Source organism: Bidens hawaiensis, unplaced genomic scaffold (genome assembly GCF_021521415.1).
Source record: "Bidens hawaiensis isolate Kalapana, Puna unplaced genomic scaffold, B.hawaiensis_p1.1 tig00002132_1, whole genome shotgun sequence".
Taxonomy (NCBI): Eukaryota; Viridiplantae; Streptophyta; class Magnoliopsida; order Asterales; family Asteraceae; genus Bidens; species Bidens hawaiensis.
Window position 1 is genome coordinate 210,747 of NW_027491114.1, and position 72,089 is coordinate 282,835.

The 72,089-nt window shown below is 36.7% G+C and overlaps 2 protein-coding genes and 1 long non-coding RNA gene across 3 annotated transcripts; 1 reads left to right on the top strand and 2 right to left on the bottom strand.

The window, feature by feature from the left end:
* Positions 1 to 23,378: 23,378 nt before the first annotated feature.
* Positions 23,379 to 24,861, bottom strand: LOC143608103 (uncharacterized). The gene is made up of 3 exons (XM_077083292.1): positions 24,205 to 24,861; positions 23,937 to 24,094; positions 23,379 to 23,754 (listed from the first exon to the last, which is right to left on the bottom strand). Exons 1-3 carry the CDS (start codon positions 24,859 to 24,861, stop codon positions 23,379 to 23,381), a joined length of 1,191 nt encoding a protein of 396 aa, XP_076939407.1.
* Positions 24,862 to 36,943: 12,082 nt separating this feature from the next.
* LOC143608113 (kinesin-like protein KIN-8A) lies at positions 36,944 to 44,610 on the bottom strand. The gene is made up of 7 exons (XM_077083299.1): positions 43,868 to 44,610; positions 42,256 to 42,529; positions 42,088 to 42,138; positions 41,888 to 41,980; positions 40,766 to 41,131; positions 37,060 to 37,689; positions 36,944 to 36,982 (listed from the first exon to the last, which is right to left on the bottom strand). Exons 1-7 carry the CDS (start codon positions 44,608 to 44,610, stop codon positions 36,944 to 36,946), a joined length of 2,196 nt encoding a protein of 731 aa, XP_076939414.1.
* A 1,864-nt stretch (positions 44,611 to 46,474) lies between these two features.
* LOC143608087 (uncharacterized) lies at positions 46,475 to 49,982 on the top strand. The gene is made up of 4 exons (XR_013149139.1): positions 46,475 to 46,532; positions 49,463 to 49,494; positions 49,614 to 49,693; positions 49,775 to 49,982. It is a non-coding gene; the product is annotated as an uncharacterized LOC143608087 (long non-coding RNA).
* Positions 49,983 to 72,089: the final 22,107 nt, after the last annotated feature.

Below are 72,089 nucleotides of genomic sequence, written 5' to 3' on the forward strand. Positions count from 1 at the left end.
CCATCAGAAAGAGTTGAACATGAGGCAGCGACGCTGGGTCGAACTTCTCAGCGATTACGATTGTGAAATCCGCTACCACCCGGGAAAGGCTAATGTGGTGGCTGACGCATTGAGTCGTAAAGAAAGGACCCAGCTGCACTCTATTAGAATTCAATCCAATCTTCCCTCCTTAATTCGCGAAGCTCAGAATCAGGCACTTGTGAATGGAGATCTCAAGGGCGTTTTGTCGTGTGGAGCCGAACAGAAATTCGAAACCAAGTTGGACGGCATCCTCTATTTTCTTGATCGAGCATGGATCCCAAACTCTGAGCCTCTTCGAACGCTTATTCTAAGTGAAGCCCACAAGTCCAGATACTCGATTCATCCCGGCAGCAGCAAAATGTATCAAGATCTTAAACCTCATTATTGGTGGCCCGGGATGAAGAAAGACATCGCTTTATACGTGATGAGATGTTTGACTTGTTCGCGAGTCAAGACAGAGCATCGAAGGCCGTCTGGGCTGCTTCAGCAACCTATTATTCCTCAGTGGAAGTGGGAAGAGTTAGCTATGGATTTCATCACCAAGCTACCGCGGACGCCTAGCGGTCATGACTCAATTTGGGTTATTGTGGACATTCTAACTAAATCCGCTCACTTTATCCCGGTTCGTGAGGACTACACTACGGAAAAGTTGGCGCGGATATACATTCGTGAGATCGTTTCCCGTCATGGTGTGCCTAAGGGCATTACGTCTGATCGCGACAGCAGTTTTTCTTCCAGGTTCTGGAAATCTTTGCAAAAGGCCTTTGGGACAAGTGTGAAGCTTAGCTCTTCCTATCATCCAGAAACTGATGGGCAGAGCGAGAGGACCATACAAACCCTAGAGGACATGTTGAGAGCTTGTATCCTTGAATTCGGTAATAGTTGGGAAGCTCATCTGCCGCTGGCAGAATTTTCTTACAACAATAGTTACCACTCTTCTATTAAATGCGCGCCGTTTGAAGCTCTTTACGGTCGCAAGTGTCGCTCACCCTTGTGTTGGTCCGAGACCGGGGATTCACAGATCATCGGCCCGGAACTAATACAGGAAACAACCGATCAAATCGCTATCATTCAACAGCGACTCAAAGACGCCCGTTGTCGGCATAAGTACTACGCAGACAAACGACGCAAGCCACTCGAGTTTCAAGTTGGTGACCGTGTTCTGCTGAAAGTTTCCCCCTGGAAGGGCGTAGTCCGTTTCGGGAAGAAGGGAAAGTTCGCTCCTAGGTATGTTGGACCATTCAAAATCCTTGAAAGGATCGGACCAGTTGCCTATCGTCTTGAGCTGCCGCCGGAACTCGGTAGAGTTCACAATGTTTTTCATGTTTCGCAGTTAAAGAAGTGTCTTGTTGACGAGGCCCTTCTCATTCCCGTCGACGAGGTTCGAATTAACGACAATCTGCTTTTTGTTGAAGAACCCGTCGAAATCTTGGATCGCGAGGTCAAGAAGACCAAGCGTAGCCGCATACCGCTTGTGAATGTTCGATGGAATAACAAACGCGGACCCGAGTTTACATGGGAACGCGAAGATCAAATGAAGGAGAAATACCCTCATCTGTTCTCTTAGTCTCTATTCTTGTAATCTATTGTCTAGAAGTCAATATAACATTTGCAGCATGTATCAAATAATTGTGTTATTCAATGAATATCGTGTTGCCTTATTATGCTTATAAGTATTCTTTTATTTGCATCCACAAATTTGGCTACTCAGGGCTCATGCTGGGAGCACAAGTCATATCTACTCAATCATATGAATTTTGGGGAAATTTATACATTATTTAAGCCAAAAATTTGTCATTCATTCTTGCATTCATGGAGCATGGTTGTGTGTATGTGTGTGGTGTCGTGTCAAATTTTCTAGCCGCACACAATAGAGCTTATACATTGATACAAGGTGAGCTCGTAATTATAGTCCGGAATATAATTACATCAAGGTCACAGGTGTATACGTGTATAAGCAATATGCTATTGTGTAACTAGAAGTCGTGAACTCAAGGTTCGTGTAGAGAAATATTCGACAAAGGTTGAAGAAGTGGTGGGTTAGCCGCTGGTACACCCTATATATAAACCTCTTCGGCACGAGTTGAATATGTCTGAAGCGAAACCTGGAATTAGGGACTTATAGTTAGCGTGGCAGCTGTGAGACATTGAATTCAAGAATTACCGAGGGTAATATTCGCGGAAGATTGAAGGAGTGGTGGGTTAGCCGCTGGTACACCCTATATATAAACCCCTTCAATCCGAAATGAATATGTCTGATGTAAAGCTTGAGGATGATGCCTCGTAGTGGAAAATAGTGTGTCGTCCTGTGTGTCATTGATCTAATAGGAGTCGAAGGAAACACCCAAGTAAGGTTGAAGGAGTGGTGGGTTAGCCGCTGGTACACCCTATATATAAGCCCCTTCGGCTTGATTTGGGTGGTGCCTGAGACGAATATTAGGAGTGGTGGCGCATAGTGGTCATCATGGGATCATGTAATCTTAATCATCGATGCATCAAGTATACTAAAAAGCTAAATTTCGGGACGAAATTCCCCTAAGTTGGGGAGGATGTAACGCCCTGGAATTTGACTGGTAGACAAAAATCAAGGAATCATCGGAAACTATACACTTTGGGGTTCTGGACGATAAGTTCGGAACCCATATCATTGGAGAAATCTGCTTTTATCATTTGAAATGTTTATTTTATAAAACGACATTTACGCCTGGAAAATATTAATTTTTATGCTTTTGAAAAATAAAATGTTCTTATTTAAAAAAAAAAAAAAAAGATTTTAAATAATTATTCGGAAAATGGTTTATAAAAGTTTTGCTGAAAAAGTTTTAGTTTGTTTAAAAACTTATGAACTCGACTAGTCTTGACCCGTCGGTAGCCTAAACCCGAACCCGAGTCACCCGAGTATTTAAGCGGAAAATCAAGTATTCTTACACCATCTCTTTCATTTCCACCAACACTTCCCACCCAAACACTCCCACTTCTAGAGAGAGAGTAGTGAGAGAAAGTCATCCAATCTAAGATTCGAGTCCACCAATCTGTTTATCGTTGTTGTCGGTAAGATCTTCTTGAAAATCATACGTTTTTACAACCAAAACCCGCCCCGAATCGAGCAAAAACTCCGACTTTTGTGTCAAGTGTGTTCTTGGTCAAAAACCGTCATTTTTGGTGTCAAAATGCAAGCTTTTGTGTTTAAAAGTACTAGGAATCGATACCCCTTTCAATCCCGAGCATTTCCATGTCAAAAACTTCGATTTTGGGTCAAAAAATCTGGAAAATCTGGAAAACCCGTGGGTATCTCCGTCGCCCAGCTTTCAGTCGATCGAATCAGTTCATTCGATCGAACCAGTCGATCGAATCAGTTCATTCGATCGAATGTGTCGATCGAACCAGTCCAGTCGACCGAATAGGAAAGCAACCGAATGGTCTCCAACTCATTCGACCGAATGAGCTTCGTATTCGATCGAACGTCTGTCTATTCGATCGAATGTGTTTCTATTCGATCGAATGTGTGTCTATTCGATCGAATGTGTTCCTATTCGATCGAATCAGGTCAGAACCAAGCTGCTTCGTCTTTAAAACCTAGTTTTTGCTCGAGATCGTGTAAGGCTTACACTCTTAGACTTAAACTGCGTTGTTAACTTATTATGTCCTTGTCTAGACTTAGAGGATCGACGTTTGACAGCACCCGACCGCCCTAGCAACCACACCTAGTCAACAAGGTGAGTTCATAGCCCCCATTTTTCTTTTAAAGCCTTTCAAATCATTGGGGGTGAAAACATGGTAAATGTACACGTTTTGACAAAACACATTTATTCAAACATTACTTATCATAAACACTTGACAAATCTTTTGCAAACAATGAACATTGGGAAAACAAGTAATCATGGCAGGTTACGCGTACCTTAACTTTCTCGGAAGTTGTGTATGCATAATCAAATATTCAGGAGTAAATATGGGAATCACTCAGCGTTTAGGGAACATTGGACGTTTGGAAATCAAAGTCATGTACCCGTTATACTTTATCATGAAAACACATTATTCATTGGTCAGTCTTGTGATCGTGTGAACAGTGGCAATATAGGTCACAATAGTGCATAGGTTTGATCTCCAAGTGGTCGATTGGTAGACAGGCCGTCACTAGATGTGGGATTCTAAAGTGATCGATTTAGAATACACGTGACCTATGGGGTTCTTAAGTGTTCGATTAAGAATCCGAAGGATCTCTTAAGTGTTCGATTAAGGATCCGAAGGATCTCCTAAGTGATCGATTAGGAATCCAAGAGATACTAAAGTACGCTTTAGAATTCTCTCATGGTACCCAAAGTGATCGATTTGGGTTACCATCAAGGAAATCAAGTAGCATAGTGTGGTCTTGTGTGGGGTCGATGTCAGGTCTTGTGTGATCATTATGCATCATTATCATTTTTCATCATGGCATGGTTACATATGATTCTTGGGTATCTTATACATATATCCTTGATACCGTTCCTCCTGCATGCATGGAAACAATAATTGGAATCTTTATCCGAAACTCTTGCAGATTCAGTTGAGATGATTAGCATACCAAGCATAGTAGGATAAGTTGTAGGAGTGGTGGGTTAGCCGATGGTACACCCTATATATAAACCCCTACAACTTAGCCTAGTATGCTTGTGTAGGGCTTATCACTACAGTATTAGTTAACCTATGAATTCACTCATCTACTTTTTGTAGTTGACGTTTTATTACATGTTTTCAGGAAATGAAGCAGGAAGTAGCTAATAGCTGATAGAGGCCTTAGAGAGATGAAGGCTAGGCTAGGAGTTGTTTGGAAACTTGATATTTTGTATTAAAACAATTTGTTTCATGTTACCTGGATGATGTAATATTTGACAGTTTGGTTATGTTTATGCATTTAGACTTTTATACTATTGTGCTCAATCAATCACGACCTAGTCGCCACGCCTCGGTTTTCCGCCATTACGACCGGGGTGTGACACGAATGCCCCTGCGGTGTTCATGGATCTCATGAATCGCGTTTGTCGTCCATACCTGGACCAGTTTGTTATCGTCTTCATTGACGATATTCTCGTTTATTCCCGCTCTAAAGCCGACCATGAGCTTCATCTCAGGCTTACCTTGGATCTGCTGAGGAAAGAGCAACTCTACGCCAAATTCTCCAAATGCGAATTCTGGCTAAGGGAAGTTCAATTCTTAGGTCACATCATTAACAAGGAAGGCATTCATGTCGACCCTGCCAAGATTGAAGCCATCAAAAATTGGGGAGCGCCTACAACGCCAACCGAAATTCGTTCATTTCTTCGTTTAGCTGGGTACTACCGTCGATTCATCTCGAACTTTTCAAAGATCGTATTGCCTCTCACAATGTTAACTCAAAAAGGGGAACCATTCATTTGGAACCAAGAGCAAGAAGAGGCTTTCCAAACATTGAAACATAAACTCTGTCATGCACCAATCCTGTCACTTCCTGAGGGTAACGATGATTTTGTTGTTTATTGCGACGCCTCGAGCCAAGGTCTAGGCTGCGTCTTAATGCAACGCGGTAAGGTCATCGCTTATGCCTCGCGCCAACTCAAGAGTCATGAGAGGATTTATGTCACCCACGACTTGGAATTGGGTGCTGTGGTCTTTGCCTTAAAAATATGGAGACACTACCTATACGGTACAAAATGTGTCATCTTCACCGACCACAAGAGCCTACAACACATCCTCAACCAAAGGGAGCTAAACATGCGACAACGTCGATGGGTTGAACTCCTAAGTGACTATGACTGCGAAATCCGCTACCACCCTGGAAAGGCTAACGTAGTGGCTGACGCGTTAAGTCGCAAGGAAAGGACCCAGTTGCATGCGATCCGTATTCAGTCCAATCTTCCCTCCTTGGTTCTTGAAGCTCAAAAGCAAGCGATTGCTGGTGGTGATCTCAAAAATATGCTATCTTGCGGTGCCGAACGGAAGTTTGAAACCAAGTATGATGGTATACTTTACTACTTAAATCGCATGTGGATTCCAAACTCTGAACCACTTCGAGAACTTATCCTGAACGAAGCGCACAAATCCAGATACTCTATTCACCCGGGCAGTGATAAAATGTATCAGAATCTCAAGTCTCACTTCTGGTGGCCGGGTATGAAGAAAGTCATAGCTTTGTACGTCGGTAGGTGCCTAACATGCTCGCGGATCAAGACTGAACATCAGAGACCATCTGGCCTGTTACAAAAACCGATCATACCGCAGTGGAAGTGGGACGAAGTCGCTATGGACTTCATTACCAAACTCCCGCGGACACCCAGCGGTTATGACACGATTTGGGTTATCGTGGATTACTTGACCAAGTCTGCCCACTTTCTCCCTGTCCGCGAGGACTACACTACGGAGAAGCTGGCGCGGATTTACATACGTGAGATCGTAACCCGTCACGGTGTGCCTAAGGGCATCACGTCTGACCGTGACCCCTCTTTTGCGTCAAGGTTCTGGAAGTCATTTCAGAAAGCCTTTGGGACAAGTGTGAAACTTAGCTCTGCCTATCATCCTGAAACGGACGGACAGAGCGAAAGGACCATACAAACCCTGGAGGATATGCTCAGAGCCTGTATCCTTGAATTCGGTAGTAGCTGGGAGACTCACCTTCCTCTTGCAGAGTTCTCATACAATAACAGCTATCATGCTACCATCAAATGCGCACCATTCGAGGCACTCTATGGCAGGAAATGTCGTTCTCCACTGTGTTGGTCCGAGACCGGAGATTCTCAAATCCTCGGCCCGGAACTGATACAGGAAACCACTGACAGTATCGCCATCATCCAGCAAAGACTTAAGGACGCCCGCTGTCGACACAAGTATTACGCTGACAAACGCCGCAAACCTCTGGAGTTCCAAATAGGCGATCGCGTAATGCTCAAAGTTTCCCCCTGGAAGGGCATTGTTCGCTTCGGGAAAAAGGGAAAGTTTGCTCCAAGGTACGTAGGACCTTTCAAGATCATCGAAAAGGTCGGACCCGTAGCCTATCGCTTGGAATTGCCTCCAGAACTCAGCCGTGTTCACAACGTTTTTCATGTGTCGCAACTCAAAAAGTGCCTCGTTGACGAGACCGCTCAAATCCCGATCGACACGGTTCGCATCGACGACAAACTACACTTTGTTGAGGAACCTGTCGAGATCCTAGATCGAGAAGTCAAAAGGACTAAGCGAAGCCGGATACCCATAGTCAAGGTACGTTGGAACAACCATCGTGGACCCGAGTTCACATGGGAGCGAGAGGATAAGATGAAGGAGGAATACCCTCATCTGTTCGCATAGTCATCATCTTTGTAATTCTAGAAATCTTGGAGTCTATGTAATCGTAATCATGTAATCAGGGACCAATATCAATCAATGAAGTATCATGTTGTTCCTATTTGCTTATAAATATTCTCTTATTTGCATAACACCAAGTTTGGCTACCCATGACTCGTGCTGGAAAACACAAGTTGTGCATACTTAATCATGTAAACATTGGGGTAAACTATGTATCATTGAGCCAAAATTTGTCATCATTCTAGCATTCATGAAGCATGGTTGTGTGTGTGTGTGTGGTGTCGTGTCGATTTTTCTAGCCGCACACAATGGAGTTTATACATTGATACAAGGTGAACTCGTAATTATAGTCCGGAATATAATTACATCAAGTTCACAGGTGTATACGTGTATAAACAATATGCTATTGTGTAACTATGAGTCGTGAACTCAAGCTTCGTGTAGGGAATTAATCAATGAATGTTGAAGGAGTGGTGGGTTAGCCGCTGGTACACCCTATACATAAACCCCTTCGGCACAAGTTGATTATGTCTGAAGCGAGACTTGGAATTAGGGACTCATAGTTAGCGTGGCAGCTGTGAGGCGTTAAATTCAAGAGTTATTGAGGGAATTATTCATTGGAGATTGAAGGAGTGGTGGGTTAGCCGCTGGTACACCCTATACATAAACCCCTTCAATCCGAAATGAATATGTCTGATGTAAAGCTTGAAGGTGATGCCTTGTAGTGGAAAATAGTGTGTCGTCCTGTGTGTCATTGAACTAATAGGAGTCGAAAGAAACACCCAAGTGGAGTTGAGGGAGTGGTGGGTTAGCCGCTGGTACACCCTATATATAAACCCCTTCAACTTGATTTGGGTGGTATCCAAGACGAAAGTTAGGGGTAGTGGCGCATAGTGGTCATCATGGGATCATTTGATCTAAAACATCATTGCATCAACTATACTAAGTTCTAAATTTCGGGACGAAATTCCTTTAAATTGGGGAGGATGTAACGCCCTGAAATTCGATTGGTAAACTAGGATCGTGAAATCATCGGAAACTATAGACTTTGGGATTCTGGACGATAAGTTCGGAACCCATATCATTGGAAAAATCTGCTTTTATCATTTAAAATGTTTATTTTATAAAACGACATTTACGCCTGAAAAATATTAATTTTTATGCTTTCGAAAAATTAAATGTTCTTATTTAAAAAGATTTCAAATAATTATTCGGAAAATGGTTTTATAAAAGTTTTGCTGAAAAAGTTTTAGTTTGTTTAAAAACTTATGAACTCGACTAGTCTTGACCCGTCGGTAGCCTAAACCCGAACCCGAGTCACCCGAGTATTTAAGCGGAAAATCAAGTATTCTTACACCATCTCTTTCATTTCCACCAACACTTCCCACCCAAACACTCTCATTCTAGAGAGAGAAACTAGAGAGAGAAAGTCTTCAAACTTCAAATCCGAGTCCACAAATCTGTTTGTTGTTATTCTTGGTAAGATATTCTTGAAAATCATCCATTTTCATAACCATTTTCGGCCTCAAATCGAGCAAAAACACCCATTTTCGTTTCTAGAGTTTTCGGGTCAAAAACCGTCTTGTTTTGGTGTCAAAATGCAGGCTTTTGTGTTTAAAATCACTAGGAATCGATAGCCCTTTCAATCCCGAGCATTTCCATGTCAAAAACTTCGATTTTGGGTCAAAAATCTGGAAAATCTGAAAAACCCGTAGGTTTCTCCGTCGCCCAGCTTGAAGGAGTCGAATCAGACTCATTCGATCGAACCAGTCGATCGAATCAGTCCAGTCGATCGAATAGGAAAGCAACCGAATGGTCTCCAACTCATTCGACCGAATGAGTTTCGTATTCGATCGAACGAGTGTCTATTCGATCGAACCAGTTCCATGTTCGACCGAACGAGTTCTTCCAACTGGTTCGACCAAATGTGTTTCTAGTTCGATCGAGTGTGCCTCAGATTCGACCGAATGTGTGTCTATTCGATCGAACGTGTTCCTATTCGATCGAATCAAGCCAGAACCAAGCTGTTTTCGTCTTTAAAACCCAGTTTTTGCTCGAGGCCGCGTAAGCTCGTTTTCTTAGACTTATAGAACGTTGTTAACCTTATATATATGTTCAACTCTAGGCTAAGGAGATCTATTGTAGCACCATCCTAACCCGAGATCAAGGTGAGTTCATAGCCCCTATTTAAGCTTTTCAAAACTATGGGGTGGAAACATGGTAACTTTACACGTTTGGATAAAATCATTTATGCAAACACTCTTTAAACTATAAACTTTTGGATTTCTACACACGTGCGGAAATCCACAAGCTTTTTAAGAATCTATAAACTTTGGAAATCTATGAACATGGGGAAAACCCATCAACTTATGGAGATCTAAGAACATTGGAAATCAATGAGTATGGGAAATTCTATGAACATTGACATCATGGGAATGGGAATCATATTCATATCATCATAGTCATTGTGTCAGCATGGAAATCTAGAGATCAAAGCATCATGAGTTGAATTGGACGCGAGAGTCTATTCTACTCTCGGTAGAACTCGCGACCATGAGTGGCATTCTATTCTCGGTGGCACTCGTAACTCTTGGGATTTCATACTAGTCTCGGTGAAATCCATAACTCTTGAGGACCTATACTAGTCTCGGTAGGGACCAAGGGAACCCAGGATTCTTTGGGGAGTCTATCCTACTCTCGGTAGAACCTAGCTGAGTCCTGGATGACAAGAACGAGGTAGTCTTGGTTTAAGTCTTGCGTGGGATCAATCAAGTCTTGTGTGATCATTGAGTTTCATCATCATTCATCATCATCATCATTTATTCACCATCATCTTGAATACTAGTAAACAGTGGGATCTTGGTGTTGGTTTATCTAGTAAACTTAGCATGCTCAAATCTATATGTCCTTATTTATGCTTAACTGCTATGTGCTACATGTACCGTTGGGAGACCACAAATCTTTGAGTAATCTTATCACAAACGACTCTAATGGGAGAATAATAAGCCCGCTGAGAGTCCAGGAGAACATTTCATGTTTTACTTACTACAAAAACCTCTTTGGGAAAACCAAGAGACCTTTTCTTAAAAACCATCTTAAAACCGGGTTTTATATCCAAACATAGTAGTATAAGTTGTAGGAGTGGTGGGTTAGCCGCAGGTACACCCTATATATAAACCCCTACAACCTATACTAGTATGTTTGTGTATAAACTCTTTTTCTTTAAACCTATGAATTCACTCATCTACTTTATGTAGTTGACAGTTTGTTACATGTTTTCAGGAAATAATGCAGCAAGAAATCCCTAGCAAGTTTAGAGGCCTTAGAGAGATGAAGGCTAGTCTAGGAGTTGTTTGGAAACTTGATATTTTGTATTAAAACAATTTGTTTCATGTTACCTGGATGGTGTAATATTTGACATTTTGGTTATGTTTATGCATTTAGACTTTTATACTATTGTGCTCAACAATCACGACTTAGTCGCCGCGCCTCGATTATTCCGCCATCACGATCGGGGTGTGACATTATATGGCATGAAATCGGTAATGGGAGATCTACTTCAGTTTGGTATGATAAATGGGATGATTTATGTCCTTTAAGTGATTATATTAACCCGAGAGCTATACATGGGGCTGGTTTGACTTTAAAAACCTGTGTCAGTGATGTTGTTCATCATAATAACTGGGGCTGGCCTCCTGATTGGATTTCGAGATTCCCAATTCTTTCGAACTTAAAGGGGGTGAGTATTTATCCGGAAAAGAGGGATAAGATCGTGGTAAGGGATGAGAATGGGACTTCAATGAATTTCTCGGCTTCAGGAATATGGCAACTTCTTCGAATCCTGGCTGATAAGGTTTCTTGTATGCATGTTGTTTGGTTCTCTCAATGTGTTCCAAAACACTCCTTTATGTTGTGGATTGTGCTTCATGATAGATTGAGCACGCAGAATCGAATAATGGGGTGGAATATTGGTGGGTATCCAAATCATAACCTGTATTGCTGCCTTTTATGTAATGGAGAGCCTGATTCTCGTAATCATCTCTTCTTTGAGTGTAAGTTCTCTTCTGAGATTTGGAGTATTGTCAAATTGAAAGGTAAGTTTCAGGGGTGCATGAATGGTTGGGCGAATATTCTTCAATTTGTGTCTCAATTTGGAATGTCCAACTCTATTGATAATGTTATTAATCGGCTGTTACTTGGGGCTTCGGTTTACGTAATTTGGAAGGAACGAAATAACCGGCTTTTCAGGAACTCTTTGAAGACTCCAAAGATTGTTGCTGATGAAATCATTAAGGGTACTCGCCTAAAGCTAATGACTCTAAAGTTCAAGAATTCTGAACGGGTCAATCGAGTTCTCGAAGATTGGCACTTTCCGAGGGGAGTTTCACACCAAATTGATGATAATGGTTGATTTGTTTTTGTTATGTTTGTTTCTTTGGTTCTTGTGTAGGCTTTAGCAGTGTTTACCTTTGTTTGGTGGTTTTGGTTTTGTTTACTCTTGTATGGCATGTCATACATGAGAACTAATATGGCACTTTGTCATATTACTTGTTCTTTGTTGGTTGTGTGGAATGAATTTAACCGGGTAAAACCCTTTACCCAAAAAAAAACTTTCATCAACTTCAGTATCATCATCATGTTCAGTTGAGTCATCAAGTGCTTCTATTCTTGGTTCATCAAGTTCAGGTTTAGCATCAGGCATGACAACCTGAATAGGAACAGCCATCATAGGGCTTGTGTGTTCCTTAAGGCTTTCAACAATATACTCAGGATCATCATCCTTCTTAGCCTTTTTCTTCACTGCATCATCATCACTTTGATCATATTCATCGTATCTGAACCTATTTCTTGAATACTTCTTTCCATATTAGACATCATCTTCACAACTCCATGCAGAATGGTTTTTCTCAATATCTTCTTCAACTTGTTTCACCCATCTCTTTGTAGCTATAGTTATGAGAGGTTCTCCAACCTTGTCAGGTACCATCTGCTTGATAAGTTCTTCATGTGTAGTTTCAGCAGTGATTGGGTCTTCAGATTCAGCAAATTTACTAATAACCAAAGCTAAGGTGCTGTCAACCTCCTCAGCTTGTTTTATTTTTATTAGAACCTCGATTACCTCCTGGTCAACATCATCATCATTCTGACTAAGAGTCTTGACAATGTTTGCTTTTTCAATTAAGGATTCTTGCTCAGCCAGCTCTTCTGCAGCTATGATTTGGGTAGTAAATTCCCTTTTCATTGTTTCTCTCACAATATTGGCATGCCTATTGGCAGCCTGTACATTCACATCTTCTTCCTCATCATCCACATCCTATGTATCAACAGGCTCATCATCATACTCAGATTCAATTACAGTTTTTCCCTTCTCCTTTCTCCTTTTCTCATATTCTGATTAAGGTGGGAAATTATCAATATCATCAATTAAATCTTCCATCTCCTTAACATGTATAACCTTCTTGGAACTTTCTTCAATTGTTTCTTGATTAGTCAGACCATTTCCTCAGTTGCTGCACCTCCATCCATCACTTCATCAGTCAATACATCAGTGGCAACAACATCAGTTGCTATGGCTTCTGTTGTCAAAATATTTTCAGTAGATTGATCATTCATAACAACATCTTCATTCACTGTCTCTTTTTCTCCTTATTCAGTCACCACATTCTTCTTTGATAATACATCCTGAGCATCATAGTTTTGCTCACCTCCATCTTAGTCATCTCCTTCATACCCTTTATCATCAAATCATGTTTCATCACTATCATCAACATCACTGTCACCATACATATTCTGAATATTGGTCAATCCATCCTCAATCTCCACTTCAGCATCTATCATTTCCTCATCTCCAACAGTGGCAACTAGAACATGCTCCCCTGTTTTGGTACAGTTGAGGTCTTCTCAACCTCAACCTCCAGGGCTTGAATTTTCAGAAAAGCTTGGGCCAACTTTTCCTTCAAATCTGCATTCTCCTTGGACAGTACCTCATTCCTCCCCCCTCACATCAATGTTTTCACATAAAATATTCAGGTTTCTTCTGAGCAAAAAATCATTATTAGAAGGAGTTTGAGTAGGTAGGTCTTGAAAAGGATCAGGTATTTCAGTGTGAGTTTTTGTAGGTTCAGTGGGTGGGCTAGTGCTCTGTAAGATGGTTTCACTGTAGGATGGTAAAGGATTTAGTGTTTGGAATAGGGGTGTAGTTGTAGGTTGTGTAGTTTCAAAGGTTTGAGAATGGGTTGGGTAATGGAATGGTGTGGATGGGAAGTTTAGTAGGTGAGTGGGAATTGGTTGAGGAATGTAAGGTTCATGTATGTTGTGGCCTGGGTCTTGAATAAAGGTTTGAGTTTGGGTTAAGGGTTGGTCTGAGGTTTGGTTATTTTGGTCATGGGGTGGTGTGAAAGGTGGTGTGGTTGGGGGTGTAGGTAAGGGTGTGGTTGGTGGTGAGGGTATATGCACATTCTCCCCCTGAACTTGTTCAGCAACAACATTTTCTCCAACACCTCCTTCATCTCCTCCTTCTGAACCATCCCCATCAGAATCATCATTATCATCACCCATCTCATCCTTCTCTTCCTCCTCAAAGATTAACTCTGGTACCGGCATAATATCAGCATCATGATCAACTAACCACGGTATCATATAAAACTCAGCCCGTGGATTGAAATGGCTTGTGCTTGCCAAGGTAACAATCCTCTTGTACTCATTAGTATTCTGAAGCACATGAGTGGTTCCCATAGTGGGAAAATCTTGTAACACTTGGTTAAAAATAATTTGGAGAATCTGGGATAGGCTAAAAAATTTTCTTTGTAGGGATTTTTCAACATACTGACCATTCCTACAAAGATCATCTTTGAGAAATTAAATAGAAATTCAATAACAACTGCAACTGTTGCATTTGCTAAATCCCGACTCTTAAGAGTCCATGATCCCTTCCTAGGGGTAAATCCCTGAATGATGTGGTGAATCAAAAACCGATACAACTTGGGAACATTTCTTTTTGAAACTGTCCTTCCTTTACATTCATTCCTTTGATAACACATGGTTTGTGTGAAAATCTTCAATAGATGATCGGTTGTAAAATTTATCGGGTTATGGTCATCATCATGTAACTGTAGAAATATACAAATTTGTCTTTCAGTAACTCGTATCTCGTGAGTTGCTACGGTAGCCTCCAAACGCCTACCATCTTGATCATCCATAAGTTCAGCAGAGTGCCAGAAATCCAAAAGATGATTTCTATAAAGTATCAGGCACTCTGTCAAGGCGAATCGAATGTTGGACCTTTGTAGCCACATGATCATGTTTGACACCTCCTCATTATCCGGAGTAACTTGCAACAGTGCACACATGTTATGCTTGTGCTTAAAAGGATATGTCGGTTCACCATCCGCCATCTGTTAAAACAAAAAACACATTCAAAGAAAATATTAGTCATAAAGTTCATATCTTTGAATAGTTTAAGTTTATAATTTGAAGAAGTAGAGGAGAAATGTCTTTAAGAACCTATACTTCGACAAATTGATAACCTACGCAACAAACAGAGAGTTAGTAGTGATGAAGATTAAATGCCCATATACACATAATCATTGTTGGAAAACACTAAATTGATGCTTACCGAGTCGGATTGTGTGGGCTGACTAATTAGGGTTAGGGTTTTGAGCTAATTGAATTAAGTTGGTTGGGTTTCTGAAACGAGAGCGGAAGTGGAAAGAGAGAGAGATGAAAATGTTAAAAATAACTCTAACTCCCTCTTATATACCTTTTTGAAAGTGGGTTTTAAATGTTTTTTTGTCTTTTAGTGAGTTAATAGCTGTCAAACATTAACATTATCCATATAAATATCTTTTCAATTCAAACCATGCCCGATAATGTTATCCCATCTAAAACCTTGCTCGTTAAAGTATATTTTTGTAAACCTTACCCGAAAAGTTGATTCACTTAAGTTTGCTAGGCAAACATATTTCAACAACCTTGCTCGTTCTTCTATTAACTCAAACCTTACCAGAAATTTCATAAACAGTTAGCAAATATTCAATCAAGTATACTTTGAAGCAAAGTATGCTTGATATACTTCAATAATACAAAGTGCGATAGAGAAGGACTCTTTTCATAAAGTGTACTCGGAAAGTATAGTTTTGAAATTACCAAGTATGTTAAGAAAAAACTTGAAGATTTCAAAGTGTACCCGAAACATAAAGTGTGCCCGGAAAACAAAGTTTGCCCGAAAACACTTGTAATTTCAAAGAATCATATTCACAATCATGAACTATGCTAGACAAGAACTTATAACAATTAAAAACAACAAAGTTTCCTTGAAATAAGCATTCTCGGCATATTCTAACAACAATCACACAACTTGCTAGAATTATCTAAACCACCTATAAAACAGTTAAGTTTGCTAGAAAGTGCATAAATCAACAAAGCTTGCTAGTAAACAGTATAATCATTCATATCAGATAGCTTGCTAGTAAAGAGTTGTACTCCTAAACAAAACCGAAAAGTGTGCTAGACCGTACAAACTATATAAAAGCTTGCTAGAATTATCATATTTAACATTTAGAAATGTAAAGCTTGCTAGAACAATTCAAATATCCTATAAAACAGTTAAGTGTGCTAGAATAACTTGAACTTGTTAAAGCTTGCTAGAGTTAACATATTCAAATTCCATGAATGCCCGAAGGAGTTAAACTTCAACTAAAACAGTCAAGTCTACCCAAAAATATATAAAACATCAAAGCATGCTCGAAATTAGATAAACTTAGATAAAAACATCTAAGTTTGCCCAATAAGGTTGAAATCAACAAACCTTAACCGAAAATACATGTTCATACCTTTTGAAGGTAAAATGCAAATCTTTTTGACTTAAATCAAATGTCAAACATGTTTATCATTAAAAATCATTGTTTAAGAGCAAATGGTGCATTTAGAGATCAAATTTCAGTTATCTTTCATTTCAAAACAATTTCTTTCTATGAAAAGATCTCAATCATGGGATCATATTGACTAAGTTGCTTCTCAATACTTCATTCTCAGCATTATTATGACAGTTTAGACAGGTTAACAGCAGGTCTAGACTTAGCATGAATTTCATTTCTTTGGTGATATGATTAAGGTTCATTTAAGACGCATAATACTAAATAGATAACACATATTGTTTTCTAATGCTCCATATCTATTCTCAAGGCTTATTTGGCTTTCTCCAGATCACCCCGAATTGACTCTGGCCCCCTGATATTTGGTTAAAACTTTTTAATGACTGAACTTATGATATAATTTATTATTATTATTGTTGTTGTTATTATTATTATTATTATTATTATTATTATTATTATTATTATTATTATTATTATTATTATTATTATTATTATTATTATTATTATTTATAAGATTGTGAACAAAACTAACAACATTGTGTTGTATAAACATTACAATATTGTTCACTTGTGTTCTTTGTAATTTTCAAATAAATATTTCATTTTGGGGACCAAATACCAACGGGCTCGTGTATTGCTGGATATTCACTTTTCTGCCTATCATTCGGAAAGATGTATCTTGGAACATGCAAAGACAACAATGTAGCTCCACATTAAGCTTAGCATATTCTTTATGTTTATATCACCTTAGATTTTACACATCATGGAAAGCAACCATACATGTCAATGACTGCAGTAAGTGTCTTTTTAGCCTATTAAATCCATATGGTTAGCCAAAAAGTCAATGTACTATCATTTCCAATGTAATACAGAAAAATAGATTTTAAAACTCAGTCACCCCAATCAACTCTTAGTTTTCAGGTAAATGGCTATTCTGTATGTTCACAAATGGTTAACAGGACCAAACATATACGATAATACATGTCATTTCAACTTAGAGTAATTGAAATAATTTTAAGTGAAAATGATTAGTTTAAAAAAACACTTTTGGATCTTTCCATTTTAAATCCTTTTTGAAGCTTCTATAACGCTTTGAACTGAATAATCTTATCATATCTCCACACCATTAATCAACTTGCTCTGTTTTTATCAAAAATGTTTTAAGCAAAATTGATTTGAATATTTCATTTGAGCATGCAATTTTGACACAAAACCATGTTTTAATACTAACAGAAAGTAACATAATCAAATCACAATCTTAAGTGACATAATTAAAACTAGCACACATTACAAAATACAAAGTCTAGCATATCCTAATAACACCATCATATTAGATTAACCGTACTCAAAAATATCATCAAGATATCAAGTAAGCACATATGCAAAGTAATCACTTAGAACACTTATCCTGATATCACACATAAACACTGATCATTAACCTAAGCATCAAATATACCTAAGTTATAAAGATAATCAATTAAACACACATCAATGATCATCAAACAGTAACAAATTCAAACATAAGCACTCTCTAAGACCCTTTATCAATATAATCAATTAGCACATAGAGCACATATCAAACAAACATTCAATCAAGACTTTGAAAAGATAGTCAGTTTGCACAACAAGCACACATCATCAATCAGACTTCATTAGAGTTGATCATTTCCAGGGCTTTCATAAGAAAGGTGAACCTGGTTCTATCAAGTGGTTTTGTGAATAGGTCAGCCAAATTATCACTTGTAACACCTCGTTTTACTTCAATTAAACCTTTTTCACTACAATCCCTAACAAAATGATGTTTGATTTCAATGTGCTTAGTCTTGAAATGTTGTACAGGATTCTTAACAAAATGATGCAGCAGTGTTATCAATGTAAATAGGGGTGTTTAAGAAATTCAGACCATAATCCAGCATCCGATTCTGAATCCATAAGACTTGTGCATAGCAGGCAGATGCAGCAATATACTCAGCTTCTGCAGTTGAGATTGACACTGTGGTTTGCTTCTTGCATTGCCAGGACACCAATCTGTCACCCAAAAAATGACAACCTCCATAGGTAGACATTATGCTCATATTACACCCATTATAGTCACTATCCGTATATTCAACTAAATCAAATGACTAGTTCTTTGGATACCAATTTCCCAAATCAGGTCTTCCCTTCAAGTATCTAAAGATCCTCTTTACAGCATTCATATGAGAAACCTTAGGACTTGACTGAAATCTAGCACAAACACACACAAAAAACATGATATATGGCCTTGAAGCAGTTAGATACATCAGAAATCCAATTTTTGCCCTGTATTCATGATCATCTACTGGATCCCCCTTTTCATCTGCTATCATTTTCTCTTTTGTGTCCATTGGAGTTGATGTTGTTTTAAGATCATTGAACTTGAATTTATCTAAGATGCCATGCACCTACTTAGACTGGTAGATGAAAATCCCATTAGTTTTCTGTTGAACTTGCAATCCAAGAAAGAAGTTCATATCTCCCATAGAGCTCATACTGTACTTGGACTTCATCACCTCTTCAAACTCCGTACACATCAGTTCATTGGTTGAACCAAAAATAATATCATCAACATAGACTTGCAACAAAAGCAAATCTCTTGCTTTCTTCATGTAGAAGAGGGTCTTGTCAGCAGCTCCCCTTTGGAAACCATTTTCAAGTATATGATTGGATAACTCATCATACCAAGCTCTTGGAGCTTGATGAAGTCCATACAAAGCTTTGTTTAACTTATACACTTTGTTAGGATGATCAGGGTCCTCAAAACCTAGTGGTTGGGTTACACACACCTCATCTTCTATTTTTCCATTCAAGAATGCAGATTTGACATCTAGTTGGAATACCCTTATATTCTTTGAGGCAGCATAAGCCAAGTAAGTTCTTATTGCTTCAAGTCTTGCAACTGGTGCAAAGACTTCCTCAAAGTCAATCCCTTCTTCTAGTAGGCATCCCAATGCAACAAGTCTTGCTTTGTTCTTAATCACAATTCCTCTTTCATTCCTTTTGTTCCTGAAAACCCATTTGGTTCCAATGGCATATCTGTTTCTTGGCTTGTCTACAAGTTCCCATACTTGCAGATCTCTGAATTGAGCCAACTCCTCTGGTATAGCTTCTACCCAACTGTTGTCTTTAAATGCTTGAACAATGTTCTTAGGTTCTATCTGGGATAGAAAGCAGGAGTACAAAAAAATGTTTTTCAGTTTCAGATGCACTTCTTGTTACTCTTTCATTGATGTTTCCAATGATATTTTCAACAGGTGGATTCTTTTTAACATAAGAGGATTGAATAATAACATCAGTAGATACAGTAGAATCAAGATTTCAATCAATGAGATCAGGTTCATCAATGATCAAATCAGTTGTTGTATCATGAAACTCTGGTGCTTCTTCATTGTTCTGTTGAGAGGTAGATGCACTACTGTTTCCAATATTCAGATTTTGAAACAAGTCTTCAAATCTTTCATTTTTTTCTTGCTTCTTTAGTATCACCTTGATTGTTAGGATCTACTTCATTCAAAACATGATCATCTTGATTGCCTTGATTTGCTTGATCTTGATCTTGTTCTTGAACTTGAACTGGAGCTTGTTCATTTTCAGTAGTTGAAGGATGCTTTATAAAGTTGTATTCAGGCCTTTTTCCAGCAACCTTTTACCATAACTTGTCCAAATCAAGTTTTTTAGAAGTTTATTCTATAATCACACTAAGCTTATAAAAAGTTTCATCAAAGTCTTCAGGATAAATCTTGAAAGACTTGGTCAACTTCTCAAGATCAAACAGCCATGCAGCACCATCAACTGTATTGAATTAATTTTCATTTAACACAATATCAGATGATTCAATCACACTCAAATGATCTTTCACATAAACTTTGTATGCTTTTGAGTGTGTTAAATATCCAACAAAGAAGCAATCCAAGGATTTTGCTTGAAACATATTGAGATAATCCTTGGTGTTCAAGAGTGAATATTTGCATCCAAATGGCTTGAAAAATTTTATGTAGGGCTTTCTTTTGAACAAAATCTCATAAGGAGTATTGTCTTGAATTTTGTTGAGAAGGACTCTGTTCTGAACATAGTAGGCTGTATTGATTGCCTCTGCCCAAAAAGTGACAGGTAGGAAAGCATCTGCTAGCATGGTTCTTGCAGCTTCTATGAGTGTTCTATTTCTTCTTTCTGCAACACCAATTTGTTCAGGAGTTCTATGAGCAGAGAATTGTTGAATAATTCCTTTAGCATTGCAAAACTCTTCCGTTACTCTATTTTTGAACCCTGTTCCATTGTCACCTCTCATGACCTTAAACTTTGCATCCAACTGGCTTTCAATCCTAGTCACACAACTTTTAATCAACTCAGCAGCTTCATATTTTGTACTTAAGAAATAAACCCAAGTATATCTTGAGAAATCATCAATTATCACAAGACAGTATCTCTTCTTACCTATGCTTGGAACACTTACAGGACCAAAAAGATCCATGTGAAGTATCTCAAGCACTTGATCAATTGAGTTAATGAGTTTTGTCTTGTGTGAAGACTTTTGTTGCTTTCCCTTCTGGCATGAGATTCAATTGTCATCCAATTTGAACTCTCTTTTAGGTAGGCCAATTACATGCTCACCCTTCACAAGTTTGTTCATGTTCTTAAGGTTGACATGACACAGTTTTCTATGCCACAATCTTGATTCATTTCAGTGGCTTTAGAAACAAAACATGTACCACCCCTTGAAAAAGCATCCTTCATATTCAGCTCATACAAATTGCCGTTCCTTGGGGCCATCATCATAATCATGTCTGGAGGGATTACAAAATCAGGTTTGAGAATAAAACAGTGAGAATCATCAAACCCAACTTTATAACCTTTATCACACATTTGTGATATGCTTAAAAGGTTATACAGTAATCCTTCCACATAAAAGACATTGTCAAATGTGACCTTTCCATTAGTCAAGATCCCTTTTCCAACAATTTTTCCACCATTCTCATCACTACCAAAAGCTACTGGACCCTCAATATTCTCTTCATAATTAACAGATGACCTCTTATCACAAGTCATGTGCCTGGAACAGCCACTATCCAGGTACCATACTTCATTCAGTGAAGTGGACTATTCCTGCCCAAATCAAAGAGAATGATTAGTTGGGTGATGAAATGCAAGCTGAATCAACTTGCAAAACATCAGTTTCAGTAACAATAGTTGCATTGGATGTGAGAGTAATAGGCTTAGGATCTTCATAAACAAGTTCACAAATATCAGATTTATCAGTTACATAGCTACTATCAGTTCGGGTTGGAGGTTTCACATAAGGAATTATGCTTTTGCATTCTTGCACCACATAATCCTTTTCATTTGAAAAATCTCTCACATCAAATTTCTTTGATTCTTGAACTCCTCTTGGTTTCCACATAAATACATGAGGTTCAAACCCATTTTTGTTAGGAACTTCTCGTCACCATTCAATTCTTTTGGTTTCTTTCTTGAGAGAGCATCCTTTTTCCCTTTCTTTCCATTGTTTGGTGATCTTTGAGAATCATCAGATATAACTGATCTTGAGTCTTGATTGGGAACAATTCTCAATGGTTGTATCTTTCTTTTCACTGCAGATTCAGGTTTGATAATGTTTCTTTTGACTTGACCAGTCACATCCTTCCTTGGTTTCACATCAGCCTTTCCATCTTTCTTTACATTTTTAGCAACCTTTTGCTCAACCTTGTTCACTGCCTCCTGTTCACACACCTTTCCTTTTCCCAAATATTCTTCATACTTTTGTTTGTAGAATACAAAATCTTAACCAAATTTTGTTTCATCTGGAACATGGAATGGTTTGAAAGTGAACATCTCATGACAAGAATCGGTGTGGTGACTATATTCATCACATTTTTTACACCACACCTTTCCTTTGAAACTTTCATGAGCATTTCCCTTTTTGAATCTCTCACTTGGTCTAGGTGGTTCAATCCCAAGTGTTTTCTTTGTCTTGAGACCATCAAAATCAATTGAGAAAGGCACGAACTCTTCAATTTTGATGTCCTTTCTTTCAATCTTGCTTTTCACAAAGGTTATTTTCCTTAAATTCAAAGGTTCTTCATCCAAATTTCCCTTATATCTTGACAGTCTTTTCTCATATTCTTCCATAGTTTCAACCTCTCCAATGTCAAATAATTCTTGACTTAAGAAGACAGGGTATACTGGATTAAACTGATCACTTTCAAATGTTTCTTTAGGCTTCTTCTTGTTATTTTTGATTATTTTCAATACCTCTTTGCTTGGTGGCTTTACAGCATTGTAAGCCACCTTTGTTCTTGTTGAACCTTCACATATGTCAAATGACACATGTTCTCTTCTCATTCTTTCATGATTTTTGATCATCTTGGGAGTCATCTTGGGTAGATTAGGGAGTTTTTCAATTGAGTTAGATTTCTTTTGCCATCTGTTTCTTTCTGCATCTTGGATTTCTTCATTTGAAACTTGATCACTGGAGTCACTTAAATCATCCTTGTCCAAATCATCTTCATTGAAGTCATCTTCAGAAACTTGCACGCCAATTGATTTTTCATATTTCTCGTCTTCTTTCAAAACAAATTCTCCCTGTTCATCAACTGTGCCCTTTTCATAATATTCGATGAAGTCTTCCTTGTCTTTGAACATATCTCTGAATTGATTGAGATAAGCCTCCCTTTTCTCCTTATCAACTTTAAAAGAATAGCTACTATTAAAAGGTGGAGGAACAACTTTGTATTTGTCTTCTTCTTTAACCTTGTTCAAAATACCACATATGTTTCCAATGGATACTAGATTCTTCAGAAACTCAACTTCAACTTGTAGTGTGATATTTCTCACCTTTTCTTCAACAACCATCTTCTTAAGTCCTTCAATCTCAGTCACATACCTTGACTGAGTCCTGTAACTGTTCATACAGTCTTCTTCAAGGCTTTTGAGCTTTTCTTCATAAGTTACATCACTAGCTTGATACACATTTATCATGCTCTGTTTTCTAAAGTATTCACTCTTTAACTTTCCTACTTTCACATTCAATGTATCAATTGTTTCAAGTAATTCAAGTGTGGAGATTGGATGTACCAGAGAAGAAGAAGATCCAGCTTCATTTTCAACTTTTGCCATGAATGCAACATTGGCCTTGGTTATGTCTCCTACATGATCACTCCAATCAAAACCACATTCTTATTGAGCAGCAAGTGCTACATTTCCTTGGTTCCTTGGCTGATTTTGATTGTTTCTGTTGTTGTTGTTGGGAGCATTTGGAGAGTTTTGGTTAGTGTTTCTCTGATAATTTTGGTTCTGAGGTACAACATGCTGATTGTTCATTGGAGGTTGTTGGTAGTTATTGTTAGAGTTGGGGTTGTTGTTGAAGCTGTTGTAGTTGTTGTTTCTTGGTTGCTGGTTTTGCTGGTACTGGTTTTGATTTCTTGGTTGTTGGTTCTGATACTGATTCCCTTGGAAGTTTCTTCGCTGATTGCATTCTCTGGCGAAATGTTCAGGTTGTTGGCAGTTATAACAAATGACCTTTGACTTGTCAAACCCAATTATGTCATTAGGCCTGATAGAAAAGATCTACCAGTCCTATTATACAGCCTTTTGCTTCTAAGAGCCAACATTGCAGCTTGCCATTTTAAGTCCATATCTTCAAGATCATCTGCATCAATATGTTCTAAGTCATCTTGAACAATGCTAGTATGAACCATGTTCTTTGCTACAAAAGCATTGTAGGAATCTGTGAACATAGAAAGCACTGCTTGAGTTTCATTTCCTTGACCACCATTTCCTCCAGCATAAGGCAAATGTCCACTAGCCATGGAGGCTGAATCATTATCATCTATGAGTTGGACATTGAACCATGATTGGCTACCCAGGTTACTTGAACTACCACCAACAAATGCCTTTGATGCATCACCACCATGTTCAGTAGGTTCTTTAATGATAGGTATTTATTGTTGGTTTTTGGTGGTTAAGTTTCCCATAGGAGCAGGAGTGCATTTGTATTTGTCACTTGGAAACATGGTATTTCTTCCTTTATCATTTCATTCTCAATCATTTCTATTTTAGCAGCTTGGAGAAAACATATCACATCATCAAGCTTGAGTTCTTCAAAATTCGGTTTCTGAATGATGAACTTGCTTGCTATATACCATTCTTTTGGCAATAATGACAACAATTTTGAGTTCAGATCGGAATCAGTCATCACATAGTTCGTAGTTCTGAGCTCATTCACTATAGCCAGATACCTTTCAAGTATTGACTTCAGCCTTTCCCCTTCTTTGTATTTGAATCTTTCAAGCTGTTGCTTGAGCCTTGCCTTTTTGATTTTCTTTAACTCAGAGTTCCCTTCAAACATTTCAAGAATTGCTTCATACATAGCCTTGGCAGTAGTATGATGTGCAACTTTGGTCAGAATTTCCCCAGACAGACCCAATTTTATCATAGCAAGAGCTCGATCATCCATTTTCCTCATTCTTTCACTAACAGCTTGGTTTGCATTTGTGACCGTTTCAGCTACATATGGTCCATTCTTGATGAAGTTCCACATGTCTACGTCATTGTAACAAACCGCAACCTCAAATAGAACTTTCCACTTAACATAGTTTTCCTGCCCATTGAGCATAGGAATTTTGTTAGTGGAGACCTCCTGCTCCTCAAATCCAGACATATTTATAAATTTTTTAAAGTGAACACAAGAACTTATAAGTAATTTAGACTCAAAAACTCAATTTAATTCTTTTCTAAAAATTATCAGATCTAAGGTATATTACTCAGATCTGATGAATTTGGACCGAATAAAGCAAGATTAAGAGTAAAAATAAACAAGTTCTAAGGAAAAAGAAACTTTTAAACCGTAGAACAAGGCAGATCTGGGTAAAGAAGAGCGGAGCTGCTGACGTCACTCTCCAATGGAACAGTACTCAGCTGATGTCACCCTTCATCCTCAAATCAAACATATTCAGTCAATAATCAGCATCGTATTATTTACCAAGGTAGTCGACAAAGATCTGATACCACTTGTGGGTCCCGAATGTTTGTCTCTCAGTCTATTTATGTCGTAACCCACACAAAAGAGTGTTGAGGCAAAGTCATAGCTTATGCCTCTCGTCAACTCAAGATCCACGGAAAGAAATACACCACTCATGATATTGAGTTAGTTGCAGTGATTTTCGCTCTAAAAATTTTGGAGACACTACCTTTATGGAACTAAATGTGTCAACTATACCGATCATAAAAGCTTCCAACACATCCTCAACCAAAAAGAACTCAACATGAGGCAACGGCGTTGGGTCGAGTTACTCAATGACTATGATTGCGAAATTCGCTACCACCCCGGGAAAGCGAATGTCGTGGCCGACGCCCTAAGCCAAAAGGATAGAGTTAAACCCTCTCGTATTCGGGCCATGGAAATGATTATTCACACTAGCCTTAAGGCCCAAATTCTTAAAGCTCAAGCCCAAGTGGTAGCCCAAAACAATCTCAAGGCTGATTTGGATTGTGGAGTCGAAAAACAATTTGAAACTAAGTCCGATGGAGTTTTTTACTTCATGGGACTCATATGGATTCCAAATTCCGAAGACCTTAGAAATTTTATCCTTGATGAAGCACACAAAACTCGATACTCGATCCATTCGGGAGCCAATAAAATGTACCACGATCTTAGGGAATTCTATTGGTGGCCTGGTATGAAGAAGGATATAGCCTTGTATGTTGGGAAGTGTCTCACTTGCTTAAAAGTCAAAGCCGAACATCGGAAGCCCTCGGGTTTGCTTCAACAACCCGATATTCCTCTATGGAAGTGGGGTCAAATTTCCATGGATTTCATCACTAAACTACCAAAAACCACTCGTAAGAATGATTCTATTTGGGTTATAATCGATCCTCTCTCCAAATCAGCTCATTTCATCCTTGTTAGTGAAGCCTACAAGATGGAGAGGTTGTCTCAAATTTACATCAAAGAAATCGTGACATGTCATGGTGTTTCCTTATCCATAATCTCTAACCGTGACAGCCGCTTTACCTCCAACTTTTGGCATTCCCTTCAAAAAGCTTTGGGGACTCGTGTGGATCTTAGCACAACCTATCATCCCCAAACAGATGGTCAAGCCGAAAGAACCATCCAAACCTTGGAAGACATGCTTCGTTCTTGCATAATCGAGTTTGGAGGAAATTGGGATGATCACCTACCTCCCATTGAATTTTCCTATAATAACAGCTGCCATACTAGCATCAAATGTGCTCCTTTTGAGGTTTTGTATGGTAGGAAATGTCAAACACCCGTGCTTTGGACCAATATTGGTGACTCACAAGTTATTGGTCCCGAAATCATCCAAGTAACCTCCGGCAGGATTTCTATCATTCGAGAAAGACTTAAGGCCGCTCGTGATTGACAAAAGAGTTATGGTGACAATCGAAGGAAATCACTTGAGTTTCAAGTTGGCGACCAAGTCTTACTCAAAGTTTCCCCATGGAAAGGCATCGTCCAATTTGGGAAAAAGGGAAAGCTTGCTCCTAGGTATGTTGGACCTTTTGAGATTCTTGATAGGATTGGTCTAGTGGCATACAAACTCAAACTACCTTAGGAATTGCGCGGTATTCATGACACTTTCCATGTTTCTAACCTCAAGAAATGCTTATCCGATGACACTCAGCCTATTACCCTTGAAGATATTTGCATTGATCATAAACTTCACTTTGTTGAGGAACCTATCGAGATCGTGGATCGTGATGTCAAGAAACTCAAGCGAAGTTGAATCCGTTTAGTGAAAGTCAAGTGGAACTATAAGCAAGGACCAGAATTTACTTGGGAACTTGAAGATCAAATGAAACAGAAGTACCCTCATCTTTTTCAATCTGAACCCGTCTCCACTATTTAATTTCGGGACGAAATTCCCTTAAGTCGGGGAGACTGTAACATCTATGGATTTTTCTTGCAAATAAACGCTAGTTTTTTGTACTCATATTTAATTATGTTCTCGTATTTATTTCATAGTCTACATTTATTATATGTTATTTATTAAAGAACGCTATCTTTGTATGCATAACTATATGATCTTATACTCATTTCATCATAAACATGCTTAATCGTTAATATGACATGTTGAACCGGAATGCCTAGATTAATATTTTATAACATGTAACAAAATATTTTGTTATTATTAATTTTATCATAAGTATTTAAATTAATCATGTAACTTAAAATAGAATATTCTAGAACATTCTAACTTAACCTTATTCATCAAGTTATTTTATTTAGTTATTTTAATTTAAAAAGTTAGAAAAAAATAAAGAAAAAAATTAAGGTTGAAAAAAATGTCGTGCACATTCATGTGTGCGTGCATATTTGATTTTTTATGTAATTTATTAATATGATTATCATTAAGCTTTATTATTTAATCTTTAAACAACATTTATCTCTATCTCAATTGTATTCAAACCTCCTACGTTCCACTATAAATAGATCCTCTCATTCTAATTATTTTTCACACCAAATCTCATTCTCTCTTTTCTTTATAAGCATAAACAAGTAAGTCTTTATAATCATTTTGCTTTTCATTGATGTTTTTATACATTTTTGCTTTCTATTATGAATTTCTTCTTGTTTGTTCTTATGTTCTTGAGTTTTCCTTTGAATCTTCATAGTTGTCCATATACTCTCACCATGATCATCATAAATTGTTAATAAAACCCTTACATTTTGCTTTAAAGATTATGATGATCATGTTATTCCAAGAAATCACAATTATTTTCTCAATATCTTGGATCAAAAGTATAATTTTTTCATGAACAACTATGAATATTTTTATGATCTTCAAAAACTCATAAAATTATCATAAATATCATAAATTATAATATTTACACTTTAAACCCTATACTTTCATAAATGTCAATAAATATCATAGATTATAATATTTACAATTTAAATCCTATACTTTCATAAATGTCAATAAACATCCTAAACTATAATATTTACACTTTAAACCCTATACTTTCCTAAATGATAATAAATACACAAAACTATATGATATTACACTTTTAACCTCGTACCTTCTTATTTATCAAAACCATTCTAAAACATTTTGAGTTAGTATACAAATAGAGTATAAACCGGGTATGTATATGACAAGCAAACGGTTCTGCCTAATGCAAGAGTGGCGTAAATAATCTCATTGGACCCGTGACTCTTACCTGGGAATCAACTTGCTGGAGGTCATGCTCTTGGTTTAGAACATTCTAGTATGCGACGCTATAACTAATTTAAAAATCGAAACTTAATCTAGGCCATCCCGTGACCAGTTCAACTAACTCTAGCTCGTGTTCATCTATCAAGCAATGTGAGTTCATTGCCCCTTTTACATGTTTTTAAACATTTTATACTTTGGGTGGAAACATGCAATTTATTTATTCTGTGTTTTATAAATGCTATTTGATTCAAGCTTTATTCATAATATTTGTTGGTGCATGATGTCAGTAGTTCAGTATCTGGTGTCTGTAATCGTGTTAGTTTGTTTTGTTTTTGTGTTTTAGTTAAGTTGTCTCACAAGTTCGCCTGATATAAGCGAACTTGTGGACAAGCGAAGTTATTGACAACTTCGCCTAGTCTGTTAGGCGAAGTTGTCGATAACTATATATGTTTGGCTGCGGCTTATGTTTGATAGGTTTTTTCAGAACGTGTAATTGTGATTTGCATATCACGTGTTAAAAGAGTTGCAATACAACGTGTCTTTTGAGTATTGTAACGTGTATTTGTGCTTGGTTTTAACGTATATCGCATCGAACACTCGTATCGTCTTACGTAGGGATTCCGCACCTACGTAGTACGAGATACTTCCGTGTAGATCCGGCTGGGAACCTACAATATTCATTATGTGTGATCATTACAAGCATATACTTAATCACATGTACAACCATTAACTTTTTAAGCCCGTGGTAGTATGATGATAGATCTATTGGCTCGACCCGCTCACTCAGGCCTCGGGTAGAGGCCTGTGTGTTCAAAATCCGACGATCGTTAAACATTAATCATAATAGTATAATCGTGGATTAGACAACTCGCTAATCGTGTCAGAGGTTTGGTTGTAATCACTAAAGTATATAAAGTAACTTAAGACATATGAAATGTTTTCAGCATAATACATATTTTTCTATTTAAAAACCTATGTTCTCACCAACTTTTTTTAGTTGACACTCTTGCATGTTTTTCAGGTAATGGAAATTAAGGAAGATTCTTGAAGTTTCATATAGGGGATGAGTCAGACTTAGAAGTTTAATGAATAAATTTCTATGTCATGTTTTTTTATTTTGGATTATGTTTGGTTTTAACAACTTGTTGGTTTATTTTTAGAAGAGTTTTTACATTTAATACCATGTGCATGATTTCAATCTACGCACGCCCCGGCGTTTCCGCCTTCGGCCGGGGGGTGTGACAGTTGCGAAAAAGCATTCTTTTTGGAGGCTCAATAAATTTTTTATATTTCCTTCATCCGTTATTTGATTGAAGGAAACAATGTTTATATGTGATAGAAGCATATGCCTTATTATGGTTATGATTATGTTTAATGCTTCTTTTCTTCTCACGATGATGTTGCATATGTAGCAAGATGCTTGTTACCACTTTAGCTTCCAAGCAGGAGCTTCGATATGTGTAGCTACTCAACTTATATGCTTCTTGACTCCTTAACTTCTTTGAAAAGTGAGATCTTAGGTATTCGTATCATCAGTTGCCAAGGCATAAGTAGTTATTACGTAGTTATGGGTGCTTGTGACTTATTACCTTATTCTTCGCATTTTGAAAATTCTGGTATATGAGTTACTTTCGTAAAATAGCCCATGGTGAACCTTATATACAAGAGCATGAAGTTATCAAGCTTTGCATATGCGAATCTCTTTGGAGGCATCCTTATGCATGGTTGGCTAGTAGTGAGCTCTATTTAAGCTTCCTATGGTTGCATCTTATTTTGATGAAATGCTTGGTTGCCTTATTGTTTCAATTGCTTTAGTATTTTATCAAATTAAGGCTGAGGAGCTATCTGATTTTATAACTCTAGAGTTATTAAGCTTAACAAAACACTGTAAGTTGGTTATTATGATTCTTCAAACTACATCGGTGTTATAGTAATTTGTTTATAAGCCTTTGAATTTATAAGCCTTGAAAGCTCTAAGGCTTAGAGCCATAAGCTAGAAGCTTGGGTATCTGGCTTGGAGGCTTATAAATATTTTCGGGTATGTAGTTACATTGTTACCCTACTAGTTCCTGTTGATACACATTTCTGCATCTCGGTCTTTTTTAATGTATCTTGGTTATTAATATAAAATATAGGAGTATTTTGGTAAATGTATATGCACATTCGCTATAATGTAACACTCATACGTTAGAGTATATAATAACGAATGAGTCCTCGTTTTTATTCGTGTTCATTCGTTAATGATGTTAACATTGTTTACCAACGAATGTGTTGATTCGTTATAGTAATGTATAGGAGTATAACGTATGATAACGAATGACACTCATTCGTTATGCCCTGTATAATGAATGAGGTCATCTTCTATATATACTCGCTGTAAATTATTGTTTAATTAAGAGTTCTTATGATTATCATATGAGCCTCATTATTCTGTCTATATACTCTCTCAACACACACAATACACATAGTTAACGTATTCTAATCGTTTTTATATCAATAGACTAAATCCGTGATAGCAAACGATCACACATGCTTTCTCATATGAAGAATGAGGTCATCTCCTATATATATCCCATGTAACATATCGTTTAATTAAGAGTTCTTATGATTATCATATGAGCCTCATTATTATGTCTGTGTACTCTCTCAACACATAGTACACATAGTTAACGTATTCTAAATGTATCTCATAATATCAATAGACTAGATCCGTGATAGCAATCAATCACACATGGTTTCTCAGTTCCCTTAACAGTACATGTGGGTATAAACAGTTTTACCATAATGTAACTTGAATTTTATGATGGCTACCACATGGAAGTAAGATGAAGCTAAGGAATAACTAGCCATGCAGGTGTCATCTTGGCTCTCCTCAAGCTTCTTTGGTTAACCGAGACCTTGTAGGTTTAGGTTAAACTGGAGCTTTTGCTGAGGATTCTATGGGAGATGAATACCACTATATGCTTGATATAGATAGGACCTCCAAGATGTAAACTTCTAGCAAAGAGCTTTGTTGGTTCATGTTACAAAAATGGGTCACCTAATCTTCTCTAGCTGAGTGTTAGATAGCACTTTCTTCGTTGAAGGTGATTTCAAGGGGATAGCGTAGAATTAAATACTATGCTTTAGATACTTTTGTTTATATAGAAGTCTTAGCTTCTACTTTGGCGATTAAGTACACTACTTTTTCGTTTTATCAACAATTTTGATGTATCTTTGAGCTGCTTTATTGCTTTCAGGAAGAAATTGCTACATATTTTCATGATTCTATGCTTTTTATGGGAGGTGAACCATGTTTGTTTCCTTACTCTCATGAGTCTCTTGAATAAGATAAGAGGTATAAGCTTTTGATCCTTTATTTATTTTGGTAAAGGATAAAGCTTCTTTTATGTCAAAACTTTCTAAGAAGCCTCTAGTTATGTTATGTCTGTAGCTCACACTTATTAATATTTTTTTTAGGTTAAGCTATCAAGGCAAAGTCAAGCCGTCGCTCGAAGATGTCTTGATGTTGGCTAAAAACTCAAATTTCTATCATGTTGGAAATACAAGACAACAAGCTAGGGTTGTATAGATAGCTCGCTTAGATCTTGCTGATATTCATTCATTGGAGTCTCTTATGGAGCTGAGCCTTCGTTAAGCATGTGTTGACTTGCTTGCACCTAACGCTTCCTTAGGTATGTAACATGCCATGGGTGCTTTTTAGATACTTTAGGAATGAAGATGAAGGCTTAGTAGCTTCCCTACCTCTTAGTTGTGTGAGTTGTAACAACTATTTGATGGCATGTTAAGTCACATCTACTAGTCGGTGGTATGCTCCTAAGCTTCTGAGGTCATAATAACTACGCGATCATGTGCTTAGGAGCTTCACAGATCATGATAGGTGTAGATGTACGAAGCTGGTTTCCAACTAAGCTTCTAAGATCACCATGTACGATGACCTATGAAGCTGATTTCCTTATGAGCTTCTCAGGTTACCTGCAAATCTGTTTTTCTTCTAGCTTCCAAGGTTACATGCGAAGCTGATTTTGTTTTAAGCTTCCAAGGTTATCTGCGAATCTGATTTTCTTCCCAATGATTAGCTTTCCTTATCGGGAAAAAAAGTTGCTTATCTTGGTAACACCTTGAGGCCGAGGGAGAGTTTGCTTTATAATTTTTCTTGTAAGCTAGCATGATCTTCATTCCTTTAAAGCATATTATTTAGCAACATCCTTAGCTTGAGAAGGTTTGTTTTCCCTTTTAGTAAGTGGTGTGTGTAAAAGAGTTTAGTCTTGTAAGGATGATTTGACATAGGGTCATCCATCCTTACAGAATGCTAATTTGGTCCATATAGTTATGTCTGGGCTACCAAGATTTTAGTGTATGTTCCTTCCATGGTTTAGTAGGAAGCTTCGTATCTTCTGACACATCGTATAAAGCTACTGACCTGAGCTTGCTTGATGTAAGCTATTTTTATAGCTTCTAGCTTAAGTTGCTATTGTAGCTTCTAGCCTGTTTTGTAAGTTTTGCCATGAGTTGTTTTTGTAGCTTCTGTCATGTCACAGGTTTAGCATTGCTTTTGAACTTTAAATGTTAGAAGATAAGTGTAGGTTTTTTACATGACGCAAATGTTTCTGAGGATCCTGATGCATCTTCTTAGTGCTTGATCTCCTCTTCATGTCTATTTTGGCCAATCTTCTTGTCTACTTTTAGCTAGTGTAGGTCTAGCTAGCACTTACCTTCATTGTGTAAGGGTTAGAGTATACTATTAGGACAAAGCGCTCTTCCCCAAAGTAAATTTTTATAGGATTAAGTGTTTTGTCAGCATATGTTGACTTTTCTGACCAATAAACTCTTTGGTTACTGTAGCGGAATGTTGACGAGCTAGAAGCTGGGATGCTGGTGAGTTTCCTGCTTCTGAGATGCAAGCTTGCTTGTATAACTGTTAAAGGTGCAGCTGTCAGGTGACAGCTAGGATGAGTAGTAAAGTTTGTACTTTCTCTAACTTGACATATTTACTTTTTGTGACAACACATGTGTAGGTCAGATCTAGTTATATCATAGACCTTTTTCAAATCCCTTTATTATTTATATGACCTTGAATTGATATTTAGTTGTTACTTTTCTTGGAAAAAATGATATTTGTTGCCATACAACTTTTTGAAGGAAGTTTTGGCATAACTTATTTCCCACATAATGTTAGATAACTTAAGTTGATATTAAATTGCAACTTTTTTATTCTAGTAAATTACTAAATTTGAGTAATATCTTGTTTTTACCCGAAACGTAAGGTAAATGTTTATAAAAAATGATATGATAATATATTAGTACTTGCTACCAAGGAAAGCTTTTATATATTAAACCGAAGATATAAATTGAAAAACAATTATGGTTGTTCATGTATATAGAACAAAAACTTTTCGGAAAAAATTATATTTAAAATAATGTGTGTAAGAAACTAGAAACCTTGTGTATAAGAGACCTTAAGAAAGACGTCATCCCCAACAATAAAGAGAAGAACTTAGGAACATTTGGAGCTGAACTACAAAAGAGTTATGTTCTAAGTAGCGCCATCCCCATGATGAGTGCCACTTGTTGCTACAACGGGTATAACAACAATGAGAGTATGGTGGGTGATGGTATGGACACTTCCAAGTTCACCTTCCAGCTCCTATCTTGTACATACAACACGAAAGAACTCGTTAGAAAGGGACCAAAGACTGTGGTCTCTGGACCACCCTCTGAAGCTCAACATTAGTAATTTATCCCATGAAAGTATATAAATAGTAAATATAGATGTGTATACTAGAGATAGAGAATGCAAGGGCAGATAGGGGTTGAGACTTGACAGTTAGAGAGCAGCTGAGGCGATTTCAGGCTGCTTAACCAGTGACTGGTCCTTGGGGTTGGAGTGAGCTGATAGTGTTATGCCTCAGCAGCTCGTGAACCTAGCAGCTCAGAGGACTAACAGCTCAATTAATGATAATTTCTCTTTAGAGATGGAGATCTCTTAGTGAGTAGTATTTTATTCTGGATTATATCATAGACCTTTTTCAAATCCCTTTATTATTTATATGACCTTGAATTGATATTTAGTTGTTACTTTTCTTGGAAAAAATGATATTTGTTGCCATACAACTTTTTGAATGAAGTTTTGGCATAACTTATTTCCCACATAATGTTAGATAACTTAAGTTAATATTAAATTGCAACTTTTTTATTCTAGTAAATTACTAAATTTGAGTAATATCATGTTTTTACCCGAAACGTAAGGTAAATGTTTATAAAAAATGATATGATAATATATTAGTACTTGCTACCAAGGAAAGCTTTTATATATTAAACCGAAGATATAAATTGAAAAACAATTATGGTTGTTCATGTATATAGAACAAAAACTTTTCGGAAAAAATTATATTTAAAATAATGTGTGTAAGAAACTAGAAACCTTGTGTATAAGAGACCTTAAGAAAGACGTCATCCCCAACAATAAAGAGAAGAACTTAGGAACATTTGGAGCTGAACTACAAAAGAGTTATGTTCTAAGTAGCGCCATCCCTATGATGGGTGCCACTTGTTGCTACAACGGGTATAACAACAAGGAGAGTATGGTGGGTGATGGTATGGACACTTCCAAGTTCACCTTCCAGCTCCTATCTTGTACATACAACACGAAAGAACTCGTTAGAAAGGAACCAAAGACTGTGGTCTCTGGACAACCCTCTGAAGCTCAACATTAGTAATTTATCCCATGAAAGTATATAAATAGTAAATATAGATGTGTATACTAGAGATAGAGAATGCAAGGGCAGATAGGGGTTGAGACTTGATAGTTAGAGAGCAGCTGAGGCGATTTCAGGCTGCTTAACCAGTGACTGGTCCTTGGGGTTGGAGTGAGCTGATAGTGTTATGCCTCAGCAGCTCGTGGACCTAGCAGCTCAGAGGACTAACAGCTCAATTAATGATAATTTCTCTTTAGAGATGGAGATCTCTTAGTGAGTAGTATTTTATTCTGGATTATGAGAATATAGTGAGTGAATGGGAGAGTTGTAACGAAGAGAGAGTAGAGAGAATGAGATAAGCGAGAATGAAGAATACATTTGGCTAAAGTGTTCATTTTATAGGTAGCCAGAAGCTTCTCTCAGAGAAGCTTAAGCTTCTTAAGGGGAAAGAGCCAACTCCTCTTTCAGCTCTTGTAGACAAGCAATACCATTTTTGTGTAACTTATATTCTGCTTTTTTCTGCCATGTCAACATAGTTACTTTATTGCGGTTTTTAGCTTGATGTCATATCAGAGGTGACTTCTCTATGGCTTCTACAGCCAGGAGCTTACTGTTAACTTAGGAATCTTGTTGAGTAAGCTTCGAGTTTCCTGGTCTAGCAGCTTTTGCTTTCTGCCTCTTTAGTCCTAAGCATTCTTAACTTAAGAGTGAATAGAGGTACCCACATCATCATATCCATTACTAAACTTATTATACACTAAGAGAAATAAAATAAAAAATGTATACCCAAGGAAATGATCTCGGTATCTATAGTGAACAAGCACCTTGCAAGTATCGCAAACCCGCCTTTTTTTATTACATCAAAGTCTCATTTGCAATTTTCTATGTAAATTATTTTAAATTTAAACTAGTTCTACTACTCCTAACAAAATTCCAACGTTGAAACCCGAATATTATGATGACGAGTCGACGCGGGTCATTATGGATTACGTTCGTTTGGATATAGACATCGTTGGTAAAGTTTGAGCGTTAAAGCCTAAAAAGTTAATTCAACAAATTAGCATATAGAAAAGCAAAATATTTAAGACGATGTTTATTTGGTTGGCAAACCCGGGCAGCGGAAAATATAAGCGTTGTCGGTCTCGTTCATTGTGGCAGTAATTCGAAACGAATTCGGTCAGTTTTGATTACGCTCGTTACGGTACTGGAGCTAAAAAATGAAAAAGAAAATATAAATATGGCGGACCAATGGCTAGGGGGTCGGACGGTAAACTTGCGTGTTGGTGAAACCTGAGCGTTGTCAGTCACACGCGTTGTAGTGGCGAGTCAACTCGAATTTGGTTAGTTTCCGTCAGCTTCGTTATGGTATCGTAAGTAAAATAAAAAAAATGACATTTTGTCGGTTTCCGCTACGTTCGTTATGTTAACAGAACTTTAAAATAAAACAAAATTCACGGATTAATACGGTGCCGCCAAATGGCTCAATATGACACTTGCGACACCAAAGTTCTAATTTATATATGCATAGCCTACAAACAAGATTTTAAATAATGATTAATTAATCGGATTCTTTTATTTAATATACGAAGATAAGTTGAATTTAAATAAACAAAAAAAATTTAGATATTGTTTGAGCATATATAGAAAAAGTCGATATATATAAAAAGTTTGACCAATAATCAACTATAACACTTATCTTATACATGTTATAAATACAATAACCCATTTGATTAAAAATGCAAACCCATAAACACATTTTCAAGATTTAATTTAAAAACAAACCCAAACATCACTAATTCAGTCCACTAATTGACTCTAAAAACCTTATTCAACATAAATCATCAATCTCTCAAACATTCCATCTCTTTCACCTCATTGGCTCAGGTTTCTGACGGGCAAAACCCGGCTGAAACAACAACATGCAACATTAGTCCCGTGATACTAAACACAAACATAGTATTTATGTATAACATATAATCAAACCTTACGAAGCATAGAAACTGGAGCCACTGCAGGTTCTTTAACTACATGACTTCTAGTTTTCCTCCCATTTATTGTAACAACAGATGAACTATTAGCAGTTGTAATATCCCAAAAACTTCGTTTTCTATCTTTCACAGCTGGCGACATAAACCGAACACTTGGACTCATCAACTCACTCGTTAACGGTCTCACATTACCCTTCACAACATCTCTATTTCCGCCCTTCTGTGAGATTTCGCGTATCAAGTCATCTTTTTGTTCTATTTTTAACACGTGATCTTTCTTCATTTTCTCCATGGTGGTTTCTAATATCTTTATCGTTTGTTTAAGCTCTTTAACGGTTTGTTCGGGTTCTTTTCTCTTGGGGTCGGGTGTGAAACAGTTTCTTGGTAGAAAAGTTTTCGGCTTTCGGTTATTTTGTGGGGTGGTTAGAATTGATGATACTGTTGAAGGAATTGGTGATACTGCTGCTAAATATTGGGCTTGGACCATTAGAAACTTTTGTTGTTGGCGGGCCAATTGGGCCCGTAGATCGTGGTTTTCTTTTTGTAATTCGAGTAGGAGTTTCGCTTGATTGGTTTCTGTATTGGGTATCTTTGTAATTTCCTCATTTGCGACTGCATCGTATGCCTAGAAGTAACACCGTACAATTAATATCAGATAATTGAGTAATCATTAGTTGATGAAAAAATTTATCCCAATGTTTCGAGACCAAATTCAATAGTTTGGGCCCAAAACTTTCTAAGCGCAAATGCAAAACTGAAAAGGCGAACCAAAGCAAATCAAACCAAACTCATTGTGAAAACCGAAAAAAAAATATAATCATATTAGGTCCAAAGTTTAAAATTCATTATTTGGGCATTTTGTTAGGCCTAAAATTTTCAAGTCATGGTAAAACTATGAGACCCGAACTCAAAATCGAACAGAAGCATGGTGATAAACGAAAAAAGTTTATAATCAGACAATGAACTAATCATTAACTAACAAAAAAAAAAATAAGGCCTATTTTCAAGCCCAAATTCAATGTTTTGGCATTATTTGCGGGCCCAAATGCTAAAACCGAACCCGAAGTGAGCCCATTATGATAGCCGAAAACAGAAAAAAAAAATAGAAACAGAATCAACTGATCATTATTTGACAAATGGTAAACCCGAAATGAACCATCAACTAATCATTAATTTAGAGGTGTTCTTCGGGTTCGTTTTTCAGGTTTCGGGTTTTTCAGATCGGGTTATTCGGGTTTCAAAGTTTTAAATCTCGAGCCGAAACTCAACTCAAATCTCTCAAGGGTTTTTCGGGTTAGGTTAATCGGGTTTCGAGTATCCTAGAAAAAAAAACACAAAACCAAAAAAAAATTAAAACTATAATGATAAAATTAAAACAACATATTCTTCTTTGCTTATAACACATATAATCAAATAATAAATTAACATAACTTGATAAAACAATTCAAATAAAAGTAAAACTAACTCCAACCATAATCGTATTCAATCGGGCATGATTTGGTTGTTCGATTACGGTTGCTATTATTAATAAACGGAATTCATAAATTAATAATAAGCAATCGATCCATAATAGTTAAAATGACAACAGTCGATTAGAGCTGATAATTACTTAGCCTATTATACATAAAAATATATTTAATTTCAAAACTAAAAGTTTATTCGGCTTTTTCGGGTTGACCCAAATCTTCTACATCAAACCCGAGAACCAACCTGAATTACTTTGGTCTGGGTTCGGGTTAGTCTTTTCTCGGGTTAGGGTTCTTCGAGTCGGGTTAGTTCGGGTTCAGGTACGGATTTTTTCGGGTTTCGGGTAAAAGTGACAGCCCTAGACTAATTAAAAAGAAAATTTAGGCTTAAAGTTTCAAGCCCAAACGGAAAACCGAAATCGAACTAAACTCATTACGGAAAACAAGCAGGGGCGGAATAACAGGAGGGTCAGTTGACCCTCCGGCCGAGATTCTAAGCTTGCCGGATTACTCAGCCAAAAAAGTTTCTTATAGTTAGACCCTCTAATTTTACATAAAGCATTAAAGATAAAAGAGAAAATAAATTTTTTTTGAAGGTTTCTATCTGATAAGTGAGTCAAGATCCGATGAGAGTTCCAATTTAGAGGTCTGAAAATAAAGATAGGAAAGAAGATAATGTTTGGTTGAAATATAAGAAAAATTCTGATTTTTTTATTGTATTTTAAGAAGAAAAAGTCTATATAGGGTTGTTGGCTTTTTAAGTTAAGAAAAAGCCTTTTTTTTTAAAGACAATTAAGAAAAAGCCTGACCCAAGTTGAATTATAAAAACCTAATTTTTTTTGTATTTTATTTACTCAAAGGTATATTCACCGGCTCTAGAGATCTGCCACCTAGTACGGCTATCGATACATCCCGTTGTGACTATGGGTTTGCACAATGTACAGGCTATGAGTTTGCCAAGATTTCTATTTTTCATCATGAAGTAAATATATATATATATATATATATATATATTTAATTTTTTAGTTTGAAATTTCTCTGTTATTAATCATTATTTTACTGAACAATTGTGAGTAGGGTTGAACAAAATAAGAATGTTTCTAGATTTTATTTTATATATTAAGTTAGCTGACCAGAATATTATTTATAATTCTACATAAAAAATATTGTCATAATTTTTCTATTATATTATATGTGAAAACTAAATGTAACAATATTAAGGTGTATAAAAAGAAGTTTCATTTTTAATGATTAGAGTTTTAGTGTAATTGTGAACAAAAGATGTGAATTTAGAGTAGGTTTAAACTACGCAGTCGATATATCAGTGATATCAGCTATCGGTCCTTGGCAATATATAAATCAGAATATTGGTTCAGAATATCGGTTGCGATAATATCAATGATATTGACCGATATTTGACTGATATTGGACTAATATTTTACCGATGTATCACCGATACTCTCAATATTAGTGTTTTAAGTCTTAATTATCAACTTTTAGTGTTGAATGTTAGTGTTTTTAAGTCTTAATTAATTCTTACTTTGTTACGATTGTTTGTGTTTACAATTTGCAAAAGGCTAATTAGTTCATGGTTGGAGACTATACTGAATTTTACATTATACTAAAATTAATGATATCCCACTGATATCTCGCTACGATAACCGATATTTCAGATATTGGTCCTTAACCGATATACGATATATGTCCGCATTAACTGCTTAGGGTTTAAGAGCGTGTGAGCTCACCAGTCTAAAGAAAATATATATAAAAATGTTAGTTTAGACTTTAGAGAGATACTTTAATTTAAAATAAACCCTAAACAAAGTATGAAAGACTTTATCAAATTTGCTCACTTCGGTGGGGATAATTATAAAATAAGTCGAGACGTAGCTAAAATTGTCCGAATATATGATTGTTGGTGTCCCAACCTTGCATTAACTAAATAAAGATTATACGGTTAACTACAGGCGGAAAAAAGTGATTGATGTACACTAACGAATGTAAAAACAGTTCTATTATGACCCCCTTAGTAAAAAAATTTTGGTTCCGCCACTGAAAAGAAGTACTAAAACCAAAATCCTTAGAATTAGATAATCAAAAAAATCGTTAATAAACAGAAATTTAGGCACAAAGTGAAAACTGAAAAACTTAAACTGAATGGTTTGGATATGTTTTTGCTATTAATGTTGTAATAACTCATTAAAAAGATATTTAAAGGGTATTTTGGGAACAAACCTTAGTACGGATCTCCTTAGCTCGATCGGCCCAATGAAGGGTGTTTTGTGTTTCACCAAACACGAGGTTACACGGGCTAATGTTCGCGATCATAACAGTGTTACAAGGCCCGCCAAGAGAATCTTTAAGCAGTTGAGTAAGTTTTGAGTTCCTATAAGGAACATGTTTCTTTCCTTCAACAAGAGCATTTATGCAACTACTAAGAGCAAGTAATGATCGGTTAATATTTGCGCCTTCAAGTGATCTAAGTGTTCTTTGATCGGTTGTGTGGGCCCGCTCTGATCCCGCTAAGTCGATTAGTGATAATTTTCCAACTCTAGTCAAAATATTGTTGCATTCATCTTTCACTTTATACTCAATCATAACCTGATACAAATATTAAGTTAGCAAAACATAAAGTAAAGTTTGACTTTTTATGACCAGACTTTTCAGATTAAAGTTGCCACAATACAGAAATGGTTATTCGCTTGGCAAATGATTTCCCATTTGTAGTGGACTCTTATAACTTATAATATGAGTTCATAAACAAAAGCACAGTTTGACATTCTAAGGTGAAACCGAACATCTGAAATTAAAGTCTAGAATTGAACTTATGGTTGAAAACTTAGTGAACAATTTTCCACGTGCAGTTATTTGTGAAATCGATGCCCATAACAAAATTCTGCTGAAATATAAAGAATTCGTAATTGTTACTCTTTTCAAGTTGGAGGTGAGTATTGATTGACCTCAAAAGCCAAAGTTAAAAATTTGTAAATGGACATGAAGAATTGCAAAATGAAAAGTTAATTTTGACTTTCTAATGTCAACCTAAATTTTTCAGAATATAGATGAGAGGATTCGAAAATGAAAAGTTAGTTCCCATGTGTAGATAGTTATTTGGTATAATACTCATGTTTTGAAAAATAGCACAGACTTCCTAAGGTCAAACCAAATTTTCCTTATAGTTGACATGAAAATCAAAGTAGCTAGAAGCTTAGAGAACAATTTCCTGCGTGTAGTCATTTTTGCTATCAACTCACAACTAAATTTCATTAAAAACTTAAATGTATTTACTACTCTTTTCAAGTTTAACGCAAGTTCCGTTTGACCTGAAAAGTCAAAGTCAAAAACTTGTAAATCTACCTGAAGAATAGCATGTGAGCGTGAAGACGTTTCATTAGCTCGAGTCGGTTCTGTAGTCCGATTACGATTCCCTTGTAGAAGCAACATCATAACCTATAAACACCAACAAAATTCAAAAATCCAAATTATATATATATATATATATATATATATATAAAATAAAGAGTAAAAAAAAGTCTTTTTGACTTTAGAAACCTCACTTCATCAGTCGAATACGCCCGATACTGAGTGAGCCCTGCTGCCACAATCCCCTAAAAAGACAAAAACAAAATTTACACAATGTTTATTAAAAATCACACACTTTCTTTTTTTCTTTTTATATGGAAGACGTGTAAATAAAAATTTGAACTTTAGAATGAATAATAAACCTGTTTATCTTCTCGAAGGATTAAAGGGCGACCGGGAGAAAGTAAATCTCTTACGCTTTCATTATAAACTTCTAAATATGAAAGATGCACAACATAGTTTCCATCAAAACTTCTTTTTCTTAATTTGCTGAACAAATCCTTTATGGCTAAGACCATTACACCCGGATTTTCAACAGTTCCGAGCATTGTAAATGTTTTCCCAGCACCTGTTGCACCATAACAGAAAACCGAACCATTTCTTCCTTGTAAAACTGCTTCGACAAGCTCGGATGTTCTGTAAGATTGAAGGAAAGATTCTTAAATGATCAGGTTTTCTGGTCAACTCACAAAACCCGTATATGACCCGTTAACTGTTTACAAAATGATAATTACCTACCAACCCATGTGGCATGTTTGAATAAATGGGTTAACTGGCCTTGTTCTGCTTACACGAATTTAAGAGTGTGCGGGTCATATTCGGGTTGACTTGTTTCATTCAACAGTCATTTTGAAGTTTGAACCTTTAATACGTTTTGCAGCAAACCCTTTAAGAAATTTTTCTAGACAATGATTACACCTTAACACCTTATTCTAGCAGTGAAACCATTGTGGTGATCTCGATGGGCTTTGGGCTTTATGTTGGGCTAGGTTGTTGGTTTTCCCTATATATAGATCTCGTGTATAGAGTTTAGAGGTTGGTCGGTCATATAGTTGTGGTGAGCGAGTATTGTTTGTAACCTATTGCTTAAGCACCCGATGTTAATCTAACGTGTGTTTTGAAGCTTGATTCGTACGTATTACAACTGTTTTTCTTGAATCACTTGACGTTATATTCCGCAATAACATTAGGTTTATTGATATCATATTGAAAGATCCACTCTCGGGACTTACAATTGGTATCAGAGCCTTTTGAACCATTCAAGGCTCGGTTTGATATTAACAGATTCAAGATCTCGTAATTCCATACTTTTTTTCTCCATCTGTTTTCGCATCAGTTAATGATTCTTTTATGCGGTTGTATTAATACTGAGACTAGCAATGGTGTAAACTTTGAGGGAAACACACATCTTAAATGGGATGATTGTGATGAGCAAATTAATGTAGCTGCATTGACAACAAAAGAGCATATTCTCTTCTATGATGAGGTGATTTTGTATGAAGATTAGGTGGCTGATAATGGGGTCTCACTTTTAACCATGAAAGTCTGATAACAGTTTCTAGCTAATTAATCTCGTTAAGCTTTCTTCATCTACAAGCCACATTTTTATGTGTTATGTGGCTTGTAGAGAGAGAGATGTGTTTGGGTTGACTTTTTAAACCCGTTTTGTTAAACACGCCAGCCCGTCAACTTGTTTAATTTAAAAAGATGACCTGCTAACCCGTTTAACCCATTTTCCCACCAACCCGATTAAAAAGTTTACGACTTAGTTATTACCTGCCAACCCATTGACCCGTATGACACGTTTAGATAAGTAGATTAAACGGGCCACATTCGGGTTACACGAATTTAAGTGTGTGCGTGTTAGGGTTGATGTTTTTGACCCGAATAACAATGTGGGTCGTGTTCGGGTTGAATGGTTAAAACCAGCAATTTGATTAAATGTGATGCAAAAAGGTAATTTTGAACACTTACGAAGTCGAATAAACTTCAAGTTGGGAAGAAGAATCCGGGAATGCAGCATCGAATGTAAAATGTCGACCACGAAGTCGTTTGAGTCTCAAATAATCGTTCTCATTCGCGAATTCGGTCAAGTAAACTTCTTTATTGTTAACTATCCGTACACAAGATCTTGAACCACCTTGTTGTTCTTTCTTACTTAATGGTCTCAACCGTACAAAAACAAGAATCCTACTACCTTCGTTTCCCAATTTCACTGTCACACCCTCCGATTCCGCCAAATTCTTAACCACCCGTTCCCCACCGCCAACAACACCACCACCCATTGATAACTTTCTTGCTGCATTAGTAGTCACTACCCCTCTTCTTGGTGGGCAGGAAAATCCAACAATCTTTTCACCACCGCCAACCACCACCGCTGTATTCTCTTTTGCATCCTCTGCAGGCGGCGTCTTGGTGACTGTCAAAACAGGCCTCGAATTCTCTCTCATTACTTGATTCTCTACAACACTAACTTTGTTCTTATTATCAGATTCCTGTTTGCAGGGTCCGCCGCCCAACAGATCGACACTCGGGTGAGTCGAAAGCCGAACTTTGGGAGAAGGGTTTCTAAGAGAAATCGAAGATTGTTTCTGCCTCTCATGCAACTGAGTCAAAGCTTTCATCTTTTCCTTCAACCGGTGATGCGGATTACTACTGTTTTCTTGATCATCAATTTCTTGAATCACATTCACCCGTGACCTCGTTGACACCGGCATCTTCAAATTCAACGCATACCCTAGCACCCGAAAGCTCAAGAACCGATCAATTGCAGCAAAAAAAGTTCAAGACAGATGTAATAAAAGGAAGCAGATCTAGCAATGAAACGTGGGTAATCCAAATTATGCAGTTTATTGATTGTATGTGCAGCTGAAAGAGGGATTAGGGTTAAAGGAAAGTAGGAGTGTTTGGAAGGGTTCCCTTTTTGAAATTGTTTGAGAGGTGGGTGTAACGGTCAAATAGTTTTGGCGTATTCTTTTTACAGGACTGAAACGGTCAATTAAAAGGGTTGGGTCCGTTTTGACTTTTTATTTTAGAAAAAATAAGTAACATTTAATTTTGGATCCTCTATCATTCACTAGTTAGGGTTTTATTTATATATTTATTTCAATGTCGTTCAAAAAACGTACTTTTTTCATTTTACTTGAATTTTGTGAAAGGAATCAACGTGATAATATTTTAAATGTATTCTGATTTATTTAATAACAGGGCTTGTTCAATGAATTCAAATACGCAGTCTGTGTGTGAAGTTGATAATATGCTTTATTGATGATTAAAAGTTTTCTTTACTGAATTGTTTTATAAATTATAGAATTAGTTGTATTTTCGAAATGGCTGATTCTTATTATGAGCATTTTAGGTACTGAAATTTTCTTATGCTCTGAGCATGCATTCTAAGCCATCATTGTTTATAATTATTTCAATATTTTTTTCTTTCTTTATTTTGACAATTATGTAAAAGTTATGTAACATGTTTTTCCTAATATAAGCTTTTATAACATACAACTATAGATGTAAACTAATTAAATTCTTTGACCCTGATATAATTTATCAGTGTCTTTTTAATGAAAAATAATAACCGAGAAATCTTCTAAGGATATATATCTCCCTTATAATAAATGAAAACATTTTTTTGACACTTGTCATCATTAGCTTTAGTTTGCTGACATGTGATACAAAATTATCTCTTAATTAGAATTATGATTTTTATTATTTTTTATTATTTTGTGTTTATCTAGTTTTTTAGTTTATCTTTTCATTGTTTAGTATAAATAGGGTTATGGTTGTTTTGTTTTAATTAGTTTTTGATTGAGTTATAATATAAAGAACATTGTTCTTGGAACTTTGGTTTGATTTATTGTCTTTTGATTAATCATAAGTCTCTCGAGCCATTGATTGCTTACGAAACTGCATCAGTTGGTATTAGAGCTTTTGGTTCTCAAATGGCTCGACACGGAGATGAATACTTTCTTGTTCGTAGATTCGCCGACAGAGGCAACGGAAGGAGGGTTCCTATTCATGTGCTCGTGGAGAAGATCAACGTCCTACTCGCAGAGTCGCCAACCGAGGCAGCGGTGGAGTATGTTCCGACCCACGGGATCTTAAGGAGATCAAACGACTCCGACAACGAGTCCACGATCTTGAAGGGATCCAACGGCTCCGAAAAAGAGTCTGTGATCTCAAGTTACAACGGGAGATGCGCAAAGCGGAAACCGAGTCGAGCACCATCATCGTCTGGGACGAAGGTGGCGACGGAGAGCAGCAGCCGTTTAGCCGTCATCCAAACTGGTTCGATGAACCGATCTATCAAGAGTGTTTATCGGAAGAAAAAACCCATATTTGATGAAGATGGCGTTGATTTCGACAAAGATGAGTGTTTATTTGTGAATTCTTCCGATGGCGATTTTAGTTATGATTCGCCACCCGTGTTTGATATCTACCGGGATGAGGAAGAACATACAGTAGCTATGGGTGGTGATATGGTTGCTACGGGTGGTCCAACCCTTTCCTTGGATGATCCAAAAATTTTGAAGGTAAGTTTGGAATGCTTGAATTACATAGATCACGTTATGGTATTACTAACCCCCACCGTCTCCTTCATTCACCTAAAGCATGTTTGCTACAGGTTCGTTTTCAGTTTGTTATTGCTGATTTTTTTTATTATTGCTAATTTACTTACTCGTAAAGCATGTTTGCTACAGGTTCCTTATCTAAAATTTATTACTAAAGATTTTAGGGCAAAATTAATTGACAAATCTTGCTCTTTCAAAATGTTTCCCCACAGTCATTAGTTGCTCCTTCTTCTGAAAGCGCTTATTCTTCAAATTCCATGGCCTTTAGGTATATTTCTATGAACCTAGTAAAGAATAGTTATTATTATTATTATTTAATTTTTTTTTTTTTTGAAAATTGACTTTCATTAAAAACAAAAACAACCAACGACTATCACCAAGACGGAGAAAGACGCCGAAATCCAAAAACCAAAAACAACAATCACGTTACATCAAATAAACACCATCTTTTCCAATCCACTACCCCTATCTTAGATCTATTTTTGTACCAAAGAAAACCCAAAGATTTTATATCCGCAACCATTTCTACCACCTTAGTGTTCTTGCCCGAAAAAACCTTTTCATTCCTAGCCCGCCAAATCCTCCAACAAGTAATGATGACAATGCCATGAATAATCAATCTCTTGTTCCCCGTCGCACCACTAACCTTATGCAATTCCACCAAATCATTGACATGGAAAACAAAAGATCTAGGGATGTTGCACCATGAACCAATCGCATTCCAAACGGCCATAGAAATGAAACACCCGGTTAACAAGTGCTCGAGCGATTCCTCATTACTCTCACATAAAGCGCAACTATGATCATCACAGTGCAAATGACGTCTAGCTAAAGCCTCCTTGGTTGGAAGACAATCCAAAACGGCCCTCCACATAAAAATATTACATTTTTTCGGGACCCAATCGCTCCATTGAAAACCGAAACTCCCAACATCCACAACGGACCGCACCATCCATCTTTTAATCGACGAAACCTCGAACTCTTTGCAGCTACCAACCGCCCAAGACCATGAATCTTCACGGTCAACCATCACCACCCCTTGAAGGAGATCTTCCAACTCTTGCTTCTCGATCACCTCCTGTTGGGAGCAAGGAGCTCTAAGCCAATCCCACACAATGCGACGAGAGGATCCAGTGACCACCAACCGATCTGCTAACAAGACATTTTTATGTTTTTCTACCGCATATAAGGACGGATACTTGTCCATAATCGGCGCCGAACCCAACCACAAATCCATCCAAAACCGAACTTGGCGACCATTCCCAACTGTGGCCCGGATCACTCTATTAAAACCCACACCATCAACCTTAAATTTGTTCCAAAACATAACACAATTCTTCCAAACCCCAGGAACCTCATTATTAACCGGAGCAAGCCCCCAACAGCGCGAGGACCCGTGAATAGACAACACTACTCTTCTCCACATCGCGTGATGATCGTTTAGAAATCTCCCAAGCCATTTAGTAATCAGCGCTTTATTATTAACCTCTAAACGAGCGATACCTAAACCCCCTTCTTTTATAGGTTTGGTGACTACCTCCCAAGCCACCCATGACATCTTCCTCACTTCATCCGAACCACCCCATAAGAACCTTCTCATCAAAGCTTCTAAATCATTGATAACCTTCTTGGGTGCCTTAAAAAGCGAAAAATAATAAGTGGGAAGACTATCCAGCACCGATTTAATAAGGGTTAACCGACCGGCAATAGATAACGAATTAACTTTCCATTTAGAAAGCCTCTTCTTGAACTTGGACACAACCGGTTCCCAATTAACCACCCTATTCATGTTAGCGCCAACCATAATCCCTAGATAAGAAAACGGGATTCTACCCGGCTTACAACCCATGAAACCAGCTTGGATATCGATCTCACCATTTTCTACACCTACTCCAAATAACACTGATTTATGGAGATTAATCTTTAGCCCCGAACACAAGTAAAATATGCGAAGAATACGTTTCAAGTTATCAAAATTAAAAGAAGACCACTCTCCCATAATCATAGCATCATCCGCATAAAAAAAGATGGGATAAAGTAGGACCTCCATTATGAAGAGTAATACCATGAAACGCACCTATATCACAGGCTTGTTTCAACATACCTGAAAAAGCCTCTATCAGAATAATAAAAAGAAAAGGCGATAGCGGGTCACCTTGACAAATGCCTTTATGACACCCAAATTCGAATGTAGGAGATCCATTAACAAGAACAGATGATCTGGTCGCCAACAAAATACCACTAATCCAATCACACCAGACCGAAGGAAAACCCATCTGAGAAAGAACCGACAATAAGAACTCCCAATTCACATTATCATAGGCTTTATCGAAGTCAATCTTGAACATAAAAATTCTTCTCTCCCTCTTCTTAGCCCAAGCAATAACCTCATTAGCCACCAAAGGGCCATCAAGAATATATCTCCCGGATAAGAAAGCCGACTGATGCTCTGAGACAATTTTATTCATAACCGTTTTGAGTCGATTCACTAACACTTTCGACACAGTCTTTAAAATACAACCAATGAGACTTATCGGTCTAAAATCCCCCAAAGATGACGGATTGTTTACCTTAGGAATTAAGGTGATAAAAGACGATCCAACCCCCGAGCAAAAACTTTTAATTTTATTTGTTAACAAAGTTTTAAGTTTGATAAGTTGGGTATAATAGATTAGCAAATTATACGGATAATTGATGCATATTTTAATTTTATAATCTTTTCTGAATTTTTCATGTTATCAAGATAGTAAGGATTTACTTAATTTTATACCATCCCACCTTTAGGACGATTTGGCATTTAATTTCTTTTAATTACTTAATATGTGTTTCTTGATTAACCACCATGAAATTGGCTATTTGGATTGTCTTTATGTTAGTTTGGATGAAAACAGTACGTCTAGAGCTCCGGTTAAGAGGCAAAGGGTGCTCCTTAAAGTAAGCGGTGAAGCACTTATGATGCTAACACTGATTAATATTTAATAAATATCTATTGCAAGAGAAGTTGCTGATGTCAATCACCTTCGCATAGAGGTATCATTTTTTTTTAATAATTTACGGGGTGCTTAGATGCGTGCTTTTAAACTGGTTATGCGATATTGAATAATCATATATATACCATTTTTTTTCTAATATAAATTATATAATTTTAGGTAGCCACAGTGGTGGAGGAAACATCTTCCGTGGAACCTCATAAGCCAGAAGTAGTGGTTTCGATCGTTCATCTGCTTGGGTAAAACTTCAATCACTCTTTTGTTAGTAAAACTATAATTTTCACAGCAAGGGTAATTTGTAATTTTGAAAAACGTGTCAGAATGTTGGTGATTGTGATGAATGCTATATATTTGCAAGTAACAATGGAGAGCATTGGGATCCCGTAACAAGTCCAAACAACATAAGATGTCTCGGGTTGCTGAACCATATATAAGGCGAAGGGCGGTTAGGCATTTAGGAAAATGACGGGTCGTTATTTTTGTAGCAGGAATCGGGAATCCGTTCTTCACACAGACACTGCTACAACCTTTCACTGTGCATAAAGTAAGTTTCTTTTTACCTATCATTAATACTGCTGTTGGGTGTGAATTTTTATCCTCGGAATTGAGCTTAACTTAAGGATATTGACTCAAGCAGTTATTCTGAGGAAGGTACGTTGACTAATTCAATTGTCCTATATTATATAACTGTTTTGCAGATAAGAGCACGTGTTAAATATGTTTATGAGAACGTGGATTGCAACGAAATATAACTTGAACTTCGTCAACCGACAAACGTGGAAGCTAACGGCTTGTTGAAGAAATAGTCTAGGGTTTCCGGATTTTTCGGTATAACAGTTGTAATCTCTTATTATATATTGAGCTGATAATATCATAGGTCACACACACTCTTTCACTACTTAGCTACTAGCAATCACTGTAACACTTAGCTTTCGATATTCAATCAGCTCCAACCCTTGTAACCACTTGTTTTCGATATTAATAAACTTGACGGTGATAGTTTTCACCGTCCGGGGGTTTTTTGTGCCGACGATCATAATAATCAAGCGTTAATTCGACCAAAAGTTACGTTCATAATCCTTAACCGAAGCAAATTCGACTAAGGATTAAGTTGCAAACTCTTGATCGAAACGAAGACTATTATAATCAAGGGTTTTTTTCCCTCGTGATCATATCTTTATGTCCGATCTATTTACCATTTAGCACCTAGCCTCACGCACTAATTTGATCAAAAGTTAGTTGTTAATTTTTGACGAAACAATTTGGCGCCCACTGTGGGGCAAACGGTGCTTTGATCATTATCCATTCTCAAACGAAACCCTACTCTCAATATCCACAACATGTCTTCACAGCCCAAGATTATTTCATCTTCTGCCGCAGCCTCAGAATCCTCAGCGAAACCTTCCATGCCTCCTCCTCCTTCTGTTGCTGTTATCCCAAAGAAACCTGACAACATTCAGAAGAAAGTTGCTACTCCAGTATTTTCGGGATCGAGACCATCCCCCCAGGATCCTGTTATGGTATCTAATAATGAAGTTTTGTCTATTTATAAGCGATTACATGAACAGATGGATCGCCAGAACAAGACCAACCAGATACTGGTGAAGGAACTAGAAGATATCAGGAAAGTCAAGAAGCCGGCGGAAGAATTCACACCATTAATCCCGAGATCTCTGGATTTCACTCCTTCAGGATCCTCAGGATTGGTGCGTCCGGAGTCAACCACGGCGTACAACCCTGGATCCTTGCTTTTCCAGCACTCAGGGTCCACGGGATTGTACTCATCCGGATCCCAAGGATACTTGCATGCATCCATTGCTGGGCCGTTTCAACATGCAGGATCCTCAGGATTGGCGCAGCAGGGAGGATCCTCAGGTCCTTATCAACAGGTGGTATCCTCAGGATTTCCACAGCGGGCAGGATTCTCAGGAGTACTTCCATCAGGATTCTTCAATCCTCAGCAGCCATATGCTCAGACTCAGCAATTTGTAGGGTCCTCCGAGGTGCACCAGGGAGACTTCATCCCGATGCAGGCTAACACCTCGAACACTCCATTTGTCACTCCATGAAATACTATGTTCGGGAATGCCAGCTACAACACCCAAACCGTTCCTCAGAATATCAATCAGGGTAACACTTTCAATACAATTCCTTTTAATGCTAATCAGGGATTTTTGCAGGATGCAGGCATAAGTTCAAGTTTAGCCCGAGAGTTACAGAAACTCAAGTACATGATATCAAACGTCCCTGACGTAATCCGTCCCATAGCTGAAGTTCCTACTGATAGCCACAAGATATCCCGGTTCGTGTCATCGATTAGCGACGTGCAGATCCCAAAACGGTTTCAAACCCCAAATATGAAACTGTATGATGGCTCGACAAATCCTAAGGAACACGTCACACAATACAGAGAACGTATGGAGATCAATCCAATCCCTATGGAAATCAAGGAAGCATGTCTTTGCAAAGGGTTTGGGTCTACCTTAACCGGAGCAGCCATAAAATGGCTACTGAGTATTCCCCCTAACACTATCAATTCTTTTTCTCATTTAGTTAACATGTTTAATAACCAGTTTTCTTGCAGTAGAAATTTTGAGAAAATGACAGGTGATCTTTATAGGGTTACCCAGAATCCTGTGGAATCCTTGAGAGATTTTATTACCAGGTTTAGTAAGGAGTCGCTGGAAATCCTGAATCTAAACCCAGCTTCAGCAGTGGAAGCTCTCAAGTTGGGGTTAGAGAAGGGTTCCTCTTTCTATGATGATCTCGTTATGATTCCATGCAGGTCATTAGATGAAGCAAGAAGCAGAACTCTGAGGTTTATCAGGCTAGAAGACGACAAGAAAAATTATAAGGTCGATATCCCGAAGTATGATCAGGCGAACAGGAAATTCGAATCCCCGGGAAAGTCTTTTCGAGCAAAGCCTTACCACAAGCCTGATAACCCCAGGATTAATGCAGTAGATGAAGAAGATGACGAAGAATATCCTAAAATCTCTGAATATTGTTTTTCTGTTGATATTGGTGGATTAATGTGTGCCATGCAGGATTTAGGTGAAAAAGTCAGGTGGCCAAGGAAGATGGAGAAACCAGGAGCATGGAAAGACAAATCAAAATGGTGTGCCTTCCACGAAGACTTTGGGCACTTGACTGATGATTGCATTGCACTCAGAAGGGAGATCAGCTATCTTCTCAGCAAGGGCCACCTGAAAGAACTACTTGGCAAGAAGAAGGGAAGAGAGCAAGATCCCAAGAAAATTCCTGAAAAGGCAACTCCTCCACCAATGGATGCAAGAACAATCATGTTTGTATCCGGAGGATCCGACATCTGTGGAACCTCTTATTCTGCTGCAAAGAGAAATGCTGACCAAAGAAAATTAGAAGTGGCTGACAGGCCAACAAAGACATCTATTCTCACTCAAGAGAGGATTGTATCCTTTGATGAAAGTGATAGAGCCGATGTTCAGGATCCTCATCATGATAGTTTGGTAATAACTTTATATGTGGCTAACCATTATGTATGCATGATCCTCATAGATGGCGGAAGCTCTGTCAACATTATTCAATTAGACGTGCTGAAAAAGATGAATATTCCTGAGGATGAGATCGTCCCTAGTTCCTCAGTATTAGTTGGATTCAGTGGAGAAACTAAAAACACTATTGGGGAGATTAAGCTCCCAATATATGTCGAATGGGTAATAAAATGCAAAAATTTTGTGTTATTGACTGTTTATCTTATTGAAATATTATATTAGGCAGGCCCTGGATACATGATATGAAAGCAGTTCCCTCCACTTATCACCAATATGTAAAACTCCCAAGTCTGTGGGGAGTTATCAAAATCATGAGTGACCAACAAGACGCCAAGAATTGCTACACCTATTTCATGAAGTGTACTGCCAAACCCCAGCAGGCGTAGCAATTACAGAAGCCAGCACGAGGCGTAATGGAGGCCAGGGAAAAAGAAATTAAAGAAGTACCTCTTCCGAGGATCCTGAAGCCAAAGTGCTGATAGGAAGTAGCATTCCTGAGGATATTGAGTCAAAATTGCTCAATTTCCTCAAGTCAAGGCTATCAACATTTGCATGGAAACATGAAGATATGACATGTATTTCCAAAGATATTATAACACATAAACTTGGAATTGATAACTCTTTCAGGCCAATCCATCAAAAGAGAAGAAAGTTTGCACCTGAAAGAAACATAATCATTCAAGAGGAAGTAGAAAGACTCTTGAAGGCAAAAATGATTAGGGAAGTTCAATATCCCCGATGGTTAGCAAATGTGGTGGTTGTACAGAAAAAGAATGGCAAATGGAGAGTTTGCGTAGATTTCACAGTCTTGAATAAGGCTTGTCCTAAAGATCCATTCCCTCTACCACACATTGATTCAATGGTGGATGCTACAGCTGGTCATGAGATGCTGACATTTATGGACGCATCCTCAGGATTTCAGCAAATCCAGATGGAGCCCTCAGATCAAGAAGATACGGCCTTCATGACTCCCACAGGTATTTATTGTTATATTGCTATGCCCTTTGGACTTAGAAATGCAGGTGCAACCTATCAGAGGTTAGTTAACATGATAATCAAAGAGCAACTGGGGGACACAATGGAGGTCTATATTGATGATATGGTAGTGAAGTCCAAGAAAGCTGAAGATCACCTTCAAGATCTCAAGACAGCATTTGATATCCTCGACAAATACAACATGAAGCTGAATCCTTCGAAATGCCATTTCAGAGTGAAGGCTTGCAAATTCTTGGGATACATGGTCGCCAAAAGGGGGATAGAGGCGAGTCCGGAATAGATACAAGCTATCCTGAATCTAAAATCCCCAGAATCAGTTAAGGATGTTCAAAGGCTGACCGGCAGGATAGCGGCACTCAACATATTCATATCCAAATCCTCAGAAAAGTGCAAAGAATTTTATGATATCCTGAAGAAAAACAAGAAGTTCGAGTGGACTAGTAAGCATGAGAAAGCTTTAGCATCCTTAAAAGCTTATCTTTCTTTTGCTCCTCTACTGGTAAAACCCGAGAAAGGTGAATCTCTATCTCTATATCTTATTGTATCAAATAATGCTATAAGTGCAGTTTTGGCTAAGGATCTCGAAGGTCAGCAACACCCCATATATTATGTAAGTAAAAGTCTTTTGGATGCTGAAACCAGGTATTCTTATCTTGAGAAAACAATTTTAGCCCTTATTATGGCATCTACTAAACTTAGACATTATTTTGAAACTCACCCTATATGTGTTAAAACTAACTATCCTATTAAGTCTGTTTTGAGAAAACCAGAAATGTCAGGTAGAATGGCAAAATGGGCAGTAAAGCTAAGTGCATATGATATAACATATGAACCTAGGACTGCTATCAAATCCCAGGCATTAGCAGACTTTGTGGCTGATTTCACCAGTGAACTTAAAGAAAAGGCAGACTTGGAAGTCCAACAACTTGAAGAAACCAAAGATAAGTGGACTCTATTTACTGATGGTGCTTCAAATGTTAGAGGAACAGGTCTCGGGATTCTGCTAAAATCGCCACAGGGGGACATTATACCTCAATCCATATCCTGCGAATTTCAAGCCACAAATAATGAGGCAGAATATGAAGCTTTAATAGCAGGATTACAACTAGCAATCGACATGAAAATCAGGTTTATTCAAGTACATGTTGATTCATTATTATTAACTAATCATTTTAATGGTTCATATACTGTTAGAGGAGAAAGACTAATGAAATATCTAGAGCTAGTCAAAAAACTAGCAAAGTGTTTCGAAATATTTTATATTTCGCAGGTACCTAGGGAAGAGAATGTTGAAGCAGACGCTCTGGCATATTTAGCCTCATCCTTCAGGATACCAGAAGGTGTCAAGATCCCTATCGTACACATCCTGAGCCCAACAATAGAAGAGCAAGGTGTCAATGAAATATCAAAAGATAACGAAGATGTGGGAGTCAAGAATCCTAAGGATAATGAAGATTCTTGGGTTATCCCAATCAGGAAATATATTCAGGATAGAGTTATCCCCAAGGGTGAAAACCCAAGAGCTTTTCGCACAAAGGTAATCCCATATACTATAATGAATGATATATTATACAGAAAATCTCTTGCAGGACCATATCTTAGGTGCTTGGAGAAGGCAGAAGCTCAAGAAGTTCTTCAAGATATCCATGATGAAGATTGTGGGAACCACACTGGGGGCAAAGGTCTATTCTCCAAAATCCTGAGGACGGGGTATTTCTGGCCAACGATGAAGAGGGATGCTATGAATTATTCTCAGAAATGTGATGCATGCCAAAGACATAGCAACATTTTGCACCAGCCAGCAGAACCATTATATCCTATTATATCCCCTTGGCCTTTCATGAAGTGGGGGATGGATATCGTGGGGAAATTACCAAGAGCTCCAGGAGGAAAAGTCTTTATGTTGGCTATGACAGATTATATCTCGAGGTGGATCGAAGCGGAAGCCTTTGTTCAAGTCAGAGAGAAAGAAGTTATCTCATTCATCAAGCGCAATATCCTGACCAGATTTGGGATCCCAGCAGAGATAGTATGTGACAATGGTTCGCAATTCATCAGCAAGAGAACAACTAACTTCTGTGCCAGTTGGGGAATCAAGATGATCACATCAACACCTGTCCACCCTCAGGCTAATGGACAGGCCGAATCAAGCAACAAAATCATTATCAATAACCTGAAGAAAAAGTTGGGGTCTAAGAAAGGAAAGTGGGCGTAGGAACTACCTATTGTTCTTTGGGCAGATAGAACCACTTCTAAGAATGCTACTGGTCAGACTCCTTTCTCATTAGTGTTTGGAGCTGAAGCAGTTATCCCCACAGAGATGGTTATCCCGACGGCCAGAGTCACTCATCAAAATCCTGAAGGTAACACTCGTAGCCTACTTGAAGATTTAGAGGCAGTAGAAGAACTCCGGGATTTGGCAAAGATCAGAATGGCTTCTTATCAACAGAAGATAGCAAAGTCCTATAACAAAAATATCAGAGTTCGAAGATTTCAAGAAGGGGATTTGGTTCTCCGAAAAGCTTTTCAAAATACTACCAATCCTACAGATGGGAAGCTCGCACCAAAGTGGGAAGGTCCTTACCTGATCGATTCGGAAGCATGAAAGGGAGCATACAAGTTGTCTACTTTGGATGGTGACTTACTACCAAGGGCTTGGAATGCTATACATCTCAAAAAATATTTCATGTATGATTTCTATCCCGAGGATAACTGTTATACTAAACAGTCAAGGTATGTACTCCAACCTATACTTTTATTCGTTTTTTAATATTATTATTTTTCAAACATGGTACTGACTTAAGCATCGGAGGGGTGTTAGCAAAGCTAACACCCACCCCTCACTTAGAGTTGACTGTTTTGTAGATATGAGGGATTCTCATGTGGAATAAAGTTTCTAAGGGCCCTGTCGCCAGCTTATTCCTAAAGTATGAGAGGTTTTCACCTCTTCAAAGGTTCAAGGGATTTTCATCTCTTCTTAAGGACGCCTATAGCGCACGTTTATTCAGCCTTAGTTTGAGAGCCGGGGCCAGCACATGAAATATAGTGACTTGTTACCTCGTTATCCTCGGCTATTGGTTTGAATCTTGAGGTTTAAGGGATCTTCATCTCTTCTTAAGACGCCTGTAGCGCACGATTTATTCGGCCTTAGTTTGAGAGGCGGGTCCAGCACATGAAATATAGTGACTTGTTACCTCGTTATCCTCGGCTATTGGTTTGAATCACAAGTTTATGGTAGACGTACCATAATCTAAGGTTAAAGAGATTTACATCTCTTCTAAAGGGCCTCGTCGCCAGTTCTTACTTAAGGTTTAAGAGATTTACATCTCTTCTGAAGGGCCTTTTCGCCAGTTTATTTAGGCCTTGTCGCCAGATTATTTAGGCCTTGTCGCCAGAATTTCTAAAAATATTTTTCAGGATAATGCTCATGTCGCAATTCTATTACTAAATCTTCAGGATTAGAAGAATATTCTGAACAGATATCTTATTGCAAGGATAAGACGGTCTGGACAATCTCTAGATTAATTGATACACGGTTCTGGTATGATTTACTATTTGCAAAAATTTTATCTTTCATATTATTTAAAGTTTATGACTTAATATTGGTTTGCTGATAAAACTTAAACTATTACTAAGAGATTTTTCATGAAACTTAGATTTTTCTAAAAACAGAAAAAATAAAAAGCATCTGATATAAGTCATAAAAAGTTATACTAATATTATAATGCAGAAAAAGATAGTCCGGGTTTCACTCAAAACGGAGCCCATCCACCCGAACTATCATAATTGTTCTAAGTGCAGAAAGTAAAAGGCGGTTTGGGTTTCGTCCTGAACCAGGATCCCTCCACCCAAACCATTATCCTGAGCATACGATATTATCCTTACACAACCATAAAAGAAATTGTTCAAAACAAACATTCAAAATACATGAAAACAACCTGGCAACCAGGTTCAAGCCTTTTCATCCTCAGCATCATCACCTTCTTTCTTCTCCAGATTCGTAGTCTCCCCAGCCTTAGTCTCCTTCACATTCTCACTAGCTTCAACATCCTTGATAACCTCAGAGGTCCCAGCCATCTCATCCTCTTCAATCTTCTCTCCCCTTAGCACCTTAAGCTTTTTCTTCCAAGCTCCAGAATTCCAAGACTCCATCACATGAACCTTCGCATGTACTTCCTCGGACATCTTGATCATCGACTCCAGAATGCTAGCAGCTGCACACTTCTTGGCATCTTCAAGAAACTCGTTTTTCTCTGACTCAAATGAGGCTTTGAGATCCGAAATCTCTTTGTCCTTCTGTCTGAGCAGTAAGTCCTTAATGCTAACAGATTTCAGGAGATCGGCGAGCTTGGCTTCGGCCTCTTTCTTGGACAATTCAACATCTTGGGATATCTGACGGTAACTTTCAGTTTTCTGTTATTCTCAAATTAATGTTAGTTTTTCTGCAGATTACTATTTTCAGGTTAAGCAAAAATTACTTACTGTTCCAAGAAAGCTAGCAAGAGCTTGAAGCTTCTCTACAACATCAGAGGTGGTCATATCAGCAAAGGGCTCGGTCTCAGCCGAAGTGGTGGCTTTCCTCTTCTTTTGTGCAGCGCATTTTTGGCGAGTTGTTGGGACTCTTACCGAAGGAGAAAGTGTCTTGGAATGTTCTTGCTTCACTACGAGCTTATCCTCAATGAGATCATCCAAATCAACTAAGCAAAAAGACTTTGGCTTCGGCATCCCTACACATTGATTAATCTAATTATTTTAAAGATACCAAAATCCTTAGAAAATCTAAAATCCCTAAAATACTTACCAGAATTCATACTCTCAGCAGGTTTCTCAGCAATCACACTCGTTTCTCCTGTTTCTTCCTCTAACCAAAACTCCCTTTCCTCTGCTGGAATATTGAACAACGCCTTAAGCCTCTTCTTCGTGTCCTTCCTAAGCTTTATCAAATCCTCAAATACCACTGTAAAAAAACAAACCATGTTAGGATAAATCGTTTACAAAAAGAAATTTTATCCTATAGATTTCCTACCCTTATGAACCCATTTGGTGGGCAGGTTCATCCCATCAGGAATAGAATCCCGGCGAACGAAAAAGAAGTATTTTTTCCAATCGGGGTCGCTACTGGACACTTTGGGAATCATATAAACACGGCTGGACTTGGATTGAAGACAATAGCGAAAGGATCCGTGGGTTCGAAGATTATAAGTCGCGGCAATCTCAGGTACACCTATGGATAACCCTTGGGTTTTGTTTAGACGATCTACTGTTGCCAAAACCCTCCACACCATTGGCATGACTTGTGAGTACGAGAATCCGGTTACGTCAAAGAACTCTTGGATGAGTGGGGGAAATGGATATGAAAGGCCAATCGAAAAGGGATAATAAAAGAAGCAGATCCAGGTTTTAGAAGAAAAGTCGGCCTTGACTTTGGGATCGACGGCATAATGACGGCTTCGGCAGGTAATAAACCCGATTCTTTCAGAAACCTAATATCTAAATCTTTGAACAGGCATTGATCTTCATCGGTAGCCGGAATGAGACTTTGGTCAACGAAATCGTCTGAGGTCGCGAAACAGAAAGGCTTAGGTGCACGAGGGGTTCTTTTCCTCATCTTCAGTATGAATCGAAAGGAGAACTTCAAAAAATTAAGAAGATGAAAGAAGAGAACTAACCTGGTTATGAATCGCCGGAAGAGGATTATGGTAAAGAAGAAGGAAAATGCTTTAATTATAACCTAGAGGGGCGGTTGTAGAGTCTCCTCGATTCCCGCGCACGTCATTTCACATATCAGAGATATCATTATTTTTGAAATTTAAAATTTTTACAGCTGTCACACAGTAAAAATTGGGGGCAATTGTTGGGTGTGGATTTTTATTCTCGGAATTGAGCTTAACTTAAGGATTTTGACTCAAGCGGTTATTATGAGGAAGGTACGTTAACTAATTCAATTGTCCTATATTATCTAACTGTTTTGCAGATAAGAGCACGTGTTAAATATGTTTATGAGAACGTGGATTGCAACGGAATATAACTTGAACTTCGTCAACCGACAAACGTGGAAGCTAACGGCTTATTGAAGAAATAGTCTAGGGTTTCCGGATTTTTCGGGATAACAGTTGTAATCTCTTATTATATATTGAGCTGATAATATCATAGGTCACACACACTCTTTCACTACTTAGCTACTAGCAATCACTGTAACACTTAGCTTTCGATATTCAATCAGCTCCAACCCTTGTAACCACTTGTTTTCGATATTAATAAACTTGACGGTGATAGTTTTCACCGTCCGGGGGTTTTTTGTGCCGACGATCATAATAATCAAGTGTTAATTCGACCAAAAGTTACGTTCATAATCCTTAACCGAAGCAAATTCGACTAAGGATTAAGTTGCAAACTCTTGACCGAAACAAAGACTATTATAATCAAGGGTTTTTTCCCTCGTGATCATATCTTTGTGTCCGATCTATTTACCATTTAGCACCAAGCCTCACGCACTAATTTGATCAAAAGTTAGTTGTTAATTTTTGACCGAAACAACTGCGATGGGTAGAACATGTCAAATAGTAAATATTGTTAAAATGTTTATCAAATCGGGTTAGGTTCAGGTTTAAGTGAAAAGGAGACCATTTATCATTAATGCATATAACCTTCTGTATCGTTTCATTTTTGTATCATATTTAACCCAAATTATTTATAAAGTATGTTTAGAAGATTGTTTGTGGGCCAACACAACCCAACCCAAGCCAACTATGCCAATTTTACTAAATAGTTTATGTTTGGGATTGTTTATTTGAACTTCTTTTGCTATGCATATAAGTAAAAGAAGCATATAGTCAGCTTTAGTGTAAGCAAGATGTTATAAGGTAGACCCAAGAATTAGCATATAGGTTATGTTATAAAAACCTAATATTCAAAATTCTGTATATTATATGTTTGCATATGATATGGTTTTTAATTATATCTAATTTATGGTTGACTGTTCCGGTTGAAGTTGAACAGGATATGAGAGCAATGGCAGCTGTTGCACCACCTTTGATACATAGGGCACCACCACCTTTGGAACATAAGGAGGAAATGTTTGTCGCCCTTGTAATAGATTTTTAAATTAAATATTTTTTTTATCTTTTATGTTATATTTAACTTACTTGGTATATTTATTTGTTACACATTTATTTAATTTTTAAAATTTCATTGATTATTTTTGTTAATATATTTTAAAAATATTTTTTCAACCCGTGTATCACACGGGTATATAAACTAGTATCATATATATATATATATATGGGAGGGTTATACTAAAAAGAAGTAGTTTCCTAGGAAGACTAGGAATAAATCATAGTCATTGGATCATGTTAATCAATGGTTGAGATTTAAAATTACCAAAAACCGACATAGTTTCTTGGAATTACTCTTTCACCACTAAAACCGACATATTTTCTTAGAATTGTTCTTTCACAATATGTTGTAATGCCACTTGTGAAAAATCTATTGGTTCTTACCATTCTTAATAAACTTTCTTTTTATTTGAACCATATATATATATAAAAGTTCAGAAGAGAAGTCATGTTATTGTAAGAAGTGTGAGAAGTCAATCCATTCAATCATAATTTTTCTTTTATTTTTCCCTTTTAATTAAATATAGGGGTAGAATGGTAAAATTGCTTAAAAAATTTATATGGAAACTGCTAAGTTTGTTTTTGGAAACGTTAATATGTTTAAAAACATTCACGTATAACAAAAAAAAATTAATATGTTTTTGGAAACTGTTATAGCTTATTAGACTAGATTAGTTTTTTTTAATTAGTTTTTATTTATTATTATATAAATTAAAAACATTTACGTAAAAATATTATTAGTATATAAATCAAAAAACATATAAATCAAAAACTAATACCGTCAACACCTTATAATCATATATTTATCCCTACATTATATTACTATAATAACATATTCTAATCACTTAGATTAAACAAAAAAACAACTTACACATGAAATCCTGAAACACAACATATCACTACACAACCAACATATACCTACAAAATTTATATTTATTTGGATAACTAGATTAAAATGTACTTATACACACTTTTAACGACCTACGCAACCAATATGTATTTAGAGAACTATATTAAAATATACCTACACAAAGTTTTAGTAGCATACACAACTAAAAGTTACTCCACATAGTTTGGTTGTTAAATCCATATGAAGTTATTAGTTTTTTTAATAACTATATAAGATTTAAAAATATGTGTATGACTAGTGGTTGTGTAGGAATTTTTTTTTCTTGGTGTGCCTGTAAACTATAATAATGGGGGTGGTTGTGTCCAAGTTTTAAGTCTTTATTTTTTTACTTTTTTTTTGTATTGGACGTATTTTTCTGTGTAGGTTAATTAATTCAGTTACGCTATATACATTTGTCTTGCGTCGGACATTTCTTTGATATTTTCGGTAACTTTCACAACACATTAAATTCTACATAAATTTTTATTTGTTTAATCGCACGTATATTTACCAACTAAGTGTAGGAATTTATCCAATTTATATAGGATAATATCCATATACAATAGAATCCTTACACTTATTTACCAATGTGTGTCGGATTATATAAATTAATATAGGCAAAATACAAAAAAAAAAAAAAAATATGTGAATACATATTAATATAAAAATGTACACGGCTTGAAATAAAACAAGTGAAATGAAATTGACTTTTTTACAAATAAAATTCAAAAATACCCAATGTTGTATTATTGTATTAATGTCTATTTAAATGGTGAGTTAGTTATTGTCACACCCCAAAAATTTTAACCTAAAACATTGGAAGACATAACTTAAGTCGTTCGGGTTATGACAGATGCTGATAGCCAATAATAATAGAATAAGAATATTTAATAATAAAAGATTAACTTTTATTTATAAAATATACTTTACAATATCAGAGTCTTATACACGTGCCGTCGCACGGTTTTATTATATTCCCATTTTCTAAATTACTCAAACACAACCCGCCCTTCTTTTCATGCCTCCTCGAAACCTTCACTTACCTGAAAAGCATATTAAAATAAACGTCAACACGTATGTTGGTGAGTTTTCTTTATTGAAAGTAACACACACAAATATATATATATATATATACACATATATAATATTATATGATGAAAAATAATACAATCGAAACTTCCATATAATTCGTCATGAAAAATCGTAATAAATGACAATATATCAAGTAACATAATAACGTACTCATATCATATAAATTTCCATACCATGGTTCAACAACCATTCTTCCATTCATAATCTATTACCATAAGCAACGGTGGTGGTCTTCCCTACCGTTCTTTTAACATGGTAATAATATTTTCCAACAATCGAACTTACCACAAAAACGAAGCATTTTAGCTTTTAAAGAACCTGGCTTTGATACCAACTTTTGTCACACCCCAAAAATCTTAACTTAAAACAGCTGAAGACTTAACATAAGTTGTTCGGGTTATGACAGATGCCGATAGCCAATAACAATAGAATAATATTTAATAATAAAAGATTAACTTTTATTTATAAAATATACTTTACAATATCAGATTCTTATACACGTGCCGCTGCACGGTTTTATTAAATTCTCATTTTCTATATTATTCAAACACAACCCGCCCTCCTTTTCATGCCTCCTCGAAACCTTCACTTACCTGAAAAACATATTAAAATAAACGTCAACATGTATGTTGGTGAGTTCTCTTTATTGAAAGTAACATATATATATATATATATATATATATATATATATTTACATATATAATACAATATGATGAAAAATAATACAATCGAAACTTCCAGATAATTCGTCATGAAAAATCGTAATAAATGACAATATATCAAGTAACATAATGACGAACTCATATCATATATATTTCCATACCATGGTTCAAAAACCATTCTTTCATTCATAATCTATTACCATAAGCAACGGTGGTGATCTTTCCTACCGTTCTTTTAACATGGTACTAATATTTTCCAACAATCGAACTTACTACAACAACGAAGCATTTTACCGTTAACAAATCGAACTGTTGTAAACTAGAAATGAATACAACAAGTGTATGACTATCAAAATTGATAAATCGATACATACCATACTTAAAATATTCCCATTTTTAACCCAACGCGATTGGAAATGGGGGGCGTCACCCGATAGATCTACCAATATTTTTGTGCCCTTATTAATTCGGTTAACAGTTTTTTTAACCAATTGTTGACTCATCCCACTTTTTAAACAGTTTGTAAAATAAAATGCTTTTATAAAAACTTCAATAAAAATATCAATATAACGGATATGCCTTCCCCCCAAAACACAATAAAAACGATTCAAAAACGAGGGGTTGATAGGGAAACTCACGGTTTGAAGTTTTTCGTTCCAAAATCTCGTGTCCTATATTAGTACATGTTTTGTTAATATAATCTTGATTTTAGTTTATAAAAATCTTTTTAGTTTATTAATCCTAATCTAGTGTCCACACAAGCACATAAGCAAATAAGTTCCTATTAAGTTAACGAGTACACATAGTTTGGTTTTTTGTTAACTATTATTTAAATAAATAAATAAATTAATGTTGGAAATAATCACTCACAACCAAAAAGGTATTTTAGTCATTTATGTTTATTTGTATTTTAGTTTAGTTATATTAATTTTAAATAAGTACAAGGGTCAAACTGTCATTAGTTTAAAGTTGTATGTATGTAGCGTATCTATATAAACAAATCTCTGTAACATTCAGAACGAACGAACCCTTATTATTATCAATTGAAAGTATTGTTTGATCAAATTCGTGTTATCTCTCGATCCTATTTATCAATTCCTGTCGGTCAAGAATTGGCATCAGAGCATAGGATTATCAACAATTGATTAACCCCTCGTCATCCCTGATTACATGCACAGATCGCGGATTGAAGTTCGTCCCTGTCCCAATCCGATCATTCAATCAGAAATTCATTCAGTATATTGGAGTTCGCAATTGAAGGAGTCACAAATCAATTGAATTAATCGATTCAATTGGTCGCTATTAGTGATTTCCCACTCGCGACGGTGATTGATTTCCAGAAACATACAACAATTCAGACCCATTTCAAGATTCGTTTCAATTTATTGTTTGGATAAATTCCTTGCAATACCGGTTAATTGAAACACGATTATTTGGAAGAAGATTGGCAAGAATCCAAAAAAAAAAAAAGAAAAAACCTGCGATTTTTTTTATTCCCTGATTGTTCATCGTTGTTTAACCAGAAGTTGTTGGTTTGGAATCAAGATCACAAAGGAATATATAATTGTATCAGATTACTTTTGTTGAAGACAAAACCCGAAAAATCTGAATCATCAGATTTTGAATTCCCAGAACCGCATTCGCGAACCGCATAATTGCATCAGATTACTTTTTGTCATTCGACATCCAGGTTTTATCAAATCCACATTTTAATTCTTCTGTTAGATTATTACATCAGACAATAGAATTCGGTTGTTGTTGGATTATTATAGAAACACGTAGATTATTGAAAAAATAGTGATTTTAAGGATTCCCATTTAGATTCGAATTGTTGATGAAAATTGTTAGTATGTCAGACACAAATCATAGTGGTCCCGTGATACATTACAAGGAAGTGGCAACACTTTCTAGTTTTCAATGCCCAATCTTAAAACCGACAAATTATACGGTTTGGGCAATATGTATCAAGACCATATTAAAGGCAAATGGCCTTTGGGAAATGATTGAACCGCTTGAAACCACAGAACCCGATGTGAAGAAAGATAAGACGGCCACCGCCTATCTTTTCCAATCATTACCCGAAGATTTGGTGTTGCAAGTTGCAAAGTGCAAAAGTGGAAAAGAAATATGGGACACGTTGAAAACTAGACACGTAGGAGTAGATCGTGTGCAAAAGGCACTATTACAAACCCTTAAATCCGAATTTGAATTGTTGCAAATGAAAGAAGATGAATCTATTGATTCATTCACCGCTAAGTTGAACACCATAGTTTCTAGAGCAAATGGTTTAGGATCAACTTTTGATGAATCAACCTTAGTACGTAAGTTACTTAACTCCGTGCCAGAAAAGTTCATCCAAATAGTAGCATCAATAGAACAGTACTCGGATTTAGATGAAATGACTTTAGACGAAGCCACCGGAAGACTTAAAACTTTCGAGGAACGAATCAAGTCAAAGAAAGGTAGTCTAGTTGAAAATCAGGATAAGTTGATGTTCACACGACATGACGGTAATCATGGCCGTGGACAATCAAATGCAAGACGAGGAAGTAGGAGGTTCAATCCACGAGGCCGAGGCCGTGGATGGTTTACGCCATCATCATCCCGGGAAGATTCCACTCATGACTCGTCCAAATATTCTAACCAAAATAGAAGGAAGTTCACTAGTGACACGAGTAAGGTTAGATGTTACAAATGTAGCAAACTTGGACATTATTCTTCAAATTGCCCTCAAAAGGATCATGCACAAGATCGGGCCAATCTAGTGCAAGAGGACGAAGAGCCGACCCTTTTAATGGCAATCCGTGAAGACCGTATTGATACTCAAGTAGTTTTCTTAAACGAAAAGGAGATCAAGCCCAGTAACTATAGGTTAACTGATGAAAGCATGTGGTATCTCGACAATGGTGCTAGCAACCATATGACCGGTTCGCGAGAGCATTTTACTGAATTAGATGAGATCAGTAGGAATGTTCGTTTTGGTGATGGTTTGTATGTAGAAATAAAAGGCACGGGCTCAATATTGTTGGAATGTAAAAACAGGGAGCAGAGAGTTATAACCAATGTTTATTACATTCCCAGTCTTAAAAGCAATATTTTGAGTCTAGAGCAACTAACAGAAATCGGATGTAAAGTTGTTATGGAATACAATCAGTTACGTTTGTATGACATAAAGGAAACACTTTTCATGTAAGTCGAGCGTTCGAAGAATAGACTTTATATAGTTAATTTGAAGATTGGCACGCCCATCTCACTGTTAGCAAGTTTGCAAGATAATGCATGGCTATGGAACGCACGACTTTGTCATATGAGCTTTAACACGATTAAAGACTTGACACGGAAGAATTTAGTTAGAGGAGTCCCGCGGATTTCACACTCCTCACAAGTCTGCGATGCATGTTTGCTTGGAAAACATAGTAGATCTCCGTTTCCAAGGCAAGCCGAATCTAGATCAACTGAACCATTAGGTTTAGTTTAAGGAGATCTTTGTGGTCCTATCTAGCCATCAACTCACTCAGGAAAGAAGTATATTTTCTTATTAATCGACGACTGTACAAGGTACATGTGGGTATACTTTCTCGAATCAAAAGATCAAGTGTTTGAGACGTTTAAGGAATTTAAGTTGATGATAGAAATAGAGTTAGGAACCAAATTGAAAATGTTTAGAACTGATAGAGGTGGAGAATTCACGTCCAAAGATTTCTCCAAGTTCTGTAAAGAAAATGGAATAGCAAGACAACTTACTGCACCATACTCCCCACAACAGAATGGCATGGTAGAACGAAGAAATAGAACAATACTATCTGCTACAAGGAGTATGCTAAAGACAAGTAATATGCCTCAGAATTTTTGGGCAGAAGCAGTAAGACACGCTGTCTACATCCTAAACTGAACGCCGACCAGAGCTTTAGTTAATAGCACACCTTTTGAAGCGCTTAAAGGTGATAAGCCGAATTTGAAGTATCTTAAAGTTTTTGGTTGTAAGGAATATGCAAAAGTGTTACTACCACACTTAAAGAAGTTGGATGATAGAAGCACTGAAATGGTATATTTAGGTAGTGAACCAGGATCAAAAGCTTATAGACTATTTGATCCTAGAACAAATAGAATTTGTGTTAGTAGGGATGTATACTTTACGGAAAAGGAGTTTTGGAACCGGAAGGAGGAAGATGAGAGTTTTAATCAGAAAGGAAATGAATGGACAGAATTTACAGTTGACGAAGTTTCAACATCTGTTCCACCCATCAATGTCGAACCTGAGTTAATACAAACTGAAAATCAAACTCATGAAGATGAAGAAACACTCTCACCCGTTAATCCATCAAATTCACCAGTCACTCCACAATCATACACCCACGAACCAAACTCTGAAACATCTGCATACTACTCTAGACCATATGATCATACACCATTACGCTTTCAAAGTTTAGAAGATATTTATGCTCGAGCACCAGAAGTAGTTTTAGATGAAAATGAATTGTACTAGTTGAAGAAGAACCTAGAACGTATAAGGAGGCAACAGTAGATGAAAAATGGATTGAAGCTATGAAAGTTGAATTAGATTCAATCAATAGGAATAAGACTTGGATCTTGACCGATTTACCCAAGGAGCATAAAGCAATAGGTTTGAAATGGGTATTCAAGACCAAGAGAGACGCAAGTGGAAATATAATAAAACACAAAGCACGTTTAGTAGCAAAAGGTTATGTACAACAACATGGGATAGATTTTGAAGAAGTCTTTGCCCCGGTAGCATGAATAGAAACTGTACATTTAATTTTAGCCTTAGCTGCTTATAACAAATGGGAAGTATACCATCTAGATGTCAAATCAGCATTCTTACATGGAGAATTGAAGGAAGAAGTGTACGTTTCTCAACCTGAAGGCTTTGTGAAACCACAAGACAAAGGAAAAGTTTACAAACTTTCAAAAGCTTTGTATGGACTACGACAAGCACCACGTGCATGGAATGTAAAGTTATATAACACATTGAAGTCACTTGGATTTCAAAAGTGTTCGTTAGAGGAAGCAGTCTATATCAAGGCAAGTTCAAACTCTAATCTGATAGTTGGAGTTTATGTTGATGATTTGATTGTCACCGGATCACTGAAGAAAGAAATTGACAAGTTCAAATCACAAATGGAAGGAAAATTCGAAATGAGCGACTTAGGTTTGTTAACCTACTACTTAGGTATAGAAGTCACCCAAACAGGGGGTCATATCTCAATCAGACAAACTGGTTATGTGAACAAGATTCTCAAGGACTCAGAAATGCTTGAGATCAATGATACAAAGACACCAATGGATCCGGGACTTAGACTAACAAAAGTTGAAGGTGGAGAACCAGTTGATCCCACCAAGTATAGAAGTCTAATAGGATGCCTAAGGTATCTCCTTCACACGAGACCAGATTTAAGTTATTCTGTAGGATTACTTAGTCGTTTCATGCAAGAACCAAAGGAGCATCATCTCAAAGCAATCAAGCAAGTTATTCGTTATATAAAAGGAACAAAAGATTATGGTATAACTTATCAAAGCAATGGAGGATGCAAGTTAATTGGTTATAGTGATAGTAGCTATGGAGTTAACACTGAAGAAGGGAAAGGCACAACAGGAATAGTATTCTACTTTGGAAACTCTCCTATCAGTTGGTGCACTCAAAAGCAACCTACCGTAGAATTATCATCATGCGAGTCAGAATTCATGGCAGCAACCGCAGCAGCATGTCAAGCATTATGGTTAAAGAGACTGCTCAGCGCTTTAACCGGATGGAAAGAAGAAAAGGTCACATTGTTGGTTGATAACCGATCAGCAATAGCCTTAATGAAGAACCTCGTGTTTCATGGTAGAAGCAAGCACATCGATATACGTTATCACTTCATACGTGAATGCATCGAAAATGAACAAATAACCGTGGAGCATATTGCTGGAGAATCACAAAAGGCAGACATCTTAACAAAGGCGCTACCAAGGATCAAGTTCATCACAATGAGGGAACTACTCGGCGTCAAAGACTTGCTTCAAGTTGATCGTGATTAAGGGGGTGATTGTTGGAAATAATCACTCACAACCGAAAGGGTAGTTTAGTCATTTATGTTTACTTGTATTTTAGTTTAGTTATGTTAATTGTAAATAAGTACAAGGGTCAAAATGTCATTAGTTTAAAGTTGTATGTATGTAGCGTATCTATATAAACAGATCTCTGTAACATTCAGAACGAACGAACCCATATTATTATCAATTGAAAGTATTGTTTGATCAAATTCGTGTTATCTCTCGATCCTATTTATCAATTCCTGTTAAGAATTAATAAACTATTAACATATATAATAAAATATTTTAAGATTCAGTTGCTGGAAAGTTTCAAGAAAATATTAATCTATTATTTCTCACAATTCTTGTTGGTTTTGTCGGTTTTATATTTAAAAATGAACCCTTTGGTTTTTCGTATAAAAATGTAACTTTTAAATCATGAATAATACTTGTTACATATATATTAGTCAAGTTTTATAAGTTACCTTATAAAAATATATTGTTTTCTTTTTCGTTAATTTTTCTTATAATAGCAACTTCTTAACGTTTTCATGTCGGTTTTCGCGACACGAACCATTTAGGACTAAGTTTTATCATCTTGTCATTTTCCCATATATTAACTTATTTTATATATGAGTATTTTACAACTTCAGGGGCTGTTGTAAAACAGTCCCTAATAGTCGTGTCGGTTTACGTTTAAAAGCCGATTTTTCGACCGTTAAAGTTACCGACGAGTCAGATAAGTCAAATAAATCCATAAAAATTATCCTATGAACTAATTACACATATAATAACTAATAATTCATCAAAAATTCAAGTTTTGATCACACAGTATTATAAAACACATTTAAACGAATTTTAAGCTTCTAGTTCGTATTCTAAGTTTGTTAACAATGTTGTTAATCAAGTTTGTTCATTCTCATATGAACAAATATTATTATGTAACCTAAGAATCCAGATATTTAACTTATTTTATGAGCTCACAATAAATAAAAATATTACTTTTCAATAAAGTTCTTCTTATTCTATTTTGGAAGAATCTAAGTTCATGATTCAAGTATTTTTTTTCAAAGAATCAAGTATTAGCTTTTAGGTGATTTTATTCTTTACTATAATCAATCAATTTATATCATTCCTATCATTATCAATCTCTAACAAATCACTCAAATCACAAGATTATGTATTCTTATGAATTTTCTAAATGTTATTCTAACAAAGTTTCCTATTATAGTAACTTTTAACTTTTAATAATTCTAACTTATTCAATCTTTTAAATTTGATTAAGTATGAATCCTAGTATATTTCATTCAATTAGTTTTATAGGGTTTCATGCATTCTAACTATTCTATTCAAGTTTTATTCTTTAATTTACAAACAATAAAGTTTCCATATTTAGCAACTTTAACAATCTTCAAGAACTAAATAAGGGTTTTATGAGTTTACTAGCATATATCCTATTTCATTCTCAATTTTATTATTCCATAACACTTTTTGATTCACCAATTCATCCAAAATCCCTTAATTAATCCCATATCCAAAAATCCCCAATTTTTCACATATGAACAAGTTCTTGTTTTGTTTATTTCTAACAACAATTTTCCAATAATTCAAGTCCATATCATCAAACTAATGATCAATAACTATCCTACATCCCTTCTATCATCAAACCCTAACAACAAGTTTATTCATGTTTTTATCAAACAATCAAAAGATCAACAACACTTATAATCAAACTTAGCAAGAAATGTATGATCCTTAGGATGAATGTATGCATACGTAAATGAGTTTGATCTTCCCTCTTACACATACATACATACATACATACATACATACATACATACATACATACATACATACATACATACATACACATGCTTATTTTCAAACTTTCAAGCTTCAATCAAACTCAAAAACAACTAACCTAATGTTCTTAATCCTATTAATCAACCTTTACCAAAAACTTACTTTTTCTTGGAGATTTGAAAGATGAAAATGATGATATTATAGGTGTGAGAGTGGCGTTCTTCCTTCCTATGCTCTTCCTAGTAGCTTAATCTTCTAGTTTCTTGTTTTAAACCTTCATGATTATTGATTGTTGATTAATATGTGTGTTCATTGTTTGAAATTGGGTTTGAATGTGTGTGTGGAGGGGTGTTCAGCTGAGGGTTTATAAGGGAGAGGAAGGGAGTGTGTAGAGTGATGAATAATATGGTAGAGTGTAAGGTGGATGGCTTGATTGTCTTACAACACACATTTTTCTAGAAGCATAATGATTAGATAGGTGATTTGGATAGTAACTATTGGAGAATAAGGGA

Coding starts and splice junctions, on each gene's coding strand:
- LOC143608103 (XM_077083292.1), bottom strand. CDS start 24,861: ATGTCTGGATTTGAGGAGCAGGAGGTCTCCACTAACAAAATTCCTATG. Junction 24,095..24,204: donor AAGAAATACCATGTTTCCAA/GTGACAAATACA, acceptor GATGCATCAAAG/GCATTTGTTGGTGGTAGTTC. Junction 23,755..23,936: donor ACTCAAGCAGTGCTTTCTAT/GTTCACAGATTC, acceptor CTTTTCTATCAG/GCCTAATGACATAATTGGGT.
- LOC143608113 (XM_077083299.1), bottom strand. CDS start 44,610: ATGCCGGTGTCAACGAGGTCACGGGTGAATGTGATTCAAGAAATTGAT. Junction 37,690..40,765: donor CTAAGGAGATCCGTACTAAG/GTTTGTTCCCAA, acceptor TGTTACTTCTAG/GCATACGATGCAGTCGCAAA. Junction 36,983..37,059: donor CAGTTTCTATGCTTCGTAAG/GTTTGATTATAT, acceptor TTGTTGTTTCAG/CCGGGTTTTGCCCGTCAGAA.